Source organism: Saccostrea echinata, unplaced genomic scaffold, assembly GCF_033153115.1.
Source record: "Saccostrea echinata isolate AGI-Se365-2 ecotype Australia unplaced genomic scaffold, CSIRO_AGI_Sech_v1 ptg000016l, whole genome shotgun sequence".
Taxonomy (NCBI): domain Eukaryota; kingdom Metazoa; phylum Mollusca; class Bivalvia; order Ostreida; family Ostreidae; genus Saccostrea; species Saccostrea echinata.
In genome coordinates, this window is record NW_026889765.1 from 15211306 (window position 1) to 15283394 (window position 72089).

At 32.4% G+C, this 72089-nt stretch overlaps 3 protein-coding genes across 6 annotated transcripts in view; 1 reads left to right on the forward strand and 2 right to left on the reverse strand.

Annotated features, from left to right (window-relative positions):
- Positions 1–10245: 10245 nt before the first annotated feature.
- LOC133188499 (polypeptide N-acetylgalactosaminyltransferase 5-like) lies at positions 10246–51165 on the reverse strand. Of its 4 annotated transcripts, none has more exons than XM_061323956.1 (12): positions 51076–51165; positions 33841–34343; positions 31971–32124; positions 29470–29636; positions 26920–27084; positions 24786–24999; positions 15147–15264; positions 14722–14907; positions 14376–14504; positions 14106–14210; positions 13718–13846; positions 10246–13293 (listed from the first exon to the last, which is right to left on the reverse strand). In XM_061323956.1, exons 2-12 carry the CDS (start codon positions 34253–34255, stop codon positions 13147–13149), a joined length of 1929 nt encoding a protein of 642 aa, XP_061179940.1. In that variant the 5' UTR covers positions 34256–34343; positions 51076–51165; the 3' UTR covers positions 10246–13146. The 4 variants fall into 4 exon arrangements, with proteins under 4 accessions (XP_061179940.1, XP_061179936.1, XP_061179939.1 ...); XM_061323952.1 differs by lacking the exon at positions 24786–24999 and adding an exon at positions 26295–26511 and having other exon boundaries at positions 51076–51164; XM_061323955.1 differs by lacking the exons at positions 24786–24999; positions 51076–51165 and adding exons at positions 26295–26511; positions 38746–38761.
- Positions 51166–68181: 17016 nt separating this feature from the next.
- On the forward strand, positions 68182–70465 carry LOC133188503 (uncharacterized). The gene is made up of 4 exons (XM_061323960.1): positions 68182–68296; positions 68379–68477; positions 69243–69481; positions 69634–70465. Exons 2-4 carry the CDS (start codon positions 68408–68410, stop codon positions 69766–69768), a joined length of 444 nt encoding a protein of 147 aa, XP_061179944.1. The 5' UTR covers positions 68182–68296; positions 68379–68407; the 3' UTR covers positions 69769–70465.
- A 2-nt stretch (positions 70466–70467) lies between these two features.
- Positions 70468–72089, reverse strand: part of LOC133188501 (kelch-like protein 10) — a 4691-nt gene continuing 3069 nt past the window's right edge. Inside the window, exons 4-6 of the mRNA XM_061323957.1 lie at positions 71235–71506; positions 70824–70915; positions 70468–70611 (exon numbers count right to left, since the gene is read on the reverse strand). Coding sequence (XP_061179941.1) covers positions 70512–70611; positions 70824–70915; positions 71235–71506 — 464 coding nt within the window. The 3' untranslated portion in view covers positions 70468–70511. The remainder of the gene's footprint in view (positions 70612–70823; positions 70916–71234; positions 71507–72089) is intronic.

Here is a 72089-nt window from a genome sequence, read left to right on the forward strand (position 1 = left end):
AAGCATTCAGTCAGATCTATTACGACGTCCATATTACCAGATAAGAGAATGAAATTTTGTTTTGTATATAAAGTGGTTATTACAAATATGCGTGTTACAAAAATGTATGTTGAAATCTTCAAAAGCTATCGAATTATTTGCATACGTGTACTCGTACATATGAACATTGATCAACACTGATCAAGTGTATACCGGGACCCGGGATAGTCTTATTATAGCTCTTGCTTTGTCAAATCATTACTTTCATACCCCTTGCATTTAAGAAAAACAATGTTATAAAAAAAATAATAATCTGACATATAACAAGTATACATGTAGCGTGTGCAATTTATTTGGCTAGGGGCATGTACACACGTGGTTCGAAACTGTAGGGGGCTACAAATGCGGCCATAACTAGTATATTTTTGAGGTGTTATAAAAAACAAATAATACTCACAAAAGCTTATAAAATTGCCGTTCTATCGATACCTTATATGCCATGTTTCATCCACCAACAACGCCACGACATCGATGAGAAATACGTCTCTACACGGGCATTTTCTTCGAAAAGGATAGAAAGTTAATGAATTAAAATAATTAATTCTTTTAGTTAACGCATTATGTTTACCTCTTTATTTGTTGTATGCAATAAGTATAGACCTTACTAATAATGACTGTCTGTGCATGTGTCGTGCGAGGTACAGCGGTAAGGTAAATTACCGAGAGTCGCGATGTGCGGGGTGATTCGGAATACCCTAAATGACTGTGGTCCATTGAATTTCTACTAGTAAATCAACCTGTCAAATCTAACATGGGCCCACATAATACGACTAAATTCGTTTCATGAATGAACTGGTTCTTAACAAATATATGTACAGTATACAATATCTTTTCTTTAGATCTGTTTGTTTATTATTTTCAACCACAATCTGCAGTATATGTATAGTTACACGAAATCCATGCACAACGGTGCTACACCTGTCAATCAAAATCACTCGATATTGTGAACTCAGTCTGGTGTTACGGCAGCATTTCCGAAGTGATTCAAAATATTCTATCGGCTAATTCTAATTTTTCGCGTTGAATAATAATATTTTGGAACAAAGTTGGAATTAAGGCTGGAGCTGCATGCTGTGAATTTATCACACCTGCAGTCTGCGGTCTTCCCTTCTTACATGTATATGAAGCATCTGTTGAGTAATGAATCAGAGAGCATAATATGCGGAACAAGTTTGATTGAGATTTTTACTTTTCCTTTAAGATAAAATGATTTATAACATAATTTATGCATCTCAAAGATGCATATAAATGTACATGTATAGCTTTTTAAAAACAAGAATCTGTAATTGAAAATGTGAAAGTGAAGGTAATAGTTCTTAACCAAAATTTAATGACAGTTCATTCTTTCTTTGTCTCTATATAACTTTTAATTACGGCCGTGCCCTCTCCCCTTCAAAAGATGTCTAATACATGCTTTTAAATTCTGTTTATGTATCAAGAAATTTCCACAGGTACTTGTGGACAGGATCCCCCCCCCCCCCCCCAAATTCAACCCCAATGTTTGTTGGACATTTTTTTCCACAAATTATATTTATTACACTTATTCATCATGTGTACCATAGGAAAAAATCGAGTACAAGTACCTGTGGAAATTTCTATTTGCCCCCCCCCCTTCCCAAAAAAACTGAAATTGTTTTCTACGGGCTTGACAACAGGTACTTGTGGACAGACCCCCCCCCCCCCCCGATATTCAACCCCGGAGCTTGTTGGACATTTTTTCCACAAATTATATTTATTGCACTTACTCATCATGTGTACCATATGAAAAAATCGTGAAAACCCCAAAATAATTGCTCCACACAAAAAATGCCTCACTATGTATAGTTAAAACATTAATTTTTCATATTTCTTGATGAAATTAACATTAATAAAATCAACACAAAATTTATACCGTATTACATATCACTTGAATTTATCATAAAGCAGAAAATCTGTTCTGCGGGCTTCAAGGCCAGCTCAGGATCCTAAAGATGTCCTCATTTTCCAAGTCCAGTACAGAATGTAAATTAAATGAAATAAATCACACGATCACTGGGAAGAACTCAAAGAAAGAAGACTCTTGAGGAAAAGATATTTTGATTCGACTTATAGACTGAAATAAACCGATATTTTCTTTTTGCCACTCTTTCCTGGTGCCCTGGGACTCTGAATGTAGGATCAGTATTTTTCTCACAGGTCCGTTGTACGGATTGTATGGGGGGGGGGGGGGGGCAGACCTTCTGAAAATAGTCTTTTGTTGTAGTTTTAATATGTAAATTTTGATTTAGTTGCTGCTTGCACCCTCCCCACTCTTTGTTTCTCTACGATCATACATAGGCGAATCCCAGCAAAAATGTAATGACCCCCCCCTCCAACACACACTTTTTTTTTTAAATGTGTATTGCGATAGGACTTAAAATTGGAAAACATTTTCTGTATATCTCTACATCGAAAAATATAAAACAAATATTTTTTTTTTATATTTCCTTTTTAAAGCAACATAGATAATTATGCATAGCTAATTAAATACTGAATTAAATATTTATCTTTGCAGACAATATGCTCTGGGTTATAGAACATGATGTGAAAGCGTATCGTAATGCACCTTGTAATCCTTTGGATTTTCAGATTTAAGGCCAATGCGAAAACCCAAAGACGCCGACATTTTATTATGCTACTGTAATCGAAGATCCGGGGGGCATACAGTTTTTGTCCTGTCCATCTGTCTATTTGTCTGTTAGACTGTGTTAGCCTCTTTGTCCGCAAAAACTTTAACTATGCCTATAAAATTTGATTGGTTGGAACTACTGCTTTCATATTTCTTATGTGTATTCCTAGTAACAAGGACTTCCTTCAGGTACCAACATATTTGACCTCTTGACCTTGAACTTGGAGTTTGATCCTCTTTCGCAAAATTTTACCAAACTATAACCTTGGCCAAAACTTTTGAACAGTTGGTGCTATGGCTTTTATACTTCACATCTGTATCCCTTGTGATAAGTCTCCTCCTTGGGTATAAATATGTTTGACCATTTGACCTTGACCTTGGAGTTTGACCAACTTTTAAACAACTTTAGCCTTGACAATAACTTTAGAATGACTATTACTAGGGCTTTTATATTACATAGGTAATTTTCTTGTGACAAGGCCTGTCATTGTATACCTTTAATTTTGACCATTTTACCTTGACCTTTGATTATGTCCTACTTTTGAAAAACTTTAACCTTGGTTTTAACTTTTGAACAGTTGGTGCTAAGGCTTTTTTAATACCACATGTGTATTCCTTGTAACAATTAAGACCTTCCCTCAAGTACAAACAGTTATGTTCCCTTGACCTTGGAGTTTGACCTTTTAAAGAAATTAACCTTGGCAATAACTTTTAAACTGTTGCTGCTGTGGCTTTCATACTAGTATATATTTCACAGTATATTCTTTGTTCAAGACATTTATTTGGGTAATAACATTTTTTTTTATCTTTTGATCTTGACCATGGAGTTTGACTTGCATTTGAGAAACTTTTAACTTTTGCCATAAGATGCCATATAGGGGCATCAGTGTTTCAAAAATCACACTTTGTTCAGTATCCAAATTGGGCATAAAACATTTACAATGATCCTTTAAAGCAGTGAGTTGAACCTAATAAATTACGACTATAGAAATTATGATAATTTATTTCGATGTATGGTCTAAAAAAACGTTTATTATACCTCTGTGAAAACTAGCTTACAAGTGGAAAATCACTAGTAAAATAGAATTTGATTGGCCGAGAAAGTCACGTGTCCATCATGTTTGCCCTGCAACAAAACGTCGTGTTTCACGATTGTGACGTCACAATTAAACGAGTGAGGAGTTAGATTGTTTATAGCGACGCTGCTAACTTCGTTCGCGCGGTAACAACAACTAAAAATTCACCCCAAAAAATCACCTTAATTAATGGAATTGCATACAGATAGTAGATTAAACGTTCTTTGTTAAAATGTTTGCACTTTTCAAAATTCGTTTATGGAAATACAGCTAACATACGTCATGAGACGTCACAGTCTAGACGTTCCAAATGTCTCGTGCTGTTTGAAGAGGCGGATCTTAAAATTAAGTGAACAATGCACTCACCCAACGGTCGCACCGTCAGCATATTATCGTTGATTGATTGTGTCGATTTAAATGTGTAAAAATGTAATGGTGTTTGAATGTTACTGGTGTGATCACACAAACTTGTCCCGTAGGAATTTTTTTTAATGAAACGAGGCTATTGGTGTACCCGTAACTTACATCTCTTTCATATCGTTCTCATCAAATGCATGTTTGCTTTATTCATTGGATCTCCTTTGTAGTTCCTGCATTTTGGTTAATTCGGTATTATAAACAATTTATTGCATAATAGTGAGGGAGACATAAAGATTTCTTCGCAAATGAAAAATCTTATTTCTCTAGGGCGTTGCCTTCGGGGAGTATGATTTTTTATGGGCGAAGAAATCTTCATGTCTCCCTCACTATCATGCAATAAATGCAAACTGTGAACTTGTCAATTGCGAAACACACAAAAGGGTATCGCTGATATCATACAGAGTGTATCATTGCCTTGATCAGGCCCATAGGAAGCAAATTCAGGGTTTTTTTTTGGGGGGGGGGGGGCACAGCCATACATTTTCAGTTGACAGATGAAGGGGCACTGCTACCATAAATTTCCTGACAAGCAAAAAAAAAAGGTCACCAACTACCAAAAATTCCTTGACAAGCGAAAAAAAAAGGTTATCAGACGTTTCTATTGAGGTGGCACAAGCTATAGTATCTATGTCTACTATAGTAATCTATATATCGGCAAAATTATTGGGGGCACGCCCCCCCCCCCTCCCTCGGTTCCTACGGCCATGTAGATTAAATTTAGGGTCACTAAGGAAAGAATGTTTTGACTGGATGAATGGTCTGAAAGAACATGTGTTAACTTGTTGAGTTGGTAACACATAGATGGGGTTTGCTTATAACCAGAGTGTGTCATGGTTTGATGCAAGGTCATTTGAACGAGTTCAAGGTCATCAACGGAGAAACAACATTCCTTAACTGTCTTTCTACTGGTGAGACATTGCAAGTTGATACCCCTTACAAGATTGCTTATAACCTTAGAATGTGGCATGACCTTGACTCAAAGTCACTTCTTCCTGTTCGCAGCTCCAACGGAAGACCTACTCGTTGCTTTGCAACGAGCTCTGCTCTAGTTGTCTCAACAATTAGTTCACTGTTGATAGAACGGAATTTTTCGGAGTGGATCCAGAATTTTGCTAATTTGGGGCACATTGAGTATTTTTGGAGTGGAGTGGGGTGTTGAAATATACCCATTTCCTTCTAAAACAAAACTGTGTGATTCGTATACATTTGTGAACAAAGACCAGATATGTTGCTTTGTGGTTTTATATACCTGTAATGAAATATTTCACCTCGCTGCAATCTTAGTTAGATTCCAACGAAAAGTAGAAAAAAAATAAAAAATAAAAATGATACATTTAAAAATGAATTATGCCACGCAATAAGGTTTAATTTATAAACAAACGAAATTTATTTATATGTAAATACACTGTTATGTCATATAGTGTATCTAAATACAAATACCTAAATGTATCATTTCTCATGCTCTTATCTATTGCTCAAAGTATATTAACTTATCGATCAGAAAAATAAATAAATTAATTAATTTTTAAAAAAGGAAGAAAAAATTAATAGTTTCAATAAATTCAGTAATTAAAACCACTGTTCACTTTTTTGATCATTCAATTAACCCTATTTTAATCATTGTATGCATATGAAATTTGGGTTAATTTTAATCCGTTTACTAAAAAAAAAAAAAAAAAAAAAAAAAAAAATAGCATCCCTGGCGGTGCAATAAACAGGATGTTATCCAAATCATTCTGTGATAAACTGAAATTTTGCAAATTCATACTTGGTGTGCATAAATATGCAACTAGTTTTGCTGTACTATCTGAATTTGGTAGATTTCCCCTATACACTTAGACATTGTAAGATCAAATTAAGATAAGCTATTGGTATAGAATTGAAAATCTGGTAAATCTTTTCCCCCTTACAAGAGTGAAGATGTATATTGTGAATCCAAGTCACTATGAAAAAGGTGAAGATAACAGGCAGTGATTGATCTTTAAAAAAATCTATAAAACAATACAAATCTGGAAAGAGGGCATAAATTTGAGAAGAATATTTCTGGTATACATGTTGCTCCATTAATTTTCTCATCACCAATATAGATGGTATTTATCGTGATTTAACTTTGGTCAGAGTTAAATGTTGTACACCTTATTCATGAATTAATGACAATGTGACCGTTGGCAATAAATATTCATTATTTTTGTGATATTTTTCAAAAAATAAATAAATAAATAAAAATAAATTATCAATCTTTTTATAATGAAACATAAGTAATTATTTGATTAATTTAATTATTACTCCCTTATCGTATGACAATAATGAAGTTCAATATTTTCTCAGGTAAAAAAAAAAAATAACAAAAAAACCTGCAATTTCCCCACTGGGAGTGTTGTTCAGTTTTTCTGATTCTGTCTAAAACGAGATCTTCAGTTAAAAAAAAACAACAACATCTGATTACATGTATCTTAGAAACTGAAATTGCAAGTTTGATAACTTCACGCAAGATGAGGATGAAATCGGAAAATGACAAATATTTATAAATTTGCTTGATAAAGACCTTGTAAGCTCTTTCATCACATTTTTCCTACATGAATATCATTGTAATGCAGCTTCGCTTTAGTTTTCAAACTCGAAAGAAACTTTCAACTTTTCGTCATTTTGTAAACGAAAGATTGCATTCCGATACAGGACAAAATAAAAGATAGAATCAAATGAGGAAATTTATTCCGAATTGATATTTTTTAATCTATGCTTTTTTTTCTTTTATAATGCATTGAACAAAAATTTGCCATATTGAAAACAATATGGCGCCTATGTAAATTAGCAAAACGTACACCACTTCTCTATATGTAAATTCACTTAAAAATCATTTATTCAAAGATTATATATATATATATATATATATATATATATATATATATATATATATATATATATATATATATATATATATATATATATATATATATATATATATATATATATAGGAGCGGAATCAACAACTTGAATCACATTCTGACGAAAAAAAAGTCGCTCTGGCACTTTTAAACAAATTTTTGGTAAGGAAAATACGTTAAATTACTGAAAAATTTTGAGCAATGAAGAAGTCTTACACGTTTTTGCATATCATTCAAAAGTTATGGTCAAATCAAAACAAGCCCTACCTTTTTGACTCCGTAGAATCGTGACATTTTTTTAGTCTTTTGATACTCGCATAACAAATTAAGAAGCAATGTTGTACATAATTTAAAAGTTGTAAACAAGATTAAAAACATAAAATTTTATTTGAAATATCGTTCTTAAAATCAACTCCCATCAGTACCTTCAGTACTTTGATTTACATTGTATGAATTTCTGATTTTGACCTTTTGACCTAAAATCAAAAGGGGTTTTTTTAAGTCAATAGGAGTTATTATATATAACTTCATTGAAAAGGCTCAAAAAGAACTTTCAAGTTATCAACAGGAAACCATTTTATGCAATATTTGAATTTCTGACCTTGATCTTTTGACCTCAAAAGGGGTCTTTTTAAGGTCATAGGGAATTGTGATGCTAAATTTCATCGAGAAAAGCTGAAAGAAAACTCAAGTTATCATCTTGAAATTGTTATTTGCAGTGTATGAATTCATTACCTTGACATTGTGATATAAATTTTCATTACAAAAGTGCAAAGGCTTTTTCAAGATATTGACTGGAATTGAAAGTGATACACAGAGACAGAATGTATGAATTTCTGACCCTAACCTTTGGAACTAATCCAAAGGGATCCTTTCGGCCAAAGGGACTTGTGATATTAATTCCATCAAGAAAAGATCAAAGAAAATTAAGTATCACCTGGAAACTGTTATTTGCAATGTATGAATTTCTGACCTTGACCTTTGCACCTCAAATTCATTAGGGATCTTCTTTCACCCATGAGAAGTTGTGATAAAAAAATTAATTACAAAAGCTCAAAGGCTCTTTCAGATATTGTCCGGAAATGAAAGTGTTAAATACAAACAGAATGTAATGATTTTCTGACATTGACCTTTTGACCTCAAAATCAATAGGGGTCTTCTTTAATTCATAAAGAATTCAGATAAATAAAATTTCATTGCAAAAGCTCAAAAGGCTTTGTTACAACGCGAAATATAAAAACAACGCAAAATGTAATAAACTGGGATTATTGCATTTTGGATTATTACATTTTGCGTCGATATCAATGCAGAATGTAATAACAGAAAATGTAAAAACATACTTTTTAGGATTAAAACATTTTGCGTTATTACATTTTGCGTCGAGATCAACGCAAAAAGGTAATGACGCAAAATGTAATAATATGATTTTTGGATTATAACATTTTGCTTGATCTCGACGCAAAATGTAATAACGCAAAATGAAATAATCTCAGTTTATTACATTTTGCATTGTTATTACATTTTGCGTTGTAACAGGGCTTTTGAGATATTGTCTGGAAATGAAAGTGTTACACATAGACAGAATGACAGACACAGGGAAGGATGAACAGACTGGCTGAAATAAATATACCCCACTTTCACTGAAAGTGATGTAAAAAATTAAAACTCATGCTTTCTGAATTATTGAAATTCCATGCAGAAAGATCATACAAATCATTTTTCTCACACGACCTTTTAAATGCTATTTGTGACGTCATAAACATGTGCATTTTTTCGTATTTTCTATAAAATTTGCAGAAGACACCAATTTTCAATGGAATATTCTTTTAGATAATATTGTCCACAGACATTGCCCACAAAGATTTTGAGATATGCGATTTTTCAAAGAATTTTACACAACATATCCGAAAATTAAAGTGGGCGACGGCTGTGGGCACTATTTTCTTAATAAAAAAAATAATCCATGAAATGGGTCATTTTGAGGCTTTTATGTTTAAAATAGAGAAATGCATCAAATTAAGACGTCATATTTCCAGAATGGTACTCCTTCATTCCATATGCTTTCCTGATTTATCACAGTCATATACTCTACTAATATTTAAGCCAGTTTCAAAAGTTTTTGAAAACAATAAATTTTTAGGGCACAATAAAGCCAAAACCGTACCTTCGTCTTGGGAGACAAAAAATCTTCAGGATGGCCATGATTAGTCATAACAATGGTCATACATCCTCAAAGAATCAAAAATCAAGATTCAAGTTCTTAAAATCATGACCCACGTGGTTTGGCCAGATTATGGGATCTAAATTTTGGGTTTTCAGTTGTTCCACTCTAATCCTGACATTTGTGTTCCTTAGAAAATTGTACAGATTAATGAAGTGTCTGGATTAATGTAACACACTTTGTATTATAAGTTTTGTCCATATCATTGGTGTATTATAAATTTTGTCCATATCATTGGTGTCCTGACCAACAATGTTCCACTGTGTGTATATATATATATATATATATATATATATATATATATATATATATATATATATATATATATATATATATATATATATATATATATATTCACACACACACACACACACACACAGTGGAACCAATAATATGGACAAAATTTAAAATACAAAGTTTGTTTCATTTTCAATAAATCCGATTGGTTTTCTTGATGTCACATGCAAAGTTATATTTTACAATAATGACTTAGTTAATAAAAATAACTTAAAGAAAACCCAAAGTCTAAGATGTGTTTACTAGTGAGAGGTTTGTAAAACTTGCAAAATCTAATAATGAATTTGTTTGTTTCTTTTCTGTTCCATAGAAAATAATATAACAAATGTAGCCCTTTGATTCAGTCAATCCATAGGTATATCAACTTCACAGGAAAGCATATCGACTTCACAATTAGTGCACAGTTGATATGCTTTTCTGTTAAGTCGATATATCTATGGATCGACCTCATCAAAGGGATATACAGTCATATATATACAATTTAACAGAAGGCCTGTTGACCATATCTCTCCCCACATGAATCACCTTGGCCCTGCTCTTCTTCAGCATATCCTTTCCCTCTCAAAGTTCCATTGTATTCAAAGTTAGTGACATATCTTTATGCATGAACAATTTCTCAATTCTTACACATATACATGTATATGACAAAAAACACAAAAGTTGTTAAGTTTTGTTTGTTTATTAAGGCACACTTAGCTGGTGACCAGCCCTCACTTCTATTCATACACCACCATTTTATTTTATACCAAATGTGAAACAGAATCTGAAATGAATGAAACTCTTCACAGCCTTAAAGTATTGGAATTTACACTGCACAGTGGCTATAATTCTGTATTAGAGGAACAATGTAATATTCCACTTGTCAGAGTTAGATTGATAAATTAATACTTTTTCTACAAAATGTAAAGTGGTACATTTAAACAAAATAAAGCAAACCTTTTAATTATAACTAAACCAATTACAGCAGTTAATTGTCCAGTATAATTATGCAAAAAAAAGCCTCAAATATATATAAAAGTTTGAAGAAAAAAAATTGTATGCCATCTTCATGCATAATTGAATAAAAAGTTATATGAAGATTCAAAATACTGCCCCACTAAAGTCATAGTTAAATATGACCCCAAAAAACTTTTAAAACCATTAATACAAAGTGTAAGTAAGAAAAATACTCAGTGTTGTTATAAAGTTGATTATAGATTATAGTTTATATTGTAGAATAAACCAATATAAGAACAATGTAAAGAAAATCCAGTAGAAGTTGATATTGAAAAAAACAATGGCTTAACAGACTTATTAAATATGAAACTTTCAAGACTAAAATTGACTGTGACACCGACTGCTCACCCAGAGAGCAGGTAGGCCATACAAAGAGGAAATTTGACCTCATTCTTTACTAATCACAATGCTCTACAGGCATAAGGATTAAGAACTGTCTAATGAAAAATATGACATGATTATAACTAGTATAGAAACATTTTAGACATTCACCCCACTTGAGAACAATGTGTCTCATAATAATTCAACATAATGGATTTCATTGTCACTGATTAAAGAGAAAATATTCAAATATACATACATATATATATATTTATATGCAACAAATTATACTTATAAAATGTTCATAAAATAACAGCATGATACATCAAAGCACAAAGACCAACAAGTATAGAACACAGAACTTAAGTAAAAAGTTTGACATGGAATGCTTTTTAATAGGAGGGAGACATTTTTGTATGTTAGAGTATAGAATTGTAATAACTCATAATACTGCACTGGTCAGTTTGAGTTGAAGAAAAGAATTGATGACCAATCTGTTATGATTTTTTTATATGAAGGATCAGAATTGGTGAAGTTTAATTATTTATATGAAACTTCAACATTATCTTGAGGACCATAATATGTGTGATTAAAAAAAGAAATCTGTAAAATGAATGTGTCCAAAAAGAAATTTCTCCTGACATTTAAATTTGTAGGATTGAAAAAAAAAACTTTTATAATATATCAAACATAAGTTGTGTAAAACATAAGTTGTGTCCCTTGAAATTACCGGTATGCATAGGATAAAATGAAAATACTGAAATACACAGATATTTGGTGAATGTAAAACAAAGTCTCACAATAAAGGATAAACAGATACCGTAAACGTGAAAATTTACAAATGGGGCTTACTTACGGTAACTACATACCAAGTTAGGTGGAACATTTTGCTTTGTATGTAAACCATCTATTATTATAAATCATATCAATATACTGAAACCTGCAAGAATTCTGGAGTGAGAAAAACACTGTAAGCCTACTACGTCGATTTGGCCAATGAATAACATATGAAAATTTTCACATCTACAGAACAATGGTCAAAATCATTTGGCAAATATTTCTGTACACTAACCCAGATAGTATTGGTTTTGCAATCATGGGCTTTGATGAAAACAATGTAAAAAATGACATCATATCATCCTATAAAGAAAACATGCTAAATATCTGAAGCTTACTGTGTATGCAAAAATCTGAGCAACAATACATCTACAGGAATGTTTTGAAATACATATACATGTACATGGCAAATTGCAAAAGTTAACAACATTTAAAATTTAGCACCAATGTCTTTCCATTGACTTTCATTACAATAAAGCTGAATTTTGTATTTGAAACATAACTTGTAGTTAAATATTATTACATGTGCCTCATTTATAAGTAACATTTAAAAGCATCATTTTTAAATGACTGAGTCTTAATTTAAATTATAACAGTTCCAATTAATTAACTGAATATAAAACTGGAAATAGGAACATTCACCAGTTTAATTTTGCAATTAAGACTAAACCAAACAATTCTCAAAATTTGGAAAACTACAAAATGACCTAGGAAGAACCTGTCAAAGAACTTGACTAAATGTCAAAAGACAAATCTTGTACCACATATTTGTGACAACAAACATGCATTATCAACTTTTAGTCACATATAATATTCAATATTGTAAAAAATGATTTTATCTAGAAATGTAACATTCTGTGTGAATTCATATTTGCCATGATTTTATTATAAAAAAAAAACAGAGTAGAGGACTCAGATATAAACTTTAAGTACATTATTATGATATATAATTAAGCCTGGCTTATCTTGTATAAATGCGATTACAATACCTGTTTTACACCTTTGTAAATAAACATTCTTTTTAGCATTTTTTTTTTTATCTTGGAACACAAATTACAACCATACAGTCATTTAAAATGACATGGCTTACAACATATTGTTACCCACAATGCAATAACATCTGCAATGTCATCATATTTCAGTGTTCTCCATTCAATAAAAGAAAAAAATCACAGATCTAACAAAGCGACATTGTCTCCTCTACATAAAAAAATAATGTCTGCATTGCATAGAAAAATACTTTTTTTAACATTTAGTTTATCACACATGAATTTAAGCAGTATGATGCAAAGTTAACTCCCCCTTGTCATTATATTTGACAGTTCTCTTCCTTTAGTAAGGTGGGTAACTAATAATAACTCTCCAATCGGTAGTTGTGTGCCCTGCAGACACCAAAGTTGTCTGCCCCTAGTTTCTGACTATTCCACTAGGGGACTTTCTTTTCCACAGCCAGATCTGCCGATCAATTCCGGTACACGTCTTCATTGTCAGTTTCTGACCATCTACGCTGACCTCCATACACTTCTGGGTGTTGGCATGGTATATAGAATTATCCTGTAATGTGGAATTATGGGTAAATTAATTCTAACTTCTACTATGCTTATTCATACAACAACTTAATATTTTTTTCAACTTAATTGAAACAATACACTGTATTTATTTCCAATTCCAAATGGAAAGGAATTGGACAGCAGGCAAAAAATGCCTATTTAAGTCCTCTCCCTGAATTGTCAGACAATGTTATGCAAAAAAGTTCACTCATAACTAAACAAGATTTTAAATAAGACATTGTTTGAAGCAGTACGACAAAGCTGAAAATGTTTTAAACCAGTCTCAACATGAACAAAGTCAACATAGTATTTACTGATAAACAGGACACATATACAGTGAACAGATTCACGAAACAATGTCAGTCAAAAAGTTATCTTTTATTATCATTTGAGATTCTCAAAATAAGGAATCTTGATAAATGTCTGACCTCTCTATATTGCCACTCCTGGTTGCCTTTTTGGCTGTGGCATGGATACACAATGACATTCTCTCCTCCAGAGTAATCCAGACATCCATCATCTCGACGGATCTCACCATTCTTACTCAGCATCCAGTACTACAATTAATAGCGGAACTGTTTAGCACTTCATTTTTAAGAACTGTTGAGCACTTTATTTTTTAACTTTTTATAATCTACTGATACGAGTTTTACTTTTGTAAATCAAATTTAAACTTGGCAATGAGCCAGTGTTCCAATCCCATTCAATGCATTGAATATAATATATACTGAATAAAACACGAATCAAATTAGCATTTCTTTTATGTGGCTTTATATACAAATTTACAATAAAAACTGATTCACTGTCGATATTTACCTGGTTTCCTCCTTGGTTATGACATGGCCACATATTGACAGGCTTGTGGTAATTGTGGTTATCCACGGCACTGTCTATACACATTGGTTTGGCCTTGCTGCGTACCTGCAAAATTATTATTCATTCTGCATTAAACCATGCAATCTCTATAAAGAATACAATTTTACATCATATTGTTGCCTCAATTTTACACCAACGAAACAAATCATCTCTTTCACTCTTACTGCATTTTCAAATATTATTTCTGGAAACACATAAATGTTCATTTACCTCTCCAGATGCTAAGGCTTCTCCTGGTACAAATAGGTCAGGATATATATTTTTAACAAACCAATCAAAGCTTTTGCATTGTAAGTGCTCACGAAGTTTTTTCCTTTCTGAGACATCCCCATAATCTCCCTGTGAAAGGCAAAATAAACAATGAATTTTTTTATCCTAATATGCTAAAATGCCAATTAAGACCTTTGTGAAAACTTTATTTTTGAACTCTACCAACATTGCGTATAAAGTTGAAATTTTTTTTTTTGTTTTTTAAAATTGACTGAAAATTACCAAAAAAAAACCTTAATAGATTTAATTGAATTAAAACAAATAACTTTTTGTGACAATGTCATACCAGATCATAATTAAATCTCTCATAGTAGTAATTCTTGTAATCATCCATCCACACTTCAGCCAATCGGATTGAGTTTTTCTTGACGACATTCACGCCGGTCCTCCATTTGTAGGGACTTCTCTTTCTGAAGATGTGACCAACATGGGAACATGGGATGATCTCTAATGTTCCTCCACACATCCAAACCTATGTATAGAAACAAAAGATAATAATCTATATTTTTCTATAAACCTCTAGTATTTTAATCAAATTTGTCTAGATTTCAAGTGATTACTAATAATGTCTCTGATAATTGCTTTTAAAAATTACTCATACAAAATAAAATTTTATACAAATAACTCTGTGTTCTTCTCTCCATATATATTTATCACGCAAATATATCTCTAAGTGAGTTTTGGTGCCATGACCAGGATTATTTGGCTTACCCTAAATGAGAGTTCCAGATTTTCACCTCCCCAGATATCCATTCCAGGATCATAGGTTCCAATCTCTGTGAAATACTCTCTACTGATGGAAAAAAGTCCTCCTGCCATTGTAGGTGACCTTTAAAAGTAGGAGGTCAAAGGTGAAAAACGATACAACCAGATAATATCACAACAAAATAGGCAATACTTGAAGCACTGCATTGTGTTCATAAAACTCAAGATCAAAATTAAATTTTGAACAATGAATGTTAAAATGTAATTACTTAAATTCTGATTAGTTTTCAAATGAAACCAATGAATTTACCAGAAATAAGAATTTTTTAAAATTTAGTTCATACTTGAAAATAACTTAAAGACATATAAAATCTTTGCATTAAATTTCATTAATCAATTGGTCTATATGTAAAATCTCAGCATCTCTAGCAAGCTAGAAAGTGAGGACAGAACTAGAGCTAGGTTATACTATTAGAGTTATGCATGCAATTCTACAGTTCAGGGTGAGACTAATTTAAGCTAGAAGATTACATAGCAGAACATGAAAAGCATCCGTATGAAGCATGCAGATCTGACAGAACTTTGCATCACTTGTTGTATTCCTGAGTTGAAAATCACAACTGTTTCGACAATTATTTCACAATGAAAAAGCTATAATAACAGCTAGGTCATATAGTGAGCAAACTCATAGCAGTCCATGGTGGACAAAATTGAAACAGGGCCCATGGAGAACATATCTGGGCCCACAGTGGGCATTCTCATTGCAGGGCAGATTTCAATACATTGTTTGAATTAAGATAGTGTTTTATGAAGAATACATTTTTAGTAACATTGAAGAAATATCACTGAATATAACAAGTTGACATAATTCATGACACATCTTCTGCTCACAAGTAATTTTAGTGAAAAATGTGAGCAATTTGAATTTGTATTCTGTTAACAATTATAAGCCAGACAAGAGTTTAACTATACAATGGTGACAGGCAATGACCTTGACCTTGGGATGGGGGTCATATCACAGTCTTCTGTCTTTGGCAACCTTTAAATGAAGCAAGAATGTCATCCTTAACAGGTCTTGGAATGAACAAAACTCTCTTTATTTCATGAATTTCATGTAAGGGCTGACCAAATACCAGTATATAGAGAGAGACAGTACTTCAAGCAGTCAGATATACTGATGTTAATCCCCTCCCGAAAATGCTTTTGTATATAGGAGTAAAAGTGTGTTGTATCATTAAGTAGGTGAATTAAAGATTTTACATGACACCCTGATAAGTTGATATATACATTATATATATACTATACATTATAAAACCAATGATATGTCATCCTTGAAGAGATATCCAGCAAACCAATAAGAACCACCCAGTTTAGGTCAATTTATCCAAAAATGGCACCCATTTATGATAAAACTTTCATGGAGTCAAACAAAAGGCCATACCCTCCAACATTCTCTTACTGTTTTACAAGCAAAATTTTATTATTGATAAACATAAAAGTTCAAGATCCATCCTCTCCAGGATCAATAACAATGACTTTATTCTCTTAAATGTATAAACATACACTGTAGAGAGGATCAACATCTTCTATCTTATTAACTCCATTCATGCATTCAAAGATGATCGATTCAAGGCCTTACAAATTTAATGAACAAATTAAATGTTTTATATCTCAACGCCTTTCAGTTTCTAATTGATTTTCTAATTGGGTATTAAATTCTAATTGCTAAAATAAACAACATGAATTCACCTTTTTTTAAAAATTTGAGCAAAAAAAAAACAAAAAAAAAACAAAAAAAAAAAAACAAGAGGCCCATGGGCCACAACGCTCACCTGAGTCAATATGGCCCTGCTGTTCTTTGTCAGCAGATTTCTTCTTCTATATATTCATATGTAAAGCTTTGATCAACTGTTCTAGGCATAACCTAACCCCAATTGCCATGTTTTGAATGAAATTGAATCTAAACTTTCTGATGGATGCTTCTATATTCATATAACTAATCATGGTTTTTCTGTTCTTGAAACGGAATTTTAAAGATGTCTGCCATCCTACCCTGGGGGGTAGGGGGGGGGGGAGGGTTCATGATTTGAACAAACTTGAATCTACACTACCTAAGGATGCTTCCATATCAATATGACTAATTATGGCTTTGTTGTTCTTGAGAAGAAGATTTTTAAAGATATTTCTTATATAAATTCTTTTCCCCGATAATGTCCCCACCCTACTACTGCAGGATGCCTTGAACAAACTTGAATCTACAATACTTGGGGATGCTTTAATATCAAAATGACTAATCATGGCTTTCCTGTTCTTGAAAGATTTTAAAAGATTTTTTCTATATATTCCTATGTAAAACTTTGATCCCCCATTGTGGACCCACCCTACCCCAGGGGGTCTTGATTTCGACAAACTTGAATCTACACTACCTAAGGATGATTCCATATCAATATGACTAATTGTGGCTTTGTTGTTCTTGAGAAGAAGATTTCTGAAGAATTTTCCTATATATTCCTATGTTAAACTTTGATCCCCCACTGTGGCCCCACCCTACCCCCTGGGGTCATGATTTGAACAAACTTGAATCTACATTACCTGAGGATGATTCCATATCAATATGACTATTTGTGGCTTTGTTGTTCTTGAGAAGAAGATTTTTAAAGAATTTTCCTATATATTCCTATGTTAAACTTTGATCCCCCACTGTGGCCCCACCCTACCCCCTGGGTTCATGATTTGAACAAACTTGAATCTACATTACCTGAGGATGATTCCATATCAATATGACTAATTGTGGCTTTGTTGTTCTTGAGAAGAAGATTTTTAAAGAATTTTCCTACGTATTCCTATGTAAAACTTTGATTCTTCATTGTGGCCCCACCCTACCCCCAAGGGTCATGATTTGAACAAACTTGAATCTACACTATCTGAGGATGATTTCATATCAATATGACTACTTGTGGCTTTGTTGTTCTTGAGAAGAAGATTTTTAAAGAATTTTCCTTTGTATTCCTATGTAAAACTTTGATCCTTCATTGTGGCCCCACCCTACCCCCTGGGGTCATGATTTGAACAAACTTGAATCTACACTACCTGAGGATGATTTCATATCAATATGACTACTTGTGGCTTTGTTGTTCTTGAGAAGAAGATTTTTAAAGAATTTTCCTATGTATTCCTATGTAAAACTTTGATCCCTCATTGTGGCCCCACCCTACCCCCGGGGGTCATGATTTGGACAAACTTGAATCTACACTATGTACTGAAAGTTTCCCATAAGTTTCAACTTTTCTGGCCCAATGGTTCTTGAGAAGAAGATTTTTAAAAGAAGACACCAAATTTTCACTTCTTCTTAATTATCTCCCCTTGGAAGAGGGCATGGCCCTTCACTTGAACAAACTTGAACCCCTTCAACCAAGGATGCTTTGTGGCAAGTTTGGTTGAAATTTGCCCTGTGGTTCTGGAGAAGAAGTCGAAAATGTGAAAAGTTTACAGACGGACGGACGGACAGACAGACTACGGACAAAATGTGATCAGAAAAGCTCACTTGAGCTTTCAGCTCAGGTGAGCTAAAAAAAAAAAAGGAAATTCTGACTCTGTAGTACATTGTAACATTTTGACCATACATCAAATACTAAAAACTGCCACAACAAATACTAGTAAACCCATACAAAATTGAATTTTCTATTTCTTCACCACAGAGAAAAAGATCTTTCAGCAAGTCTATAAGATCAGAACATCTCAATATAAAAAATTATCTACTGGTATCATTGATTTAGGGAAGCCTCCTTCAATCTAACTCCATTTTCTGTTATTCAACAGATAGTCTATAGAGACAGCACAGACAAGCAAAAACTCTATAATTACAGAAAAAAAAACATCTACATCCTAGAAACCTGCCAAATTCACCAACAGTAGAGATCCAAGTCTGAGTTAAAAACAATAAAAATTAGCATCTCGTGTGGGCATTTCTATTAACAAGAACCCATTGTTTTACACAATTCATTGGCACTAGGATAGATTTGAAATGAAAAAAAAAAAGACTTTTTGTGGTTATAAAAAAAACCCACAGCATTTAAAAAGTAATCTTCTCAACGAGAAGTTAACAAATTATGTATGTTCACAAGACACTTTATACATTTACATGCTGTTCAAGGAATAAATTACTTCATAACAATATTATTCATTATTCACTTTTCAACACATTAACCAATTACTCCATAAAAAAGAAAAAAAAAAAAGAAATGAAAATGAAATAATGCTTATCTAAGTTCATTGTGTGGTCACAATTTTCTTTCACCACTAAATATGAATTAAATTTAATGCCTTCCCTCTCCCCAACAAAAATAAAACACATGCACTTAGCAATGTTCAGTATCAGACACACAGAATTCAAATATTTTATTTCTATGTAAAGTCATGTAAAAACCTCTAAACCTCTTAACGCTGAAATATCAAACAAGCAAAATCACCATTATTTAAATCTAAATATATACATGTACTTGTATTCATATATTAAAGCTGCAAGCAACACCAATTTCTAATTATTTGCAGGACTCCAAAGAAAGAAAGAAACACTATAGCTGTCTAGCAAAAAAAAATAAGAACCATCCCAATATGATTAATACCCCTCCCCAATTTTAAAATGCATGTAGTATAATTACAGAAGCTGGAATTATTTATTTTAGAATTGATAACAATTAACTGGAAAAAGGGAATTTTTTCCCCCTTTTATTATAGTGACAGAGTGTTCAGTAAGACACAGATTTTCAGTAGTAGGAGCATCTGGTCCCATGCTACATGTAGCTAATCTAGAAAAGAGATATAATGCTATGACTTAGTCTGCAGCTAAAAGCATCTGAAAGACCGAAACTAGATCTAAATTAAATTTTGGAAAAAAAAAATCATATACTTGCAGGTGCACTAGCTTGCATTTGATTTTAGTAGTGTCAGCATGATATATTCATGCTCAGCAAATTTTTAGCTTCTGTACAGTAAATGTAGTGATTCATTTAGCTGGTCATATCTGATGAGAGCTAAATTTAGCTAGGGGAAATCACTCTGCAAGATATTACTATTCCTAGCAATCTTAAAGCTCTTATATTGGAATATAAGGGGGATAACTCCTAACCAACCCACCAAGTAGGGCTTATGAAGGATTTCCGGGTTTTATTGATATACTGTGGTAGATCCATCCAACGGAATATCAGTTGCCAGTCAAATTTGCCTACTTGAATATTTCTGGCAGAAAATGCCTTAAACTCAAGGGTGTCATCTTTAATGTTGGGCATTTGTGGGTAAACAACATGGCGTTTATCATCTGCTATTCTGTCAAGAAGGGGCTCCAGCCACCCTGTTAAGGTATCAATTTGAAACATAAAATTCTCAGCTATGCTGAGTACATTGTATGCCACACTTATTAGATTTCTGATTAAAGCACACCATATTACATGTCAGTCCCACTGGAATGGCTGTCTCTTCAAAGAATTAAATAAAATCATTAAATTTTTAGAATTTCCTTCAGAAGATACTGATAGCATTGACAGTATGTTGAATTCCACAGTAAAAAATTCTGATGATTTCACCACCAAAAATCATTGCATATGACACTATGCAATTTTGTAGAATTTTCTGTATTGAACAACATGAAGTCACACCTACAAAGATGTCAAGGTAGAAATATGTCTCCAGATTTATAAATCTGATTTCACTAACAGCTCAACTGAATTTCAGTACCAATCGGCCCTTGACTTCTTTCTAGTTTTTTTTTTTATGACCCTAGGTTAGTCTCAGATTCAGGAGTTACAGTTCAGGTTTAAATGTACATGTATATAGCGATGCATACACTCTGGCATAGTAGAAATGTACAGTAGGCAGGACACTGCATACTACTACCAACACAAGTACACACTAGAATAAGCATTTCATGCAGAAGTCTAAAAGAATATCACAGTGCAGAACATGCTATTGCAGAAAACCTAATGCAACTGAATTAAATGTGATGTGACAGGGCTTTTTACAGAAATGTGTCTACTTTAAAATTGTGCAAATTTACAGAATATTAATTATGTGTATAAACTATCATTATTAACAATGTGTAAACTAACAAAGCAATTGTAAAGTAATATTTACAAGAAGAAGTTTACAAAAAGTTTACAGACTGAAGTCTTTCTTACTAGACTTAGCATAAGAAAAGATCATCGCAATTTTGTAAGATATATCAAAGAAAATGAATTTTCAGTTAGCTTGTTTAATTCAAATGAGGAGTTTGCGAAACATAAATTGCACAGGATATTAGCACTGTGTTAATCCAATAAATGTCTCCTAACCAAAATACATTTTGTTCCCCAATACTCAACAGGACACTTTCCTATTCAACGTTTATGGGCAAATTTCTCGAATTGTGGATGATATGTCAGCAGAGAATTATGGGAGTAATTCTTCCCGTAATGAAATTTGACAAGTTTAGACGCTAAGTAAATTAATGCTCAAAATCAATAATCATAAACATTTGCCCAGTGTTATGTTAGGATCATTTCCACGTTATGTTATCCCCATTAAAATCAAGCTGCAGTTTCTATGGTGATCTGAAGTTTCGTTAATTCTTGAAAAAATAACCTTGTTCAGGAGAGTGCACAGATCCCGCCTCCAAATGTACTCAATAAAACCCAAAAAACTAAAGGGATATATTAATTGGAATATGTATTTAACAAGTTATTTGTTAATGAAATCATTAGATGTTCAGTCAAATCTGTATACAAGTTGTTAGATGTCCGTTTAATTGTACAAGAAATGTTAGATTTTCTTTAAATTGTAAAAAAGATATTAATGAATGATTAAATAAGTAAAGTTTGATGTGACGGATTACTTCATTAGGCCTAGTCTAGGAGAGAGGTAAGGTCAAATCTGTTTACAAGTTGTTAGACATCCTTTTAATTGTACAAGAAATGTTAGATTTTCTTTAAATTGTATAGGAATGATTAAAAAAAATATTGTTTGATGTGATTGATTAATGTGTGATATATTGAGAAAAATATGTGACATAATTGTTAAATTTAACTATAGCTGCACAGCACTTGATAGCTGCATGTTAAAAGCCTACAAGAAAACTTTGCAGATTACTCTAACAACCGGTGTTTATTTTTTTGTGAATAATTGATGTAAGCAAAAAACACTCGTGATTAATTGTTAAATCATATGTTGTTGAAGAGTAGAGAAAATTGCCTACAAAAATCTATATACACTATTCCCTCTTACAAATGAAGGTGAATATTTGACTTGTTGAAGAAAGCCACCCACCTAACGGGTTGTACGATAGAGAGTCGATCGTTAGGGTCGTAATTAGTGGGTCTAGGCATCCAATCAAATGTCAGCTGCCAGTTAAATTTGCCCACAAAAATATTTTTAGCGGGTGTGCCTCTCAATGTGAGATCGTCATCCTTTATAGTTTCTATGACGGGCGTGACGACATGGTGCTTTCCTTCCCCAATCCTCGCGAGCAATGGTTCAAGCCATCCTGTACTCAGCGAAAAACAAGAAATATTACAGTCAATAATTTAACAAAATTGGTCTTGATTTGCTGGAGTCCAGTGACTGGAAATAAATACTCTTTCAAAAAAGACCTTCTTTTTTGACAATTATATTTTTTAAAAAAACTGAAAAAATTCTTAAATGCTTGGTGTAGACCAGTGTATTCTATGAAGTTTTAAAAGCAAGTTATCTGACAACTGAACTGATCATTACTTCTCCACAAATTTATGGAATACACATTCCACTGATGCCTGGTAATGAGAAAGTTAACCAAAGAAATAAAACAGCTGACAAGAATGCTAAAACAAAACTCGCTGAACAAAACTGAAAAAACTGATCAGCTGTTGAAAATTTAATATGTAAGACCCTCATTAACAAAGTACTTGAAGGAATCAATTTTTAATACAGATAGTCCCCACTTCCTCTTCACTGACACGATAATCATTTTTCTGATAGCAAGGGTTTTCTCTAAGACAATGCTAAACAGTCAACAAGCACAGCTGTCCAGTGACATGACTTATTGATAAACTTGGGGGGCCCAATCAATTTACTGTCCACAGAACCCTCAAGATAAAAAAAAAAGTCTCCCATTGAAATTCTAATATGAATGGACAACAAGACCAGAATGTTCCAAATATTATAATCCATATACCAGTGCTGATCAAAGGGAAAAAGTAATTTGGTGCATAATAGATAGTGTAAAAACAGTTAAGCAGTATATATATCATGTATACTATATTTTTGTATCAAGACAGTGGTAGATTACAAGATGTGGAACATTTTTGAAATGGACTTGTGATATATAGGAATACAAGCCATATCTCTTAGTCTAATAAATATTTATGACCATATATAAAGAGGATATGGACATATCTATGTAGAGATAAATAAAAAAAATAATGCTTAAAAACTTGAAGATGAATAACTTGAAAATATTAATGGGGGGTAGACTGACAAAATATTGATAATTTTATCCCCTCTTAGCAGGTTTCTACAATATGTATTCTTGAGACCAGAGTGAGAACCAAAGATATACATGTATATATAGAATAATATGATATAACCCTCTTGTATGGACCATCTGTAAAATACCTAAGCGCAGTGGTTTTGTTGCGGACACTGTAATTATTGTGGGATTTCACTTTCTTCCATCTGAATATAAGATTCCAGTCAAATCCCCCCACAGAAGTTGCGGTACCAGAGAAGTATTGTAATGTTTCAGCAGAAATGCTGTCAATATCAGGACAAACAACATTTCTTTTGTTGGCTGCAATGCGGTCCAGAAGGGGTTCTAGCCAGCCTGTATGAAAATTGGCGACTTCCTTTTATTAGTCTGTACCATATTTTAATTTTGTAACAAAATATGTCATATAGCCTAAGCCAGTCTAAACCATATAGATAATTTTTTGGCTTTGTTTTCAAGTTGTAAGAATTTGTGTACTACCCTTATCTGATCAAAGAAAAACAAATAATCAATGATTTGATCTAGGAATTTGAATTTTAAATTGCCTTAAATATTCAAATAAAGCAATATTTGAAATACACATATACTGATATTCAGTCCTCAAATAACAGTTTGGCTGAACAGAAATATTTTGTCTAGTCCAGATTCTGTATTTGTCCTTTTGTAATATTGTCAATGATCTCATTGAATATCCCACTTAATTAATATCCAGTGAACTTACAGTGATGAAAACTACCAAAATAGTAAGTTAGAATGTAATATTACTGTAGCTCTGGCAAGTGAATGTGATTCAAAGTCATTAAGCAAAATTAAAACAGGATCTTAGACTTAGGAAATTAAGTAGAACTAGCATGGGATTCTACAGGTAAAAACATTCTAGGCAAAATCTCAACAGACAGACACACAGCCAACTATAACATGGTAAGTCTGGCAGCAATCAAGATTTCACTGGCACAACATTGCCCGAGTGATTTCTAGCTGGTTAGGCAAAATTCGGCTTTGGAAGGAGAAAAAAAAACGTGTTTTAGTTAGGCATCAAGTGTAGCAGATATGCATGATAGAAAGTTTGTCTGGCAGATGGAAGTTGAAGAAGTGAATCCTAAACAAAGAAACTGGGGCACATGTGCCCCCAAATCTACGAATCTGACACCAACCTAACTGGGTCAACATTAGTTTTCATTTTGTCCTTCGTATAGGATGGGATTGGCATCCAATTGAATGTCAGATCCCAGTCAAACTTTCCCACATGAATCTGATCAGGGCTAAACCAGGCAAACTGTAGCGTGTCATCGTTAATGTTGTCTATAACTGGTGCGACCACATGGCGTTTGTCCTCTGCAATACGACCCAGCAAGGGTTCAAGCCAGCCTGCCAATAGAACAGGGAACATAATCAACCTGATTTCTTTTGGACTTGAAAGGTTAATGAGCCCTGTTCCTCACTTCCTGACACGTTGATTAGTCATCTCCTGGAAGCTCAAACGCTTCAAAATACATGCAGGTTGGCTTAATCAATGGATCCTTTAGTATCCATGTACTGCAACAAAAAGGGGAGGGGGAGGTGTTTCTCTAAGAAACATACTCTGGTCCCTCTTTTTGTATGAACCTTTTTCTGTGTGTTTGAGGCCACTGGCTGTGTTTTACTAGATGTTGTGACGATTAAAATGAGATGTTTTTAAACTATTAATGTCATGAAATCAATTTCAGGATTCCGTAAGATATATTTTATGCACTACAAAGCAATATGATATATTGAAGACATTTTGTTAATGTGTGATTTAACTGATATAGAAAAAGAGTTCAAAATACAATGTAATGAGAAAAGATCCGTTAGAATTTCAGTGTTAATAGTATAATGAAGTCTTAATTGGGAAAAATGAAAGTGCCAGTTGTATGAAGATTTCGATTAAACCTTAAATTGTCGCACTTCTTTCAGAACTCAATGTTAAGGACACTACTGGTTTTATTAAGAGGCTTTAACTGTTACATAAAATACATCAAGATGCAGATCAAAAATTTATTAAGGAGAGGGTGCATGAGTATTCATTTTCATGACTTTAATAATAAAATTTAATACTCCTACTCCTAGATATTTTGATTTGTTCAACACTATTGAGTCCAAAATCAATTTAATAAAATGTGTAGGATATAACATCATGAATATTCATAATGAATCAAATATATACGATACATATACAATAAAAAGGAACATCTGAAATTCTTTTTTCTTAATAAAAGTAAAAGCAAAAAATCCAAAGTGATTAAAGTCTTTTAAAATTGAAATAACAGATATATATACATGTATATATGTATAAGCAGAGACCATTTTTTGTCTCCAAAGCTTTTAAGGTTTTTTAGTCAGAATTTCATTAAAAAAAAATTAAGTGGAAGAGAGCTTCCCCTGCAAAACAGCTCTTTGAAATATATATCATGCTTGTTAATAATTAACAATTACTGCATCTATATTTACATTGCAAATATTCATCCCCATGCAGTTAAAAATAGGACATTCAAATTTACAGGCCAAACATTCAGTCATGCATGCAGCATTTAGACTTATGGAAGTGCAACAATTTATACATTGTCTCTGATTAGGGAACTGCCTAACATCAAAGCCTACACAACACAGACACCATGGACATATCGTGCAGCGTGGCCAAATACCTGACAGGGAGATAGTCTTTGTACTCTCTGCGTTTGCGCTCGTAATCGGGGATAGCATGCCAATTAAACTGCATGTTCCAATCAAAACCCCCGATACTTGTTGCCCTGGCATTGCCATACTGATATTTGAATGAGTCGTCTTCAATGACATCAATTACGGGGCAAACAACAATGGTTTTATCTTTAGCGATACGATCAAGGAGCGGCTCAAGCCAACCTATAAAGGGCACACAACTCTGGTTAGAATCCATCAGACACAATATCACTTAAGTCGAAAGAGGAGTTCAGATAATTCCCTTTGAGGAATTACTGGAATTTTAAAAGTTAATGATATAAATGAGCCTGTAAAAGATTCATTACAGAATATCATCTACTCGGTACACTGAAAAAACAACACCATCAATGTTATTATGTAAAATTAAAAAAATACTTTTTCATTAAAGTCCATTCAAATTGTATGATTCAAATCCCTTTAAACCAAATCAAGCAAATTTAAGAATCAACATCACATTGGTAATTTCAGATAAATAAAACTTTTCTTCATCAATTTATTAGATATTAGCAAGAAACTTTCAAAATGTGTTGTTTTCACACAATTCACGCGATGAAGAAACTATGATACAACCTTCTGCACATTCACAGTGGGAGTCCAGGTACGTCAGCACCTCTCCTGTTGCCACAGAGTAACCAAGGAGACGGGCTCGGATCAGACCCTCACGTTTCTTTGTTCTAACAACCTTGACCTTCTCAAGCTTGGCTATATAGTCCTCCAAGGGCTGCTTTAGATGATCTACACACAAGAAGAGAGTCCATGTAAGTTTTAATTTTTAAAACAATACGTTTTTGATTGCAGACTGTGTAACCAATGACCAATAGCTATGTTTTATGTTTTTAATTATCAAAATTAAGAAAAAAAATTCAATTAATTAATTGCATTCACTTAATCATTTAAAAAAACCTACAGACAACGTCAACTAAACATCTATATATATCTGCAGCATGACAGATAATAAATAATCTGAAATATATATATGATTATAATTTTAAATCTTGAAATTAACATCAAAACTGTCCTAGAGCCAAAAATAAAGAGACCATAGGCAAGGAAATGCCAAATTGATAAAGTTTTCCATGTGCTGATGGCTCTTGGATGATAAATATTTTGAATTCCCCCAATGTGTCAAATTAACATGCAAATTTTTGACAATTCATCAATATGACATTTGTGGTTGATCTGTGTACATGTTGGGGTTTGTAGAAATCAATTAAAAGTTGAATGTTTTGTCATGCCTGGCCTTTCCTTGTGGGAGTGGTAATCAATCAGTTCAGTTTTTCTTACATTATTGAAGCACTGGGCCTGACAGCAAGTCTTTTGACAGGTAATCCATTTTCGCATACTACCAAATGTTTAATTCAAGCAAATCATTTGAAACATTGAATCAAATACTATATGTTCAACCCAGTAAAAACCATCTTCATGATTTTCAATCTGGACCCCCCCCCCTCCCCCCCCCCCCAGCCCTCCCCTTTCAGTTGCAGTAATCTTGAGCTAATTTATGCTGAAAGTTTCATACTTCCCGTTCTGACACCAATATTGATATCATTTGAGTAATAACAGTTCCAAGTTACAGTGCACTTCAAAAATTCCACTATGTTGAAACTAAAAGTTTCGGTGTGAAACAATTGGCCCCACCTATACATTTATGTTTTAAGTATTGGGAAGTCCAAGAAAGGAAAAATAACGATGTAAATGAAACAAAAATAGAATATCATGACTTGTTTCAAACAATGGCATTGTCTTTTAAATCAATATGTTTAAAGATAGCATACTTATACATAGTTACGAATTTCTCATTTTGCTTTCTAATTTACTATATATATGCATGGCAAATACAAATTTACATGTATTATGTTGAAAAGTTTTTGAATTGTCAAGAAACATATTAATTAAGTGATGGTCAGATAAAGTTATTACTTAAAGTATCCACAATTTAATAAAATGGCATGCTGAATATAATAAGAGGCCCATGGGCCACATCACTCACCTGACCACTTTGGTTAAAGATAAACAATAATCAGTTCAATCAGTACTGAAGTTTAAATACATATGAAGTGGTCCCACTCTAATTGATGATTTGAACAAAGTTGCTTTCATATTAATATGACTAATCATGGCCTTGCTGTTCTTGAGAAGATTTCTAAAGATTTTTTTTCCTATACAATCCTATGTATAACTTTGATTGCCTAATGTGGCCCAATCCTAAGTCCAGGGGTCAGGATTTAAACAAACTTGAATCAATATTACCTGAAGATGCTTCTGTATGAATATGACTAATCATGGCTTTGCTGTTCTTGAGAAAATGATTTTTTAAGATATTTTCCATATATTCCTATGTACAACTTTGATCCACTGTTGTAGCCCTACCCTAGCCTATGGGGTGATGATTGGAACAAGCATGAATCTACATTAATGTGAGGATGTTTCTGTATTAATATTACTAATCATAGCTTTGATGGTAATCAGAAAATGATTTTTTATGATATTTTCCTCCACATTCCCAAGCATAATTTTGATTCCCTGTTGTGGCCCAACCCTACTCCTGGGGGTCATGGTTTGAACAAAGTTGAATGTACTATACCTAAGGATGCTTCTGTTTTAACATTACTAATCAAGACTTTGCTGTTCTTAAAAAGAAAATTTTTAATGATATTTCCTACATGTTCCTGTGTATAAATTTGATCCTCTATTGTGACCCTTCCCTATCCGAAGAAGGGTGTGTGTCATGATTTGAATCTGAACAAACTTGAATCTACACTATGTAATGAAGCTTTCACATAAGTTTTTACTTTTCTGGCCCACTGGTTTTCAAGAAGAATATTTTTAATCGATGTCATATAATTTTTACTAATTCTTAATTATCTCCCCTAGATTGGCCTAGAAAGAGGGTGTCGGCTCTTCATTTGAACATTTGAATCCCCTTCACCCAAAGATGCTTTAAGGCAAGGTTGATTAGAATTAATTGGCCAAGTGGATCTGGAGAAGAGGATGAAAATATGAAAAGTTAATGCAACGACAGACAACGGACAAATTTTGATCAAGTCACTTGAGCCTTCAGCTCAGGTAAGCTAACAAAGATATTTTTATCCACATTTATATCTTTTAAGATAGGATTACCCATGTCAGAGAAATCATCCACAAGTATAATCTCCTTCAGTAGGTGGGGTGGGGATCTATCAATGATGCTGTGAACGGTACGCAACAGAACGGACCAAGCCTCGTTGTGGAAGCACACTACCACGCTCGTATCGGGAAGGTTGTCACGGTACTTCAAGTCTTTACATCTACAATGAGTCACAAAGAACTGAAACAACAGCACCAATAAATGTATACAACAAAAGGTACAATTTGCATAAAGCAATAGTATGTACATTAATCAAAAAAATTTACTCAACAAATCTTACTATTAAAAAAAAGGATTCACTAAGGAAAGAAGTTTAAAAAAAAAGCAAAACATATTTGTGAAACACGATGCCCCGGTATGGCAGCTCATAGTCGAGGTGAAATTTTTAAAAAGAAGGTCAAACACCAGGGTGAAGGTCATGAGGTCAAATACATATGTATCTTGGTACCTAAAGAAAGGTCTTGTAACAAGGAATACACAGTAATATTTTATATTATAAAAACTTATGATGCTCACCAACCCATCAAGGTTTTACAAAGTTACATAACATCATGTACAAACAAGAGTTATGGAATATGTAAGGAAACTAATGATTGCATAAAAATCTGAAATAAATGAGTTCCATTTTGTTTTGGTTTTTATTTTGGTTAGCTGTGGTCTACTGAACAAGCTGAATTTCATCTTATCTGATATCTGCTGCCAGCAACAATAATAGAATTCACACCATATTCAACTCATACAATTAATGGTGTCTGTTCCTTTATATAGACTGGCAATCTATTTGTTGGACATTGCATTTCTGTGCAAATTAATCTTGATGAAATAATGCTTCATGCTTATAGCACTTTCTAGACAAAATGTAATATACTCAGTTCAGGGAAAACAGTGATTACCCTTTTATAGAAAATTCTGTATAACAGAAAGTTTCTTTTTGTCCTCTTATATAATTTTGACCTAACACCTGGCCACCACCTTTGACCTTTGACCCCTCCCTTTTGAAACTAGATAGCATAATTGCACACAATGTTCCCTATTGAGCAAAGTTCCAAGGATAGAAAATTCCAGTTTGTCCTAAATGATTTCTTTTCTATCCTTGCCTAAACATTAAAGCCATCTGACCCTAACCTCCAACCCCCTCCTCCTTGAAATGGATTGCTATTTTTTTTTTAAGAAACACCCCTCCCCCTCCTTTTTGAAATGGACGGCATAATTTTTTTTTTTTTAAAGAAACTGAGTGCATATTTCATTTTTATCCTGGTATGCTGTTTTGAGATAATTGTCAAACTTCCATCAGCAACATTTCCCCATCTAATCAGAAGTGAGTTGGACTTTTATCCTTAATGATGATCATTAGTTGAACTTTAAAAGACATCTCCGTGAAACTGATCTGACAGCTCCTTGGTAACTACTGTGAAGTGGCAAATTAAAAAGACTAGAAACATATTAGAATAGATCCTGTTACATAACATCAAGTCACCAAATAGTAGAACCAACCAGGGAGTCATAAACAGCATGTTTATTTCTGAGCCCTGCTTTCCCTGCTTATTATGGATATTGCTATTTTAGCTGGAAGGAAAACTACCCCCTTCATGCATCACACCCTTGTGTGTGATAAATTAAACAAAATATCAGTTTTCTACTCTCTATGGCTGTATTTAATTCCTCTGATTCACATAACTAATGGGGGAAAGTGCAATAAAATGAACTAGGAACAAAATTTTACTGAAATTAATTTCTGATAATGGAATTAAATTGGCATAGTAAGCTGATACTTTGAAACTTTAATGGTGCATACATAAAATTTGGGAAAATAGTTTGACAATTATTTTTTCAAATATGTAATAATGACTGTCATTTTATACTCCAATTTCAAGAAAGTTAAAATAATGGAAAACTAATTGAATATAAAACTCTCGTGAGTAAGCGACATTTCAATTTTATTGCATCAATATTTTCTGGAGATCATGTAGTAGACATATTTTTTTTTTTCAATTCATAATTCAATGCCCTTTTGTACTCATCCCTCTCCCCCTAAAAATTTTAAATGAAAACAGGTTTGGCCAATAGACAGGGGGCTTATCCACTTATAATTAATTTGCCCAATAGACAGGGGGCTTATCTACTTATAATTTAATTTGCTGTGTTGTTTAACTAAGCCAACAATGAAATTAATTTGAATGCCATTTTGTGAATTGTCACGCATTGAAACATACACAGAGAAACATGTTATTGTGACATGACAGAAATTTAAAAAAGAAAATTAACGATATAAGACAGCAAAAGATTCAAATGTTGAGTGTATTTTTTTGGTTTTAAAGCTTTAAAATGTAAATACAACATGTCTATTAAAGGAATTTTCTTAGTTTTGTGAGCCTTACTGTTGCGTAAATTACAAAACTTGCAAATAAGCATTATATGCCTATGTGACAAGTCTGTGTGATTTACACACCAAACTAAGGAAACATTCTTTATAATAAATGATATGATATCTTACTCAGGATCTCTGACATCAGGAAGAGATCGGTGGAGGGAGATCATGTCACTGGCATACTGGTTAAACGCATTCTTCTGCCAGCCTTCATCAAACTTTTTCTTGTCCTCTGGAGACAACTTGTCCTTGTCTATTACCACGGCTTTACCACCCTCACCTAAAATTTGATATACTCCACTTATTATAATATATAAATACAGTTGAACTTCAGTATCCTAAGCACTAATATCTCCAATACCATGGATATGTCAAAGTGATTTTGAAGTCCCATGCGCTTATTTCCTAAGAATTTCACCCTCAGGCTGGATATCTCGAATCCTTGGATATCTTGGAGATAAAGAGGTCTAACTGTGCTATGAAATAATAGCCCTCTTTCACTTAATATAATATCTGTTATCGCAATGATTTGCTTATTATAATGATTTTCTTTTTTCAAGAAAAAAGGCTTCAGCTCATTTACTTCCGTACATAGATAATGTTCATAATGCAAAAAATTTATGGTTATAAGATTTTCATGATGCATGTCAATTCAGAATTTAAAAGTCCCATGTTTATCTATGACTGTAAAAATTCTTCCATATATTTAAAAAAAAACTATCTTTTAGACACATTAAAATCTATAATCTACTGTAATTTTTTTTTTGAAAAATTAAAAAGATAAATGTTTACCTACATTATCAATCTAATTAGAATTAGATGCTGCAAATCAGCTACAATGTGAACACTTGTATATTACATGTGTTTAAAAATTAAATCTACATATAAAGATCACCAATTAAGAAAGGGTATCTGCAGTTCTCATCATTTAATTTGGTATAAACAAAGATATGATGAACTAAATAATCCCACATTCCTTAATTCCTATACTCCAGGAATGAGAATATCATACTTAACCTAAAAGAATGACGTGTTTTGTCTCACTGTTTCCATTAGCTAACATTGCATTCAAGATATCACTGTTGCTTTAAACAGGAAGACACTCTGTAGAAGATTTATGGGAGATAAGGAGGGGATGACAATACAAAGGCTTCCAAGCTTCAATCCCCCCCAGTTTAGTCTGTCATAGCAATACATCAAACCTCATTAATGCTGTCGACTTTTAGCCAAGCTTGCATCAAATAATCAAATAGATTTCAAAACTCATTAGAGGAAGGGGGAAAAAAGTTGAAATAACCAGCTTCTCTGTAAAATTCAATAACAACACAACAGCCTACAAGAGCTTTTATGATTTATCAAAACGAAAGAAATGACATGCATATTAGCAGTTTTTGCTATGATATTCTCTAGGGATCATACTCAAGTAGTATTGTGGACTCTTTTATCATTTGATCTTGCAAATTTTCATTCACTGTGCTTACCATGACTATACAGTGTAATGAATTTGAATTTTTCTACCAGATTTGTACCTTAACCAAAACATGTGAACCAAATTAGGAACTGTTAATGATGTTGGTTAATTTGGCCTTAATGCAGGAATTTTTCTCAGAAGGGCAACTAATATCTCACAAGCAGATCTCTAACACAGTTACCATCTTCTAAAAGAATCTTCATTAAAAAGCAATCTGAAAAAATGTACTTACCAATAATCAAGGTAAAGAAGTACATGTGCATATAATACTCAAGTCCCTACATATCCAGCAGATGCAGAATTATAGAATGCACCAACTTGTTATTAATTCATTTAAATCAGACATCATTTATCAATCTAACTACACAGGCGGGAAAAAAAGCATGATCTTGATATTATCATCTTGCATCCCCTTTTGTTAAATTGGTGAAGTTCTAGCACTTTTATTTTTTTGCCCTGCATCTTGACCCCCCAAAAAGGAAAGGTGGATAAAATTGAAGTTTTAGTGAGATTTGCCTAAATTACCTGGTGCATTTGGGTCTACAGGTGGCCTTTCTGGTAATGATTCTTTCTTTTTAAATCTCAGCGTATCATCTTTATTTTCCTCGACAGGTGCCCGCACCTTCTCCGCTTGTCTTAACTCACTCTCTCGTTTATCTGCTTGAATTCTATTGGCTAAGATCTGCTTCTCTTCTTCATGAATTTTTCGATCATGTCTTAAATTATCATGATTACCAAAATGTATATGATTATCTGGAGGGGGAACTATGTCCTTTTCCCGGTGGACTATTCCCCTCTCCTGACGTTTTTCAGCATCATTATCACTGTCAGTTAGTTTCCCTTGATATGTTGTAAATATCACAATTAAAAACCATAAGGCTGGAATTCCAATGATGAGTTTGAAAATGAGACCCCGTTTTCGTCGGAAGAGACTAGCCATTGTGTATGTCTTCGGTGAGATCTGTTCCTGTTAGATCAGGAGTTATTTCCCTTGTTCTTGGACTGTCAAGACATTATACATTCACTATCTGAAAAATATTGCAAATTAATTTAATTATTATTTTTTCTGCATCTATAGTACAGCTCTTACTTTTATATAACAATGCACTACCTTACGCAGTAATGGTGCATATTTTCATATTTGATTTTTCACTTTTCATGATTAAAAATTATCATTATAGGCACAATTTAAGTCCAGTACATATGCAGGGGAATTTTCCATTAAAAAGTGGAAATAAAACAAGAAATTTAATGCATTTTTCTTCTCCCATTATGCAAAAAAAAATTCATGTTCTTTATATCAGAGCTGTAGCTTCATAATATAAGGAACTAGAAATTGCAAGAGACATATGCTGGACAGCTTATTAATCAAATAAATTTCCACATGAAGCAATTCAAATTCTCACGTAAGACTTAAAGAACCCACTCCATGATTATATAATGCTACTTAGTGCAGAGTTTATTGAAATACATAGTAAAAATATTTAAGTAAGCATCAACGTAATAAAATTCTCTGCAAGTACGCTCAACACATCATATTAACTACGTTTAACTTATTCTAAATGTATACAATCAGGATTTGTACTTATAACCATGTTTACAGTGGATTTTCCCGTAAGTTTTTTAAAGTCCACTTTACCATGAATGGATTCACATTTTTGAATTTAATTAATGAATGAACATTAACCATTTGAATTCTTGCTTTAAAACCAGGATCATTAAAGTCAAGAAAATACTTATATAATCATAGTAATCGGTATACAGTGACGAAAATATTAAAATGAATGTCTCTGATTAAGATACAGCTTAATCAAAATTTAGAGAACCTTTGTTTATGTCAGATGTTAGATTCATAAACAAAAAAACAAAAAAAAACTAAAAAACATAAAATAAAAAACAATAGAAAGAAACTGACATATATTCAATTCAGACTAATTAGTAACATTTAAGTGATTTTCATTGTACATACCAGTTATTTAATTTAAAATTGTAACTGCATGAAGTAATTAATTTACATTTACATAAAATCCCCTGAATCAGTGTTAAATTGCATGACTTCAAGCATGCACGTGCATGGTCATTAACTACTGCGCAGGTTCAATGATATTGACAATTAACAGTACATAAATTCAAAGAATTCCTGCGGGTAAGTCAATTAATAGATCACTCTTTCAAGTCCAGATAACTTTTCCTGAAAACCCATTTTTTTTGCTTTAAGCTTCTGACTTCAGCTTGACTTTTCCATATCTCCATCCCCCCCCCCCCCTTTTCCACTTAGACAATACTGTATACCAACTTTCATTGAAATGCAACTACAAATTTCACAAGTTTTGTATTAGGATGTTCTTAATGAAGCACAGAATCACTTCTCATCGGGACTAAAAAATTATGTCTCGGAGAAAAGTCATACTTGGTAGACAAGGACTAACGACAAAATTGTGAGAGAAATTAAGTTGCCATGCTGGAAAACTGGTGTGAGCAAAAAGTTTAATAATTTTTCTTTTTAAAAATACTTTACAAAAACAATGTTGTTTTTAACAAACTAAAAGATTACCAGTTACGGTTTCAATGAATATTTATCACAATCCTGTGAATAATACTGATGGCCATTTTTCAAAACTGGTTAATGTATTGCATGAGGTTTGGGCATTAACTTTTATTGAGGCTATTGGATCTATATATATATAGCTACTTCTTCCATTATTATAGAAATGCTGTAATTATCCACAGTTGTGGGGGAACTCCCTAAGGTACATCCTCCAAATTTGGAATTAACGTTTGCCCTCGGGTTCAGGAGATAGCCTATTCAAAACTGCATTTACGTCAGTTTTGGATCTGACAAAGAATTGCAGAAGTGACGTGTGCATATACTGTTAACAATCTCTCACTTTGGTTTTCATGTTTTTGTAATGTCATTTAATTCTGCCAAACTTACAAATTAACTCAAAAAATATTTCAGACAATGTAGATCATCACAAAAGGACTTATAAATGAATTGAATTTAGGTTCCAAACCAATTTCTCTCCCTATATATAGATTCATTAAGTAAAAATAATTTAGCAAAAAATTATATTGCTGACTATATTGTTTTGAGAGTTGGATGTGGTAGCCTAGTCAGTTCATTATAAGCAGTCAATTTTTTTACTACAAAGAAACATCATCAGTGATACAGAGTTTAGTTTATTAAATAAACGCATGCTCTTCCTCTGAATTTGAGGTCCACCATATGTGACATAACAAATACAGCATATTTATACTGTATCAACTGACAAATCTCATGACAAGATATTTGAATAATGCAAAGATAATTGTCTGCAAATTAAAAAAAGCTAGTTTAGGTACATAACTGCAGCTCACAAATGTCTAAAGTGATGCTAACAAGATTTATGAAAATTAATTTTTTCCTGCAAAAATTAGTCAGTTGTGCACATTTAAAACCACAATGCCTGACTGTACATTAGCATTTCCATTTGTAAAAGTCATGTAAATTTTAAGATTTATTCACTAATCTGCAAACCCTGGTGATTTTGGTTTCCTTTATTAGCTGGGGTGACCCACCTACAACGAAAACCTCAACCAATAAAGTCCAAGATTATGGCCAGATTCATTAAAAAATACCATCCTAATATTAGCCTGTTCATGAATCTCAAAAGTACAATGAAGGCAAGAAAAAAATAAGCAGAGGGGTGTAATTGCTATAGATGTAAATACAGGACCAGGTATTGAATGCAGATGCAGAAATATTTTTATTAAATGCATGGTTGCAGCATTTCAGAATAGCCACCATTGCTGGAGCTCTCCTGTTTAACATGGTAAGAAGGTACATCAAGTGGGAATCTAGGAAATCTTAAAATGATTCTCCTCTTAATTTTCTGACATAAAATATTTTTTTGAACTCAAAGGTAACAATATTTTTATACCCCAAAAATAAGTTTTTGCAAACACTTTTTTCAGCAAAACATAACATACTTTTCATTAATGATAATATTATAAAGTACTGTGTCAATGCCCCTTAAATGTGTTATAAACACTAGAATCAAGTCAATGACCCCTGATTTTAAGGATAATCAAGAGACACAAATTAATTAATACAGACTACAATGGTGCAAGGACTTGGGATTCAATCTTATATACATGTAAGCAACATTCAATCAACAGATGGACAGGCTACAAAAAGTCAAGACTGGAGTCTCTTGCAGATTTTTTTTTCAGCTAAGGCAGTGAAACTGGAAGCAATAATTAGGCAGTATTAAAAAAAACTTTAGGTACCAAAAGATAAACAGGATTAATTTTACAGCATACTGACAATTGAATGAAAACTAAGTCTGAACTTTGATATTTCAAATCATTCTGGGTTACCTCCAAGTTTGTACCAAATCCATAATATTTTGTATTAATCTAGTTTTATAAAAGTAAGCTTTATAAAAGCTTTATATATCTATAGGTAAAATAAGCTATATTATTATTAGGTATCAATAAGACTATATGTTGCTGAGCCATTTTTCTCTGAAGATTCATCAAATACTGGCCACCATATCTCCTTATAATCACTGAGACCAATACAGTAAAACTTGCTTATGAGGAAGTGACACCAGGTACTTATAAATACTTATTTCCTAATATATATATATATATATATATATATATATATATATATATATATATATATATATATATATATATATATATATATATATATATATATATATATATAACCTAAATTCTTTTTATCTATATAAGAAAATGTTAAAATGTGTGGGATGGAAATTATATATATATATATATATATATATATATATATATATATATATATATATATATATATATATATATATATATATATATATATATATATATATATATATATATAAAACTTCCTTATAAACAAAATTTACTGATATCCGAGTTCCTATATAAGCAAGTTTTACTGTACAAAGGAAACTGATGAATATATGTACCACCGCAAAGAATTATCTGCCAGAAAATGGTCCTGACTATCGCACTAATTAACACATTCAGGACGTGTCATCAATGATCATATCCTTCACCTTATTTTCTTCTTAATCATGTTAATTAATGGCAAATAACTTTGCTAACAATGATTAAACACTGAACCTATTAATAGCAAAAGCTTCTCCAAGATCATGACATTTATTGTTGAAAACTGAATATATAATTCTATTTCTTATTGACAAAACCTTTTGATATGCAGAAAAAATATATTAAATGAATTTAAATTAAATGAAATTTAATTATTTATAATCTTCTTCTTTGCGTTATTTTATTAATACTTCAACAAGTTAAAGTCAGTGTTAATACAAAAAATACTTTTTACAATATAATTTGAAACTCACACATATAAAAAAAATTAAATCTCTTGACATTCAAAAAAGTTTTTAATTAATTACATGTACACCATCAAGAACTTACCTTTTTCAAAAGGACCAATAATAAAATCCTTGTAATCAATATAAATTATCCAAGAATTTTTTTATTCAAAATGCCTCTCACTACAAGACAATTCAATGAAAATTAGCACCTATTAAAATGACTGTCTCCAAACTCCCTAGACTCTGAGCTGTGATATCACCAATTACGATATAATTTATGCAAACTACAGAAAGCCACTCTTTTTGGTAGGTGACACAATTTGCTTACCGCAACATTGTAACAAAAGATTAATTAACATACAAGACTGTCATCATTTTTATTAAAAACTGGCTGCATGCATAGAAACTTATATACTTCATAGTCATTAACATGATCTTGCCATTTTGTGCCTGTTTTCACATTATGAATGTTTTACCTGCCCAAAAATTCAACTCCTGACCTTTATAAATGCTAAAGAACTCTTTCTTAATTCAGAAATTGCATTTTTTTAAAAACAGAATTTCATTTCAAATAGGTTTACTTTACAATTTAAGCAGCAATTAATGTTTGTTTTTTTCAGATCATTTACTAATGTCCTCAGGCTGGGTGCCTTTAAAGGGTACCCCTGATTTTATCCATGTTCTGGGCATCTGAATTTCTTCAGCCAGCAACAATACATTGAATATAAATGGTAGTCCATTAATGTACAAACATATCATCAATAAAGTATGGATTGATTAAAGATCATCTAAATCTTATAATTAAACTGAAAATTGGGCTACATGAGTGAAACAATTGTTTGTCTTCCCCAGACCGATTTAAAAATTCAACTGTGTCTAATTTTGTTTTTTTGTTTTTGTTTATTTTTTAAACAAATGAAATGCATGCAATTTTCTTTTTATCTGCAGTTTAAGCCTACATTAAAGAGACTAAGCCTTGTAATTAAGACAGATTAAAGAGTATTAATGCATAATGTTTTAACGGATATCAACAGATCAGTCCCACTTCACTCTCTAAATTACATGGGGAAAAATATTTTTCAATGTGAAGAAAATTACCTCCCTTAATTTCTATCTCCCTGAAGTTTGATTCTTGAGTATTAGGGAAAAGGCAAAACCAAATATATTTTTAAGGTGGCCCCTGTGCTCAAAGTCACTATGGCTTAAGTTGTTGGCATTACAGGATGTTTTTAAAATCAACCTTTTTTTTGAAGACAAATGCCACACAGTTTCTGCAATCATGTCAAGTAAGAGTATCATAATACATGTATATATATATATATATATACTCAGTCATCCAGTTTTGTAAATCACATGCAACTGCTGGTAAATGCAACCAAGTATTAAAAATAAAAAAACACCAGCTGTTATGTGTAAAAAATGTGAATCAATCATGTTAAACCCTTTTATCAAAGAACAGGTCAGAAAACATATTTGTAAATAATTTTTCAATTTCCTCATGCTGTACAAAGCAAGCTGAATTGCTTTGTGACTGTGAAATATATTACAAGCTATAATGATCCTGGACAAAGGCACCAGGTGTTTGTGTTTCAATGCTGATTGTTATTCACATCAGAAGTGATATATGAAAGTAATTAGATAACATGTAATTCTTCACTGATCTCATTAAATGATTGACCGTACAGTAATGAAGGGGGTGAACATTGCATATGACAAAAGCCTATAATCTTAAACTAGTAGGGGTGTAAAAATTTACCACAATATGCAAAAATTTTTATCATATACTATTTTACAAAAAACATCACAATTTCAGCATTTTATATTCATTTTTGAGGGATTCTAATGAAATAAAAGTTGTAGCCTGGTGATGCACAAATATTACACGCTTGTATTAACGAAGCATTTGTGAGACCCGGCCTATATCAGTTTACAAAGAATCTTATGGTGATTTCTATGTTTTTATTGCTCCTTATTATTGTGTTTCCAGGTTTATAGAATGTTAATACTTGAGGAAATAATATCTTTTACCTTTATACATTTTATGATAGATAATTTCTTATTTCAGAAGAGACAAAATGGGTGTTAAAAATTAAAGTGTGAAATACTGCGGTACACACCCTGATATAAAGACTTGGTGTATCAAGAACTGAGTTATATCATGAGCCACTTCAGCAGGGCTTTCAAAAAGATTAGAAACAGGCGGTGCTTTTTCAAAAATAGGAAGTACCTTGTGGAAGCGATTTTAATTAAATATGTAATCAAATTTTTCTCCAATGAATATTTTGGCCGGTACATTCATAATTTCAACTGGGTAAAAGTACCGGGTACCGGCATATTTTGAAAGGCCTGCTTCAGCCATATTGTTATACCTCTAGTTTAAACAGATAAATCCCAAATGTTAAACATTCCAGTGTCTGCAACTCCGGAGTAAATATTAATTTTTTTTTTAAATATCATGTTACATTCTTTACACAATTTTGAATTTAAAATAAAGGCAAAGAAAAAGAAAATCTGCGCGATAATACTGAAATAAAAGAATTGCTAACCAGATCGATTCTACATTGTATTACCATTTTTCTTTTATCTGCAAAATTTTCCTTCAAAGATCAATTGTCCTACACATGTTACAGTCATTTTAATTTGCACAGAACAAATATTGCATGATTTTCCATAAATGATACTTCAATCAATATAATACCATTAATCATTATCCACAAGTTCTAGCCTCTCTTTATACACCTGCATGCTTCAAATTTAAATATATGTTACAGATCTGATCAATATTAAATGGACAGTCAGTTTAATAAATAATACAGTATTTCGTCTTTAAAACAGGCAAAACAATTACATATACTGAAAGAATAATTTAGAACATCAACGAATTCATGGCCGTTTGAAAAATTAGTAAAACAAGTGATTCATTTATCAATCAAAATTGTCTTTTACACAAATGCATGCAAAATATGGAACTAGAATTTAAAATACTTATATTAGAGTTTTACTACTGCTTACCAATTTGAAAAAGCCTTATGCCATGAAGACCAGAAATATAATAAAAATCCTTAAAGGAGTTGATAATTTTTCCCTCTTGATCTCCACCAAAAAAATTCTAAGGACTACAGGAATTGTATCTAAAAGAAGACCCTCAGCTACAAGGTCCAATAAGAAATCTGATAATTAAACGGAAATTAAACACTGACAAAGCCTAGAACAGCACACCTAGCTTCACGGACTTGCTCTCTCTCACTGTCGGCTCCGGTGAAGAAAACCGTGAGTCCTAGCTATCAATATCAGTGATCAATTAATAATGTCCTATAAGACAACGAGAGGTGAAGACTCCTTCCCATACAGTTTATATGTCCAATACAGTACACAGATATTGTCTCTTATGCCGATAACAGAAATGACTCCAGTGGTCCTCCAAGTAGAGAAGCAAACGTGATGAAAATATTCTCATAATTTTTTTGAAATCCTCTCTGAAATCAATGCTCCATTTAACGCTTTATAGATCCCGGTTAGTTTGATACTTTTTTTATCAATTGATTATACAGTGTGTTTACTTAAACTTTTAAATAACCCGGATTTTGTTGTCTCTTATCAAGCTATAAATGGAAACTTTACCTACTACGTTGCGTGTTAAGGAACCCCATTCCTTATCTTTTTCTGGACCTTTCCAAGTACAGTTTAAACTGTCTAAGATCAGCTGAGAGCAACAATGTATCTGGTTTTTTAAATCTTTATACTTCAAAAATAGAAAGGATTACTGATTAAAAATACATGTTATGGTTTTAATCATGTCAGATGCTTTGTCAATTTTGACGTTAAACATGTTAAATTTACCATTTATATTCCTCATTTCTAAAATATGTCTTTACTCAAAATTCATTATAATTATTTTTCTTTTGAAATACCACAATTCATCAATGACATTTCAAGGCAATAAAAAATACAATATTACAAGGGTGATATTAAAGCTAATGTATTTCTATACTCAGATTTGTGGGGATCTTGGTGAAAAAGAAATCAAACGGGCTGCAGTCAACCTTTTTTGTTCTACATAGCCTTTTAAGCTGTTGGTGGTTCTTGAAAATTTCAGCACACCTCACTTAGATTTAAATATACCCTAGTGGTCAATGGTTAAAGTTTTTAATAATAATTTTTATTTATTACAGTAAGATTTTTAAAATCAATCCTTAAAAAGACAACACAAATATATACAGCACATATATTAACTTCCTTTTCTTGTCTAAAACATAAGAACTTCATAGACTCAGATCTCCCAATTTCTAATGGGTCAATGTCATTCTTCAAATGTTAATATATCAATCTAAATGGCTCTTTTTTTACAGGGGAAAAATATATTCCAACCAATTAAGAATTGTTCAATCATCTCAGATCAGTTCAAGTATAAATACACTTCCCATAGGATTTCTTTTGTATGATCAAGATTTTATTATCAACTGAAGAAAACTTCCTAATAAACCAATAGGAGCCTGAAATACTTAAAGAAAAACAACATGGCTGCCAAGTGTCCCAAGGGAGACAATCTGTCTGAAATAATAACGCTTCCATCAGATTCTGGTTTATAGAATCAGTCCTGATTTTTATCATGCTTGTTTAGAACTGTACAGCCTGGTTTAGGACCCGCATGATCATAACGTCCCTTTGAGACCGACAGTCAGGAAATTCATATTTACTCTATTGGTTCATAGTCAGGCTGACTCTACTAACCATTGAGGTCCTTAATACCAAAGATAATTATCATATCCATGTTCCCAGATCTCTTGGTAAGAGAATTTGGTCTTGCATCTCTGTAGCCATTTATAATCCTGTAATAGATCAACATAGGAACATTGCATGCCACGTACTGCTTTCTGCTTTTCATCTTACTGCACTGAGTCTATAATATCTATCAAAGAAAACTAAAACTTAACTTATATGAATATATAGATACATCCCTAGCTATCAATTATAATGATATTTTCTACAGACTTGAACTCCTTGTTAAAACCACCTTTAAAGGAACAGATTACTAAATAAGATAGTAAATAAATACAATATTTAACTTCAGTTAACTGCTAGGGTTCAGAACATACAGTAAGATATGTGGATAAATTTATTAAATATAAAATCTTTAACTTGATAAAGTTCATTTGACCAATATTTTATCAGAATCCATCAACATCCATAGTTTTACATCCCTGCAAAATCAGCATTCAATAACCTCATAAGTTATCCCCCCAGTAGTCATTCTCTTCACACAATTTCCAATTAGGGACCAAAGGAGACGATGTAAATCTACCCCGGCGAGAAGTGGAAACGCCACATGAACTTACTGGGATGATGACAATAAATTTGTTCTACTGAGTGACCGCACGATTGCTACTGTATGATTTGTTCTAGTGCATATGAATTTGAGCTCCAACCTTTAACTATGTTCCAACTTTCCCATCTCATTATTCCTGTAGTGTATAGAGTTAAAGGTCAGGGCAATATTTACTAGGAGTCATATTTTCTATAAATCCATAGCGTAACTTTAGACATATAATGAAAATGAAATCCTTATTACACAGAAAACAATGGGGAGAGGATACATACTGATGGGACAAATATGTGATATTATATAACATAGTTTTACATGTCAAGAAAATCCAGTAATAAAATTAACATTAAAAACTATACAATAAAGATTTTCAAGTATACAATTTATAGCAGCCCTTCTACTAAAACAAAGTGTATGAACAGAAAAATATAATATTCTTGCTTCTAAATGGATTCCTTTAGATCAAAGCATGAAAAGAAAACTGATGTTGATAACTAATGTATGGATTAATTTTCTTTTTTTTTTTTACATCAGCTACATTTAACAACCCAATACAAATCTATAAAAGAAAAACAAAAATACTATGTATAGATTGAACATTAAATCCTTAAAATCGAGGGATTTTTGGTTCAGTAATCCAAAACGGATTGAGTTTCATCAGATCAGCTACTTCTGTCATGTGACAATCAAGTTAGTGAGAATTTACCGCCGTCATTCGTAATCACGTTAAGCTGGGACAGGATTCCGTTAGTTTCCAAACACATCACTTCTAATTACCACCAAGATAAATTTCAAGGCCCATAACTCCACTGATCAATTTCTGTCCCTCTGTTGTGTCTTATTTTTAACATGATAAAACATCTCATGAATACTGAAACATACAAGTGACTTTTAAATGTTTTATATAATTCATGTTTCATAATTTGACTTTGCAATCATTCTCAATATCTCACTGATGAGGTAAGTTATCTTTCAACGTAGATTATATTCATTTATACTGCTTAAGTATTGAGAATTTTTTTCTATAAATTATCTCTCATGAATCTTTTGTGGGCAATTATTTAAAATGAAAATATGCAAATTGATTGCAATTAAAATTTCATTATGTTTTTTCCCTACCAATTTCCAAGAAATAATATTTTACTTCATGAAATATGCGGCAGTAAGCTCTTAGGAAACATCAGTTGCCTCATATTTCAAAGATTTATCAGTTGCCTCATATTTCAAAGATATATCAGTTGCCTCATATTTCAAAGATATATCAGTTGCCTCATATTTCAAAGATATATCAGTTGCCTCATATTTCAAAGATATATCAGTTGCCTCATATTTCAAAGATATATCAGTTGCCTCATATTTCAAAGATATATCAGTTGCCTCATATTTCAAAGATATATCAGTTGCCTCATATTTCAAAGATATATCAGTTGCCTCATATTTCAAAGATTTATCAGTTGCCTCATATTTCAAAGATATATCAGTTGCCTCATATTTCAAAGATATATCAGTTGCCTCATATTTCAAAGATATATCAGTTGCCTCATATTTCAAAGATATATCAGTTGCCTCATATTTCAAAGATTTATCAGTTGCCTCATATTTCAAAGATTTATCAGTTGCCTCATATTTCAAAGATTTAAAACCAGAAATGTGTATATTAGCAAGACCAAGGTTGGCTTACAAGTCCCATCAGAATCACTTTTCAGGAAGCATTTCGGACACTTACTCCCACTATGACTGATATATAAGCCGGTCACATCTGACTGACTAAAAGGTTTCTCTTCATCCCTCCCTTTCTTAGATTCACTAACACAATTAGCATTTATCAATGTCTGCCTCTCCAACACTTATATCATGTTAATGCTTTTTTTTCTACATTGTTTTTAAGTATATCTTTTGTGGAAGAAGACAAATGGAATGGTCTATAAAACACCTACTTTTTGTGATCTCACACCAGAGTTTTTCTGTAGGACCTATAAAAGAGAATGCCACTCGACCCGGGAACCAAATTATCTATCTATAATCCATCATGAGATCAACCAAGAGACACTATTTATACAATAACATCAAATGGAAAAGAAATTTTATTGCCAAAAATAATATCCGATTTGCAATCAAGATTTTTTTTGCACAATAAAACATCCATAAACATAGGAAATGTACAGATTTTTTCCCTACTTCTCATTCAATGAATGCTATTTCATATAAAAACTCTAGACCGTGTTGAAAGTAAAAAATGCCATTTTGACTTTACTCAAACCAAAATAAGTGAAAAATCATGAAGTGCATCTCTTCTAGATTCACACGTCTTTGTCAATTAATAAAATATCTTCTCGCCTTTAGTTTCGCCTCGGAAGAGGTCCATCTACAGTTTTCTTTGTCAATCAATAATAAATGCATTTCACCCCCTCAGGTGTCCTGGACGGGAATACGAAAACACTTTATCTACGCAGACAGTGGAGCGGTAATCAATTTCTCTCTCCTTTCACCATGTATCTAGAAGGACGGGGGAAATATCTTCGTCTTCCATCATTTAATATTGAAAACTTCTTAACCATTGAACCTTCAGGGAATCAATGGAGTTTCTTATTGTTGTCAACAACAAAGAAAATAAACACCTCCCTTAAGAACACTTAAAATCAGCTTTGGAAAGGATGAATATGCTCATACTTTGTACTTTAAAACACTTCAAACATTATCTCAATCACTTAAAAATAAAAAAAAAATCAAATGGATGCAACAAGTAAATTGAATTTTCTTTCTACAAAAAAAAGCATTGATATAGATGAAACCGACATATTCTGAATGGAGAATGTGCCAAGCTCCACTGATTATCCAGGTGATCAAAGCCATTCAAATAAGGCTCTATCTTCATTAAATATTGACCAGAGAACATTAACTTCATACATTCTGCATTACTCAGCAACCTGCAGAAAATCAAAGAACAGTGATTTTATTCATGTAACCAGGCATGGTCAGTCATCTTCTTAAGATGCTTCTACAGTTCAAATGCACGTTAAAGAAGAAATGTCTTTATTAGTTCCCCTAACAGTGAAACTAAAGGGGACTATACCTTTCCTCCACATATTCCTGTCTGTCCATCTGTCATTCTAGCTGTCTGTCCTTCCGTTTGTCTGCATGTCTCTCCAACTTGGTTTTCTTCATTTTTTTTTTATACGCTTGCTGATATTGAGCTGATTTTCAGTTTGTGAGTTTAACTTGATGAATTACAAATTAAGATTGCATTTTGTTCTGCTCCAATGATTTTTGATGGAATTATGGTCGTTTTAATTTCTAAAGGGAATCAGACTTCCTCTTGGTATTCCACACTTTTTTCCCAAACACTCGCACATATGAAGTTTCTTTTTGGTATATCAGTCTATGTCAGTCTATCTTGATGAGATTATCAAGTTTGTATTTTGTTCTACTTCAATAATTTTTGATGGAATTGCAGCCTAATTTTTTTTTTTTATTTTAATGGGAACCATATTACACTTGCTGGTAGCTAGGGACTAGTTTTGCTTATGCAAACTTGTTGAAAAAGTATTGTTCATGTTAATTAATATACATGTAATAGAAATGCAAACATCTTCTGGTATAGTAATGAAAGCACCCCTTTCTGCATCTTTTTCAGATAAAATGTGCTTTTAAGAGCTCAAAGAGAATTATTGCATTACATTTTTTTGTAAATTGAGAAGTCCTTACAATTTTCAAGACTAATTTACAGAGTGCAAATTGATAGGATGTTACATCATTGGTATTATTGAATTTGTCATATTTGTAACAGGTTAAAGATAGCAAATCTCAGTAACCAGTTGAAAATTTTATGTTGTTTTCATTTGTGTATAGACAATAACTTTAAATATTTTTAATAAAAACTTAAAATCCCAAGAGAAATGGTAAATGGGGTATATTATCCCCTCCCCCCCCCCCCCAAAAAAAAAAACCTGGGTAGTAAAATGCACTGTAACTAGACAGTAATGGATTGATTTCTCCGACATAAAATCAGAGAAACATTCTAATGACACTTGACAAATTAAGAAACAAAATAAGAGGCCCATGGGCCACAACGCTCACCTGAGTTACTTTGGCCCTGTTCTTCACAAGACCTCCCCTTTGTAATATTTATTGCGGCCCCACCCTACCCCTGGGGGCCATGAATTGAAGAATTTAGAATCTACACTACCCAGCTTTTCTGGCCCAGTGGTTCTTCATCAGAAGATTTTGCCTATGTATTTTAATGTAAAACTTTGATTCCCTATTGTGGCCCTGCCCTACCCCCGGGGGCTATCATTTGAACAATTTAGAATCTACACTACCCAAGGATGCTTCCACATAAGTTTCAGCTTTTCTGGCCCTGTGGTTCTTCAGAAGAAGATTTTCAAAGATTTTGCCTATATATTGCAATGTAAAACTTTGATTCCCTATTGTGGCTCCACCCTATTCCCGGGGGCTATCATTTGAACAATTTAGAATCTACACTACCCAAGGATGCTTCCACATAAGTTTCAGCTTTTCTGGCCCAGTGGTTCTTCAGAAAAAGATTTTCAAAGATTTTGCCTATATATTTCAATGTAAAACTTTGATTCCCTATTGTGGCCCCGCCCTACCCGTGGGGGCCATGATTTGAACAATTTAGAATCTACACTACTCAAGGATGCTTCCACATAAGTTTCAGCTTTTCTAGCCCTGTGGTTCTTGAGAAGAAGATTTTTTAATGACCCCACCCAATTTTTGTCTTTTCTTGATTATCTTCCCTTGTAAGGGGGAGTTGGCCCTTCATTTTAACAATTTAAACTCCCCTTCACCCAAGGATGCTCTGTAACAACTTTGGTTAAAATTGGCTCAGTGGTTCTTGAGAAGAAGTTGAAAATGTGAAAAGTTTACAGACGGACAGACAGACAGACGGGCGGACGCCGGACAACAGGTGATCAGAAAAGCTCACTTGAGCTTTCAGCTCAGGTGAGCTAAAAATCAAAATACTTCAATGGACAAATTAAAGAATACATTATCAAATTTTGTAGAATATTTTTGCAAAGGTCAGTCTAAGATGATACATTTCCTGACCTAATTTGGTTACCAAATTAAGTCACGGAGGGTCACATTAAAACTATCTCATTAATAGTGATGTACCGATTAATTGATTAAATCGATTATCTAATCGAAATGAACCACGATTATAGATAATTGATTATAATTTGAATAATCGATTAATCAAATATTAATTAAAAGTAAATTATTCTATGATTTTTTATGCATTCTTCTTTGAAAATTACTAAATCCTAAGTAATAATCTAATAAATGAATCAAATGATGCAATTAAAATACATAAAAAAAGTATTTTAGAAATCACCCCAGAATTTTTCACCAATTTATTCTTCATTCAAAAATGAACAAATTTAAGACTTGAAATCAATAGATTAATTATTAATCGATTATAGTGCATCCGATTATTCCGATAATTGATTATGAAAAAATTTCGGATTTCCCATCCCTACTCATTAAACATCTAAATTCAGAACTCTGGCTCAGATGAGCTAAATATAACATCAAAATATAGAAACCACGATTTGTATTTTGTATTTTTAGTAGCCATGTGTTACATGTAACACCTGTCCTCAACAAAAAAAAAATTAAGAATTCTGCCGTTAGGAGAGGTCTAAACTTGTGTGCAAGGTTTCACTAAAATGAGGCCAAAACTTGTGAAAGACTCTTAACAAATTAAAGGATCTTTAGAGTACTGTAGATTCCTAAATATACACGAGGAGTTAATTATCACGTAATTACGCGAGAAGCACTACTCGCGAAATAAAATTACTTGCTTTTATTTTTATGGTGCTTTAATGTATGTAAAATCTCTAGATAAATCACCCATTCGTGAATTATTGTTCTCGCGATTTGACGCCCTTGGGCCATTTCGCGATGTTAAGTACTCGCGTAAAATAAGGAATCTACAGTAACCAAGGGCATCATCTTGAAAGGGAAAAAAAAAAACTTAATACACACATAAATGTATGTATCTCAAGTTTGTCTACAAATTGTTTACACATGCATATACAACCAACAAAACATAACAAGCTTTAAATGAAGGAAAGGGGGGGGGGTAATATTTTCCTAAAAATTAATTATAAAAAATATAAATCATGCAAGAAAAACATCCCAAAATCAAGACTTCCTTCCATTAACCTTCTTATGTTGGTAATATTCTCACAAGAAGCCCAAAATTCTGACTGTTAATTGCCACCAACAATTTCTGATGACTTTAATTATAAGTATGATTGATTCATTTCACAATTAATCAGGGAATTATTATTCGGAATAGACATATTACAAACCATTAACTTTCTCAAAAACTAATAAATTATTGAACACGTTGAAACACAGAGGACTTATGGTATATTTGTCTCCCTTAATAAATACCATCTCAGATAAAATTCAAATTTCATTACTCAAAGGTAAAGAATAAATATCTATTCATGTCCCCAATTAATAAGAAGCAGGATAATTTATAAACCACTAGATCACCTTTTTTTCAATGATATGGTTTTATATTTTTATTTATATTATACAGCTGAACTTCGGTATCTCGAACACTGATTATCTTGAATACCGTGGATATGTCTAAGTGATTTGGAAGTCCTGACCCCCTTATTCTTTAAGTATTTTACCCTGGATATCTCGAATCCTCGGATATCTCGAAGTTTTTTCTTGGTCCCATTAACTTTGAGATAACGAAGTTTGACTGTATACTCTTAATATTGTCCAACAAGATTCAATATATAAATTTCTACATGTTTCTTACAATTTCTATATAAAACCAGAGTGGAGCATTTAAAAGTATCATATTTTATATGTTTACATATAGGAAAAACATAGCAGACAGATAAACATTGATTTCTTAATCTAGACAGATGAAAAGACCGGAACTCAGAAAATATCACTGCATTACATGGTTGTCAGAGTGATCTCATCCACACATCAGAACCCAATCACAACAGGGCTGTCACTTAAAATGTTACTCCAGGGTATATATATCTTGTCCTACCTACCTGTCACACAGGTGACAAAATATGTCACCTTTTCGTATTTAACAAATCATGCTCCTACCTTAATATGAAACAGGGTAGACCCTGAGACACCTCTCAATCTTTCCTCCCTCTGTGGACACAGTCAGTCGGTGTGCGTTAAGCCTTCAGACATCAGCAAGGCATGTTAAACGTCCACTCCTGTAATTAACAAAAGCGTTAATTTGTCAACACTGATGGCTTAATGTGTGAGTGACAGCTAAATATCCCGTCATAAAAGTCCCCTATAAAGTCCAAATACTGACAAAAGAAAACGCAAATGCAGCAGGCACATCAGATTTACTGGTTGATAATTTGAAGGATATAGCCCAGTGGTCCTGATATAAATCTCAAACATATGTCAAGCAAAACCATAATACTAGGTAAATATCAAGGGGAAAGTGTGAAATCTATATAACTTTACTAGTAAGTATATTAAAAGTTCAATTTTGTCAAAATTGCATTTTTGTAAAATCTTCACATGCCTGGAAGTCATTCATTTTGCTTTTTGTTTTCCCATTATATGATCAGTTTACCAGCTAGTGCTAATTGCAATAAATTTCTTTGTGAAAATATTGAGCAACTCAATACTTTTAAAAATTAATATATCCTTAATAAATTCTCTTTAAAACAAAAATCCCACATCACTGACTGCAGCATCAACAGACTGAAGGCATGTATTTTAAGTCGATCGATAAGAATCATGGAGAAATATTCAAGATTTTACATGTACAATAATATAAATTAGAACTAAAAAACAGACCACTCAGTAATGGTCTGCTGAGGAAGGGCTGTCACCAGGCTCCGGGGTCGTAAAACTGAGACGAGCTCACTTTTGATCTCAGTCTCCCTTTTCCACTATAATATTCCTTTTGTAAAAGTGAGACCAAGATCAAAAGTTAGCTCATCTCAGTTTTATGGCCCCTGAGCCAGGTTTCTGGTTGGGAGAAAGACAGAGGGGAGGGTCAAAAATGGGATACTCATCTACCCCAAGCCAGATAATTTTTATTAATTATGCATGGCATATAATTCTGGTGGTTATGGTTCTGGAAGTCATTTGTCAAATATCAAACACACAAAATATAGCTAGCATAAACATGATAAATAACAATTAAATTTCTTTCCAAATTAATAATTTTGATTTTAAATAAAAGGATATCCTGGCTGAGATGATGTTATTGTGACTTTAGGATAACCATAAAAAAAGTTATGTGGGAATTTGAGAAAACAAAGACAGATGGACAAGCAGACAGACAGAGTGATTATACCATAAGATTCCCTCCTTGTGTGGCCCTATAATGAAATCCAATATATCAACCCAATCACACCAAACAGATCAGTACTGTATAACCATGAAGGCTGGAGTCTACAGAGAGCATTTCGAGACATTTTCATTCTTCCATAAATCAGTGTGTGATATTGCAAAAATCTATCTCAATCAGATGTGATTGATATACAACAGTTAGACACAATACATTCTGTGGTATGCAACATCAGCACTTTATCCTGTCTGGTACTGCAGAATATGAGTTTAAAAAACAAAACAATTCACATGATTACATCCGTTTTGATTCTTGGTTCCTTGGTGATGAGGGCCATTTCCTGCTTTCAACATACTTCCTGATTTCAAACACAGCTAGCTCAAATAACACATTATCATGTCAAAAAGCAACATGAAAAAAAAATATATCCATCTGAGTTGTTGACTAGAAATTAGACCACAGCCTGAGACCACTTAAGTGACTTATAAATATAATGGAGCAAATGTTAACGTTCTGAGAATGAAATTTGTACATGACTTTTTTAAACATAAGTTTTTCTTTAATAATATAGAACCTTGCTCACCATTAAGCTATATGGTGCTATATATGAATGGAGACCAAGGTGACGAAGGTGTGACATATTTGTTACTACTTGATGTGTAAAGCATGTTCCATGTTCATGTAAGAAAAGGGAAAAACACAAAATTGCATAGACCTTAATTAATAAAGCAGGTTTGCAAATGTAATACTGAAATAAGAAATTTTTTTTTTTTTTGCACTTAGTATATAGCATACTACACTAAGAGCAGGAAGGTTTTGTGCATCTGATAATACCATATTCTCCCCTATAAGCACTCCCTTAATTAGCATTTCCCCATTGTTGGAGAATAAGTGCCTTGTTCTATTACCTTATCAAAGTTCCCAAATCCACAAGTCCTACCTTCAAAACCATTAATAAATAAAAATGTCTGATGAAATTGACCATGTCAGTGACTGTGTGACTGGTTTAAGAATCTGGAATATTTTTTGTCTTTTAGAAATTATTGAATGGTTATAGGGCTATAAGAGTGTAAACATAAACTATTTAATGATACCCTTTGCTTTAAATAACCATACACTCTCTTATGATCGAAATACGAAGATCGGATTAAACGAACAGAAATAAAGAAGTCCATTTACACAATACAGGAGCAAACACCAACCTCTTAAAACATCAGAGGTAGGGATCATCCGGATCAGGTGCAATGGAGAAGTTGAGCATCCCCTGCTGACTGGTCACACCCACCATGTGCTCCTTGTCATGATCAGGAAAATGGAAAAGTCTTTTATCCAAATTTTTATAATTGTTTGAGGACACTTAATAGGGAGAATATGGTAAGCATTTTTTTGTACAATACAAAATTTCTAGATGTACAAACACAGCTCATCAAACAGCTGTAAAACTTTAAAATATGTATTATTGTTTAAAACAAGCACATTTCTTACATAAATATACAAGGGACAGGTATATCCCCAAGCATATATGCTTTAATCTTATACTATCATGTAAATTCCTTGAATTTGATTTGAGAAATATTTGTTAAAAAATACTGTTAGCTTCTGAATGATGAAACCACACCCTCCAGTGCGACAGAACTTAGCAACAGTCAACAGTTGCTTGACAACGGGTGATAAAACTGATGTTCCAAAAATACTGACTGTGCTAATCCATTCTTGCATGCTTCACCCTAATCTTGGATTTGTATAAAACATTCAGTAATAATAAAATAAATACTGCATGTAGTTGAGGGTATTAACACTGAAAATTTTCTCTCATTGAAAACCATTGTCAGCTGCACCTTGGTTGACAATGGTTTTCTTGGGGTGAAAATTTTCAATGTTACACTCAACTACATGCAATATTTATATATAAATGCTAAATTAAAGGCTAATTATTATGTGATGTTGCTTGGTTGACTGCATGAAGAAAGATTTATTTCAGATACAATTTATAATCTGTTTAATGTGCAGCTTGTGTACTTAATACCAATTAAATCAATGACCATGCAGTATAAAACTTAATTAAATAAATAAATATAGCTACAATTTACAATTACACGTACATCTTATAAATCAAATTTAAATCGTGACTCTGAAGATGGAGAAATTTAAAAACTCCTTAATGACAGGTATTTTTTATTGTCAAGAACGAAGTTGACCTTTTGTCAGGTCAGGCTTGACAAGCTAATAAGACATGTAAGATATATCTATATAAATATATATTTATATAACATTACAAATAGATTCCAAAAATACACAGAATTACTAATTTTGATGCAAGTTTGAGAAAATTTAATTAATTAGTAAAAACGTGAAAACTTCATCACTCGCTATTATGCATTTTAAGCCACTTACAGAGCAGTTGTTACATTTTATTATTAGAATTTACTGCCAACAATGCACTTATTACTTTTCCTTATTATCTAAAATTTAAATTTCATTAAAGGATAAAAATACCACCTTTTAAGATCTAAGGCATTTTTTTTTTTTAAAAAAGAAAATAATTTCATACTGCATGGAGACAATATTGCTATTCGAGCCACACCAAAAAAAAAAAAAAAAAATCATAAAACAATGTTAACTGAATACATTTTACAAAGAAATTAAGAAATTCAATTTAGACAACCGTTTTCATTAACTATGATAATTAAATCAATTTCACTGCCAATTTCATCTTTTTTTTTCTGAAATATTTTGTATGTACCTATACCAGTAATGCCTTCTGGCTTTTTCAAAATTAAGAAAGAAAAAACAGAGAAAATCAAATTGATACAGGTTTTTATAAACAAAACATCTTATGTACAGTGTACCACCATTTTCAAGTAAATAAGACTTCATAATGAAACTATTTCAATGTACTCCTAGAAACATGGCGAAAGAATATACAATCTTTATCTGGAAAATTTTCTGAAAGAGAAGGTTTAGGATCTTTCTGACAAAATACAAGTCTTTTTTACAGGTGTAAAAAAAAATTCTCCATTCATGGCATCCAAGTTAGACAACTCTAAATCTTCACTCCTTTCATTACCCAGCTTATATATAGTCCTCCTATAATTTAGTATCTCCCCTTAGCAAGTAGCACTTAACCACTGTCATGACCCTCCATTTGAAACCTTTGCATGTACAGTGTTAACTATGATGATACACACAAATGGATGCTTTCAATTTGGATCACGTTTTGTTGAATGATTGCATACTGTCTCTAAAAAGTTTAAGATTAAGTTAGCTTAAAAAAAATAGTATGACCTAAATCATAATTTTTCAACAAAAATACAAAGTTTACATTGAAAGCTTTTAAAGCAGGTGCTCTCTTAAACCCCTTGCATACGAGAATCATTTCTCAACTGCAGTACAGTAAATAATGAAACCAATCCAACTGCAGATGTCAAAACTGCATGCTTCCAAAAAATATAAGAAGATGGTTCCTATTTGCCATAATCTGATGATAATAATTTTTAAAGAATTTTTGTATAACATGTATAATGCAAAAATAATCTTTATAAATTCAGGGATCAGACATTTTATAAGTGAATGCTACTATTTATTGAAATAAGGGAGAAAATTCACATATGTATCATTTATCCTGCTGACTTAATTATTATTAAAATTACATAAAAATATTTGTACTAGGCTTCGTAATTTGCATGTTAAACAACAGACATACAAATTACATGACATTATTTGTACCTGTTTATAGCCATACATTTATATGTGCTAAATATAGTACATGTATGGCAGTTTTGGTAATTTCCGCATACCGTGTCAAATCAGTTCTTTAACAAAACATATTATTATTATTGTAATGCACAATAAATGCAAATTATGTTCATAAAGATCAGATGCAGCATCTGAAGCACAATTAAGAGTTTAATTAAGCTATACAATGAAACATATTCCTTGATTAGATGCATCATTCATACAGAATTTTAAATAAGATACCTGGAATTAAAAATGAACCTGCTTCAAAAACTTTAATCTGTCCACCCATCCAGAATATATAGGTCAGATGCAGTAACTGAAGCAAAACTGGTATTTAATATCAAAAGGTTCATCAGTCAGTCCTGCATGTCTAGACCACATAAGACTTCAATTCTAGGGATTATACAGAAAAGAGGAACCAAAAGGGATATCTTTATCTTCAACTGTGCAAATTCTAAAGACTTTCAAATGAATCATTAATTAAAAAACAAAAACACATTTTTAGCAAGATTATATTTGTGTTAAAAGAGATGTCAGACTTCTGATAAACTAAAATTTTAAATTGCATGCAAACAGTATCCACTGACTCTTAACCAATAAATATTTTTTTCCATCCCAACTCAGTTGGAATGAACAAATTAAGCAATGGATTGTCAAAGAATTTTTTGTACAGTAGAGTATCATCACATTTTCAAACCTCCTATACATCAAGAAAATGACATGCATGATAAATTAATTATCAAATTATCAATGAAAATGATTAACCTACTTCTTGTTGAATATCCCCCTGTACAGACTTTCTTTACACTGAACTGAGTGAGATAAGATTTTACCTCTCAGTCTTTGGGGAGGTGAAACCTTTGAATTTAATGTCATTTATCTAACACCCAGGTTTGTAAACTGATAATGAATGACATTCATATCATTCTATCAAAATTTTGAGCTTACAGCATAAAACAGGTACTGTATATACATTGCAATTGACAGTCACACTGTGCTGTTAAATTTTTTAGCATATTATATGAGAAACAATACATTATAAAATTCATAATATGATAAACAAGTGCCATAATGGGCTGCAAGATTCACCCGGGTGACAAATACAGAAGTAAAAGAACTGAAGAACTTGTAGTTTCATGTATTGCCAATCTTTGTTGTTTTAATATTTATGTATTTTGTGAACCTATGTTTATTAATTGGGATTTGCAACTGAAGTTGTTAAGTTTACATTAAGGCTTGCATATCATGTAACTACAGAGTTGTGGAAAACTTTTTCAGATAGCCAGTCAATCGGACTGGCAAGAGGACAATATAAGCCGGTCCAAAGTGATTTTTGACGGTCCGAAATAATAAATCGCAAAATTAAAAAAAAAAGCATAACATTTATTTATTTCATTACACATCTATTTAGTACTTAATAATTATATAACATTCAGTCTTCATCTCCAAGTCCTCTTCTGTTTTCGGTCGCCCACGTGGTGCAGTGGTTAGAGTGTCTGCTCTAGAGTCGCGAAGTCAGGAGTTCATCCTTACCTCGCGGGTTCGAATCCCACTGTGGGACGTGGAGACTGGTCCTTCAGATGAGATTGTATAAACCGAGGTCCCGTGTCGCAGTAGGTGCTGGCACAAAAAAGATCCCTCACTGCTCAATGGCCGTAAGTGCCGAGTATAGGACAAAATTTGCAGCTCTCCACTGGCAAGTGGTGGCGTCTCCATATGAGTGAAAAATTCTCGAGAGGGACATTAAACAACATACAATCAATCAATCAATCTTCCGTTTTCTCTGTTTCTGAATTTTTGCATTTATAACAAAACTAGATTTCACTGCTTAAGGGCAGGTGACAATGCTAATTTAGCATAGTAAACATAATTTTTTTGAGACATTTATGGATTTGGGAAATATATTAACCTAGAAAATGATTCTAAAAATTGAAGAAATTCTGTGCATTGATAATAAAGATTATATCAACACGATCGATGAAAAAACGAAATCCGGCACAGTCGGAAGTATTAGATTTACTGCTTTCCCCAACTGTGTTTGAATTCTTTCTGTCAAATTTTTTCATATTTAGCTTGTCTTTATCCGTTTCTTTATGTTTTCTACCTAGTTCTCCCCAGTTGTAAATTTAATAAGTCACGAGACCATGCTGGTTTCGCTTTCATTTATAACCTCGATCTTGTGTAAAGAAAAAGTATAACGCAATCTCATATAAGGTACGATAATTAAGCTGGGAAGTGCACCAATGATAAATGGAAAAAAAAATATCAAAAAAGGGGCCGGTCATTTGGACCGACATCGATAGCAATTTTACCGGTCACACGCATTTTTTGCCAGTTTTGCCGGCATGACCGGCAGTTTTCCACAACTCTGAACTATGTTTCTAAACTACTGATTAATAAAATTAAAACAGTTTGTTATTATCAGTAATATGCATATAAAAATCACAAAGCTTATTGTGGCTCTTCTGTTATTGAGATAAAAGATATTTTGAAAACTTTTTCATATTTATATCTTTGTTAAACTGTCCAGGTTCTATATTTATCTCTTGGGGCCTGTTAATTTACATTACATGTGGAGGCTGCCACATGAATATGACATGTGGGCCTGCTGTTTTTTTTGTTTTTCTTTTTGATTTTTAAAGATTCAACATCTCTATATATTTGTATGTTAATTTGTTCCCCTACCGTGATCTCATCCTAACTTCAGGATCCAATACTTAGTATTTGAAAAACTTGAATCTACACCTCATGGGGATGCTTTCATTTAATTTAAAAAATTTTTACGTATATTTTCTAGCCAAACATGACCCCATCTATTTTCTCTATTTCTTAATCAATTATCTCCAATTCTCCCTTGAAAAGGAAATGCATGGCCTTTCATTTGAATAAATCTGAATCTCTATCATCCAAGAATGTTTTCAAAAAAAGGCCAGGTAATAAGTTCTGGGGTTATATTTGAAATTTCTAGTGTTTTTGGAGAGAAAGTCAAAACAGGAAAATTTTACAAACAATGCACGGCAGACAGAAGGAAAGTTAAACAGTCACCACACACTTTTTAATCAGAAAAGCTCCTCTGAGCTTTTGGTTCAGGTGAGCTAATAAATTCCATGACCATAAAAGGCATAATACTGTATGTAAAGTAGCTGGGTATTGTTACAAGTTTGAACACTCATGTGAATATAATCTTTATAATGAAGAACTAATGGCTATTTTATAATTTGATACAAATAAATTCCTTTTTTCCATATACAGGTAAACTTCGTTATCTCGACATCGACGGGACCATCGGAAAATGTCGAGATATCCGAGGTGTCGAGATATCAGAGTTGAGACTTGACGTCCAAGATTTCATTGCATAGCAAAACAGACAAGCTTATTATATGTACATGACTTTAGTATAGACTGTATCTCAACATATTTCAGAATTCCCTTATTTTTATTAAAAATCTAAGAAGTTATTTTAAAAATCTTGTTAATAAAACGTGTTCTTTATCAAAATCTTTCTAAATTCACAAAGTTTCAGCACAAAGTTACAGCATTGAGCTGCATTTGCGTGTAACTTGCCTTTTCGTCAGAACAGGATACGAAATGCGCTCTATAAACTTCGAACCGTATAAAGTCGACATCCGATATACGGTAAAAAAAATGAAATACGGATTATTTTTTTCTTATTTCATTCAGGAAGAATGTACATTAAAACTATTTTTTTTAAAGAGATTTGAGTATCTAAACTAACGTAGTGTTGTTACAAATGCACGAATTACGGCTGATTCGGTCAATCCTGTCGTTAATTGGATTGTTTCCTGTTGAATACATTTTAACTACAAAATATGATTAAAAATTTTTTTTTTTTAATTCCTTAGTTTGAATTTTTCAGTGTGTTTGTTATTCATTGTAATTTAGTTATCTTTTTCAAATTTAAAAGTTATGTTACGTTTCGATATAAATTACATTCTGAACATTTACGCAGAATCGTGTAGATTAAGCAATGATATTACCCAAGCTCAATTAACTTCTCAAAGACGCCGAAGGGGCTTGGGATTCACCTACAAACACAGTCTATAAAATTAATTGAGCAGCGTGCAGTCAAACATGGGTGTGAAAGGTGTGAAACTTTGACGACGTCGAGATACCCAGAGTCGTCCGTGCGTGACGAGCGACCCTATCTGACAAACAGTTAGGTTCAGTAGAGCAGAAAATTGCCGATGTCGACATATGCCAGGTAAATTTTGCTCTTGGGACTGGGAATATACGTCGAGATAACGCGGGTTGTCGACATTACCGAGGTCGACATATCAGAGTTTTTGCAAATCATTTATATAGTAAATACTGCCGGGACCGCGGAAGGATGTCGACATATTCCAGGTTGTCGACATATCCGATGTCGAGATACCGAAGTTTACCTGTAATCTCCTGCTTTAATGAATGCATCTAATTTGTAAGAAGACAGCGGGCTATATTCACCGAGAAATACACTGTCCAATAACACAATATGAAAAGTAGATTTTTTTATGATATTTAGAGAGCTCCCTGTATGTACCTGCAAGTCTCACACATGTATTAAATTTTCAAATACCTTCATGTATTTTATGTAAGTATCATTAAATATGTTACCATGATTACAAATTAAAAATCAAAAATGCAATACAAATATGTACAAGTAAGATATCAATCCAGAAACATTGTACTACCAGTGAACTATATTCCTGCAAAAACCTCAAATCAAAACTTTGAGCACATATTCATGATAAAAGCTCAATAGTCAATTTTCAAAGATCCTATCTTTTAGATACAACACCTTTCTACAATCTCAAATCAAAATCAATGCATCCTATAATGAATAAATCAACCTGAGAAAATTAGCTTCCATAAACCAATACACCAATACAGACAACTAGTCAATCAATAGAAAACAATTTTTGATTGTCTAATGGGGAATCTATTTTTTTTTTTAATGAATATTGTTAACAAGTATTCTGAGAGTATTGCATAAGCAATACTAATTCCCCTACCGGCAAGTGTTATCTTGGTTCCTTTAAAAATTAAAATGCCCGCAATTCTGTCAAAACTCAACAAAGTGCAAAACTGATCTGTAACTTATCAAGGTAGTCTCACATATCAAAAATGAGCTATATATCTGCAAGCGTTTAGAAAAAAAGAGTGGAAACCAAGTGGGATAGATTGACAGTAAAACAGACTAGAAAGAATCCTAAAGTCCCCTCCAGTTTCACAGGTAGCTAGGGGACTAATAAAATTATGTTCAGGGATTATTTCTAGTACGTGTTCCCACACTATTAAGTTGTTAAACATAAATATTGTAAAACTATCAACTTTCACTAACAATTTTGAAGAAAGCTGAAGAAGACAGTGCTTCTATCATCAAGAGATATTACATATGTATATACGACATTACTTTTAACACCTGTCGATGAAAAAATCACATAAAAACGTGACGTTCAGCCTCAAGGTATGAGCCGTACAGATGTATAATGTCACTTTGTTTTATCAGATAGAGCACATTCATTCATCAGTTTGTAAAAAAGATCTGTAAAATACCAATACTTTATATATGTACAGTCTATATAACTTAGGTTGACCTTGTATTTTATAGTACTCTCTTGCAGTTTTGTTCCATTTAGTACTTGTACATAGTAGATATTGATCTAATGTTAGTCAAGTATGCAAAAACAATTAAACAAATAAAAAGAACAGTCACATAGCAAACCGTGAGTAAATGTATATAAATTTCTGTATGTTTTTAATTAAACAAGCCTTTGTAAATTTGTAGCAGAGTATATTAATTGATTGCAAGTATTAAAATTGACTTTAGTAGGAAATTGATTTCAAGTATTAAAATTGACTTTAGTAGGAAAGCAGGAAAGCTGAAAGAGTGTACAAATGTTCCTGAAATGCTACAGGAAAAAGGGACAAGTGTTAATGTGTGAAACCTTTAAAATTATGTAAAGTCAGGACTAAAAATAATATCCATAACAATGTAAGATATACCTATAGGAATAGAGTATTCTCCAAATGGTCATTATAACATGTATAAGCTAAGTATTGTTAGAATCTGATAAACATGAAAATGAGAAAGCAGATATTGTGTTTACTAAACAACTCATCACCTATGTTTGTTCTACTTTCAGGGTATCTCCCTCCCCCCTCCCCTCCTCCCCACCCTCCACCTAAAAATAGGTACATCTGTGAATGCTGAATTTTATATACATATGTACTCTTGACAAATTGTTTTGTCAAATAATTTTTTTCTTTTCTTTTCCTTTTTTTTTTTTTTTTGGAGTCAGTGTGCAAAAAAAAAAAAAGAAAAAAAGATCCACATGCAGACCATAATATTCTTAAAAAGTCAGGAGTTAAAACTAAAAATCTCTACATGAGATTTATCAAAACAGACATGTTGGTTATTCATATAGCTATAGTAAAATCTTGCTGAAACTAAAGATCTAACAGATTTTATTCTCCAAAGAGTGAACATGTTTAACAACCATTTGTTACATGTACCTAGTCCATAATCATGTCAAATGTAAAATATGTGTATATACTCCCAATACCACTACCAATAGACTTCACAGTTATCATAAATTAAGATAAGTTGCATGAAATGATCATAAGAAAAAAAGAAAATAAAACTGAGATGTAATATATATCAAACACACATACAAACATCATTATAAACTGTATAAAAATTAAAACTAACCCCTGGTTTTATATTAGTTACAGGTATAATTCTATGAATGAAGTCTTATTTTTTTTTTACCTACCTTAGAAGCTTAAGGTCACCATTACATGTACACGTAGTAAGTTCCTGTGCTAAAGATAACAGAGATTTGACACCAGCGACACAGCGACAGGGCTTATCAGTAAAGAAAAGGCCACACCAACTTCTTATCAATGCTACCTACACAAACCTAGCTCAAGGGAAGTCACTCTATTACACATAACCATTCACTGTGCTACAATTATTTTATGTATACAATCAAAATATTGTATTAAGATATGCTAGTAAGACTTGTATGTACAAAATGCTATAGAAACTCATGCAGGGTTGAACATTTTTTTTAAAATTGATTGTTTAATAATTATATATATGTATAGTCTCAGAAAGCTTTCAGAATAACATACACAGGTAATATTGTATCAGTCAGCTTAATCTAGTGTTGACCCTGAGATCTGAACTACCCAAAGGCTACTATTTTTTAATTAACAAAGAACTACTGATTGTGATTTTGAAGGAATTTCTACCCATGTATCACCTTGCTGCCTTCAGGATAATCACTGACAAAGATGCACAATTGACATAAAATGAATGAACATTTAACAATCAGGAAATGAACATAATGATTATACAGGAAAACTTTTGTCAATGTTTTACTGACATTTACACTGATCTTGAAAAATTTATATACATTAAGAGTTTCGTTGACAATTGGTAGGAGTTTGTACATGCATACACATCTTTAGAACAGATGTTGTAAGTCGAATTTTGTCCTTTTGTTTGAAACGATTGAAATCTGCATCACCATATAATAGTGATTTAATCTGGGACTAAGATACAATCGAATTCTATAGGTGTATCTCATAACACATCATGTCTTTACATCAACACTGATTCACAGCTGTCACATTTCACAAAACATATGATATTTAACTAAAAGAAATCACAGAGTCACAACATATGTGTTGCCCACTCATTCACTATTTTGGAACCAGCTTGTGAACACTCCTCTGGAGTTAAAAACAGGCTTTCATCAAGACAACACAAATCTTATTTTTTTAAAAAAATGTTAAGCCTTTCAGCAACATCTCTCAATAAATGATGAGATATTTGGTATCATACTAAAACACCTACATAAACATAAATGTTCAAAAAGTACAACCTGCCTTCTGTTGCAGCACATCTAGAATCAATGACCTAATAAATTACAATTAAGTAACTGTTAATTACTAAATTTTGTCAATATTATACAGACAATGACGAACTAATCCAATACTTTTCTTGCCTTTTTTCCCAGCAGATATTGTCACAGTGATTAATTAACTCCAAATACAATTTCCAACCAGTAAATTTTTCATCAACTTATAAAAGTTTATAAAACTTACACAGAGAAAACCTTCATTGAAACACTAATGAAAAGTATCAGTGCTAAAAGTTCAGCCTTGCAAAAAAAAAAGTTAATGATAATGTACATTACTGATTGTGATATATATCAGTTCAAACTTTGCAGAAAAAAATATATAAAATCTGCATTGCCAGGTTTTTAATTGCCACTCTTGATCATTCAATAAAATGTAAACCACATTTCAGGAATATTATAAAACAACTTCTATTATCATGATTATCGGAATTAACTTACAAGAATACATGTAGTAATGTATCTTTATTTAAAGAATAAATGTAATAGCTACCCAATCTATATGGTATAAAGTGGGTTGGGGCAGTTTACGCTTTATAAACCGCAAAGCGGTTTATAAAAAAGCATAAACTGTTCCAACCCACTTTATATCATATAAATTGGGTAGCTATTAATTTCATTCCTTATAATTTAATTTTCATTCATTTAGTGTAAGAAAAAAAGATGATTGCCCTTAAATATGACCTCAAATTGTACAAAATTTAAACATCAGGCGGATTGATACGTTTTTGACGCAAGTCATTGTGACGTAGGCAACCCAATTTATACGATATAAAGTAAATTTTTTATCCAATCAAATACTGCGTTATATCTAGAATTAAATTATATATATTTAACATGTTTAATTTTTAATGTATACAAATAATATTGAGAAATCAAACTAATGTCACCAGGTTGATATTTTAGCGGTCTAATGTGAAAGTTTTTTGAGCCACACAGGACATTTGATCCTGGGTACTGTAGATCACTAAATTTTCGCGACACCTTATTTTCGCGAGATAGTCATTAACTCTTTAATAGCGAGGCAAAACTTTCACGAATTGTGGTTATTGCTCTATATAATCCTTAAAGAATATATTCTACGCGAGAATAAAATTTTCACAAACAAACTGTCTCGCGTAATTACGCGAAAATAAAGTTCTCTCGAATAAAAAGTGATTTACAGTAATCCAAAACACACTGGACCAAACTAAATTTGTCAGACCAAAAAACCCATTTTAAGAAAGTGAAACACATGAAAATGCAGAACCAAGGAAATCTTATAGTCCATGTGATTTTAATCACATTCATTTATGTACTTGGATTTCCGTGATGTTTTAAGACCCTGTGTCAAAATACAGTAAAACTCAATAAATATCAAACCAAAACCGGCACACAAATATTCAACAGTAATGGATTCAAAATTTTAAAAATTCTGTATATGTTTAAACAATTTATTTTGATATAGTTACTTGTTAAACTGTCCATTGTTTAAGTTAAGCATGCAGCTTTTCCTCATAGCAAATTTAATGGAAAACTGACAAAATTTTATTTTGGTAATGTGGATCTCATCCTATCTACTGTATAGACCTTATTCTATGACGCAAGGTCAGAAATTTGCCCAAAATTTGTACAGAAAATGTATTTGAATATACATACCAAAATAGGAAACCATCTTAACATGGTAAAATTTATTAAATTCTATGCATGGAAAATACAGAAAAGTCATCACAGTTAGATAGTTATGATGACACGTTGTACTAACGCGAAAGTCCATGTGAGTTATCGGGGTATTCACATTGCGCATTACTGAACACACTACTAACATTGACACTTGTTTCAGAGATCAATCTGTAAATAATCGGGTTTCAAAAAAATTAAAGTCAGTAATCAGTTTTTAGGGTTATTTCTTGTTAAAAGAAACATATTTGCATGATTTAGTGACAACCATGATTAAAAAATGCATGGAAATGGCGGGGCCATGCATGCGATGGGTGATGAAATTGGTAGGCTGGAATATATAACACTCCATATGAAAATAATTTAATTCTGATAGTCATGCACAATTTGATTGGATAAAAAATTTACTTCATATTGTATAAAATGGGTTGCCTACGTCAAAATGACTTGCGTCAATGATGTATAGATCTGCCTAACGTTACATTTAAATTCTATACAATTTGAATTCATTTTTTATGGGCAATCATCTTTTTTCTTAATTAACACTAAATGAATGAAAATTAAGTTATAAGGAATGAATTGAATACCTACCCAATTTATATGGTATAAAGTGGATTGGAACAGTTTATGCTTTTCTATAAACCGTTTCGTGGTTTATAAAGCATAAACTGCCCTAACCCACTTTATACCATATAAATTGGGTAGCTACTCAATTCATTTCTTAAATGAAATATCTTGAGTGATTTATGCTGAGAAGGATTTACATTGAGAAAAATTATTTGCATTCTTTGCAGTGTTTGATGATTGGGGGTCAGATCATCAAAAATTCGATCTCAAATTTATAAGCTGACAAATTCTACCTTTTTGCTTGTAACACTTTGCTACCAATACCATTAGTTGATTTGGGAGAAATTAATCAAATTAATGAATTGTAATTAATGGGAAATTTGAACAAGTCCAGCCGGGCAATGGTACGCGCAAATCTGTTAGCATACGGCAAAATTTGTGCGTCTCAGGCGGTCAGTCGCATGGTTATTTCAAACACTAGCTGTTCTTTGTTTAAATTTCTTATCATCTTTCTGGTACTTTCTAACAGTAATAAAATACCAAGAGGTAGTCAACAGTTCAGTTGGAGCACTGATAGGATTAAGTAGTGCTAAATCCTTATTAATACTTAAAGTTTTTATCATTAAAATACCAATATAATTTAATGAAGAAAGAAAACATTGAAGTATAAATCATTTGACTGAATATTTGAATGCTAAATTTCCATTCGAATGTTTGCCATTTACTATTCATTAGCGAATATTCGAACATTCGATCGTTTCAGCTCTATTTAGAATGTCCATCTGTTCATAGATCTGTGTCTGTCATTTCATCTGTACATCAATTGATCGTCAATCCAGTGTTAAGATTACTTTCCAGCTTATCTAAAGAGTGCCCAGACCAAAGTTTGGTTTGGGCACTCTTTAGATAAGATGGAAAGTTTGGTTACCAAACTGTGGTGCAAATGAGATGGATGCCTTGATTGTGATAGGGCGGGGTGGGGTGGGGGGGGGGGATAAGCCTCATTCAAACAATTCTATAGTTTGTTTTTCAGTATTAATTCTTTATCCTGATTATGTTACTTTTTTCTCTCTCTCCCTCTTTTGGAAAAAAGTGTACACGATTAGATTTATTAGTTCAACATCAACTTAGGATAAAAGCATTTACATTGGTCTGCATTCGTGTGCATTGGGCATTTAAAAAAAATGTTTCGTGCCACTACCTCATGTTAATAAAGTGTCTTCAACAAGTTAAACTTGTTCAACTTTTTTAGTTTTTAAAACATTAAAAGTCACGAATTTCAATTTGAAGAGTAATCCGAGATTCCTCTGACTCTAACCCCTGCTTTTATATTTTGACATGTGCAGGGGGGTCTCCCCTGCACATGTCAAAATATAAAAGCAGGGGTTAGAGTCAGAGGAATCTCGGATTATTTGAAGAGGTGCACCTATGAACAATTTCTTTCTTGACAAACACCAAAAGAGACCTTACAAAAAGTTATGCAAGTTCTTATTTTGAATATATTAAAGTCAATGGATAATTAGATACTTCGTCAAAAACTTACATAGGCTTACCGAAGACGAAGTTTCTTCCGCACGTAACACATAAACAGGAAGTGTATCAGACTGAAAAGCCTAAAAGAAATGAGTCGGAGAGAAACGGAAATATCTTTTCCGAGAATGAGTACAATATTCTGTAAAACCATAATTTCAACTTTTTTATAATAATAAAAAAAAATTGAGAAGTATATTGATAACACATGATACCAAAGATGATATAAATGTAATTAATTGTTATACTATTCATTCAAGCATTGACATACATGTAATTATTTTTTTTCCTTATGATTTCAATAATTTCATACTTTTCTGTTCTGGGCTCTAAATTAGAAAAATGATTGTTCTGTTCTATACATTAATTTTATCATAGAAAAAAAAGAATGAAAATTGTTTATAAAATACAGTTTTAATTATTTTTTTTGGTCCAAACTGGAAATTTTATGTTTCAACTTTCGATTTCGCCTATCCTCCTAACCATAGCACGATAGAACATTCGCCATGCGTCTGTCAATCTTATTTAACCTTAGATAGCGACTTGGTAAAACAATGGTCATTCCGTGAGATTTCCTCATGTAAGGTTTTTCTCTTAATATAAATTCTCTCTCTCTCTCTCACTCTCTCTCGTATCTACTACTTTCTTTTTTTCTTGACCAGACGAACATCATCGAATCACAAGACACTACATGATGACGACAAGCATAACTGCAAGTGTTCTCCTTGTAATGGCATTGATTATCGCTGCCAAAATCATTGGTAAGAATCAATTTTTGTGAAATTATGAGAAAGGAGTTATCGTTCTTTTTACATGTTTTACATGTATTTAATTTAACTATTCGTTGTGAAATATTGTAATCGAATGAAACATTTGTTCACCACATTTGTTGGCCACTAGCTGCGACAAGATAGTCCTCTCCGTTTTTAAGGCCACCTGAGCCACTCCATCCTCGCCAAGAGTCATGAGTCAATTCGTTGCCGTGGGCACGGTATGTCCCACGTGTTGACCCAGGACCTCTGGCGTTGCGAGGATAGAGCCACTCAGGTGACCTAGATATTGCTATCCGTTTTTGTCGTCATGTGATTTCATATTTGAATATCTGGAACCGCTTAACCAATTATTACAACCAGTTTTAAATTGGTATATATACAATGTACATTTTTGTAGATTTGGTAGCATCTATGGGCAAAGGGAACAAAACTATGGGTTTCATGGTCGCTGCAATCTTCAAAAAATGTCTTCTTTACTCCTGGATACTATAGTATCAAGTAGCCAAGCTGTTGGCATGATTATAATAAGCAATTCAAACCCTATACCAAAATTGTAATATTCATGTCCCAGGATCAGGGGTTCTAAAAAGGGGGTAGGGGCTGTATATATTTTGATGAAAAAGTGAAAAATACATTAATTCTTTGAAAATCTTCTGTACCTTTTTTTTTATATTTAGCAGACAAACTAAGTGCGTGGTTATGATGAGCAAGATGGGTGATATTTTTTTTTAAAAATTCCTTTGTTGTTTACAGACGACTCCTTGTTTTACAAATATTTGATTGGCACACACGACCAGGTGCGAGGTAGGTTCATCTCTATAACATCCTTTCTACCCAGAGTGGAACTGATTGATGGAACGGCGACCTACACAGTTTTGTGTTTCCTCGCTCTTCTCTCCCTCGCCCTGTTCTGGATCGTCTGCTTCCTGTTGGTTAAGATTCTTGTCTATCCATGGATAGCAATAAACAAAGCAGTAGAATTTATTGTCAGCGTGAGTTAAATTCTAAACTTTCAAGATTCTCTTTTAAAAGATATGAAATATACATGTAGATGATAAACATTTATATGAATTGTAGAACCTAGAATATAATGTGCTGCTAATTTGTTTCAAGTTATTATAATTGAGGGTTTTATCTGTTGCAGATGGCAGTTTATTTGTTCTCTTCGATGTCCAATGCTGTTTTGATCCAGATTATCAAGTTCGCTATTGTGCCTGTCACAGCCATAATTCTTTATTTCACTTGGGACAAAATTTTGCCCTATTTTCACAAAACTTGAACAGTTCATATGTCGTGACAATTGGTCAACATTTGTGACATACCCCTTTATGAAATCAACGACAATGTTTCTAGACCTGCAGCTACTTTTAATTAGCTATAGTTTTTTTCGTGTCGGAAAGATTTTTTTATTGATTCGAATATTGATTTTTCCACCCATACAATCCTTTTTGCCTGTTTTGAATTTACAGTTTTCTGTTTACTATTCTGATTACTCATTAATCATCATTATGTAAGTAATTTTAACTGCAGGAAAATAATCATATTATGCTGCCTGAAACTATAGTGAAAACGAATGTCATTCAGTAACTGTTATAGATATTATTAGTTCAAAAAAGAACATAGAAGATTCGAGGAATTTTTCCTAAAAAATGGGGCGGGGTTACTTCTCAAGAAAAATCATCTTTCTTTTATATATAATGTATACATGACTCCTCATTAAATTATGAGGGGTCCGTGTTTCCTGAGGAGGGGGGATCCAAAGTCATAATTTTTTCGTTACTTTTTCATATAAATTTAAGAACTTTTAAAATCCTACGGGGTCCTGACCCCCACCCCCTTCCTCTTGATCCGCGCGTGTACAAAATGATTCTTGCCTGGATGTGGAGCACTCCGCTAACAAGTGGATTTTCCACGATATGTCGAAAAAATGAAGTTAAACCAACATAATAAAATATAAATAAAAACAACCAAGTTTACACATGCTTCTTGTGTTTTTTTATTGTCTTTTAGCAATTAAGATATCTATCTTTCTTTGTGTATATAATCCTGGACACTCGGCAGTTCCTTTACTACACAGGCGCTTAATGCACTTCGGTTCAAATTCATATCTGTTGCGTCATACCTGAAATGGATTTCAAAATAAAAATGACATAATTAATTGCAGATTTGCAATGCATGTAAACTGGGGAAAGAATAAGAGATATTATTATTAAAGTGAATTTCATACAATTTTTCATCGCAGAAAATTCTACAAAAAAATTAAGTTTATAAGAGACTTTTATAGGAAGCATCGATCTATTCTACTTATCAAAAGTGGAGCGAACACATATTTACCATTCATCAGTGGAAGCGTCATAACATTCAACGTTAAAAATGGTTGTTACTCCATTAAACCCACCGATGGCAAACACCATTTCATCAATGACCTGAAGTTAATTTAGCAAGTAATTAAAAGTAAAAACGCCACTACACATTCAAGGATTTAACACTTATTGTACAAAATAGGAGGTTTAACAACTGAACAAATATTTGCGAGAGGTAATCCCCACTTTTTAAAAAAAAAATGTTTCGATCTGACAAGTACCAATATGTAGACATACTAAATATATTAGTTAATTATTTTGTATTTATTAAACACTCTGTCACAACTGAAATATTTTGAAATTAAAAAAAAACTTCCATGTTTTCAATAAGGTTGAATGCAAGCACGAGCCTTTTGTAAACTATATACATGTATATGTTTACCTCGATGGCGAAATTACTTCTTGGATTGAACATCTCCGGAATGGTCCTCCATCTTTTGGTTTTAGGACAATATTTTTCCCCAGTATTCATCCGGGTAATTCCATTAAAACCGCCTAAGGCATAAATTTCCTCTTTATAGCCTATGACGCCTATGCCACTGCGCCTGTTTCTCATAGGCTCGAGCAGTGTCCACTGATTTGTATTGGGGTCGTAATCCTCCGCGGTACTAAGGCATTCGTGACCATTGAACCCTCCACAGATGTACACTTTACCTTTATTTGAAACATAATATTTCATTAATCTATTGGGGTTTTTTTTAATATGACAAAACTTTTTTTTTTTTGGCAGAGAAATTACAGAATTTCTCTGACGATCTTAACATATTGTAGGTGTAGTTTTTGGCACTTTGCAACTAGTGTTCGGAAAAAAAAAGCATTGTGCATATTAGAGGCAAATCAGATACTAGAAAAATAGCAACTACTCGTGTTAGTATCAGAAAGCATCCTTCAGTATATTTCTATTCACACCACTAAAATTAGAATTATTATAAATAAACAAATAAATTTAATCCCTCAAATAAAATATTTTGGTCATCTAAGTACGAATATTTCACATGATCATAAAATGAATTCTGACCTGTTGTGAATATAAGTCTAAGAAACATTGGCATGTATTTTGGAGGACAGATGATACAAAAATGAATGCCTTGATTGAAATATATTTTTGGACCTATTTTGGTTGTAAATGATGCAAATGTTAAATTTCTAAAATGTCAGTTACGAAATTGTTAATCTTTTTTAACGTTCACAATTCTACCTTTCTTCAATCTTCCTTTAAAATCTATAAAAACTTTTT

Excerpts from the sequence above, each read along its gene's own strand:
- LOC133188499 (XM_061323952.1), bottom strand. The coding sequence starts at position 34,255 with ATGGCTAGTCTCTTCCGACGAAAACGGGGTCTCATTTTCAAACTCATC. Across the intron at positions 29,637-31,970 it reads CCTGATGTCAGAGATCCTGA|ATGTAAAGACTTGAAGTACC; the intron begins GTAAGATATCAT and ends GACTCATTGTAG. Across the intron at positions 13,294-13,717 it reads AGGAGTGGCAATATAGAGAG|GATAATTCTATATACCATGC; the intron begins GTCAGACATTTA and ends TCCACATTACAG.
- LOC133188503 (XM_061323960.1), top strand. The coding sequence starts at position 68,408 with ATGATGACGACAAGCATAACTGCAAGTGTTCTCCTTGTAATGGCATTG. Across the intron at positions 68,478-69,242 it reads TATCGCTGCCAAAATCATTG|ACGACTCCTTGTTTTACAAA; the intron begins GTAAGAATCAAT and ends TGTTGTTTACAG. Across the intron at positions 69,482-69,633 it reads CAGTAGAATTTATTGTCAGC|ATGGCAGTTTATTTGTTCTC; the intron begins GTGAGTTAAATT and ends TATCTGTTGCAG.